This window comes from Hippopotamus amphibius, chromosome 7, assembly GCF_030028045.1.
Source record: "Hippopotamus amphibius kiboko isolate mHipAmp2 chromosome 7, mHipAmp2.hap2, whole genome shotgun sequence".
NCBI classification, from domain to species: Eukaryota; Metazoa; Chordata; class Mammalia; order Artiodactyla; family Hippopotamidae; genus Hippopotamus; species Hippopotamus amphibius.
The window spans coordinates 72,245,110-72,316,227 of NC_080192.1; the positions used below are offsets into that span (position 1 = coordinate 72,245,110).

Sequence of the window (71,118 nt, forward strand, 5' to 3'; positions counted from 1 at the left end):
GCAATTGGGATCTACAACCATTGCGAGCCCCATTCAAGTCAATGGAAGGAAAATGCTTTTACAGAGAGGGAAAAGGGAGTTAGGAGAGCTGTAATAAACAGAGTCCCTGGCTTTTCATTGGTGAGTCCTTGCCAGGAAAGAGGAGTCTTTCTTCTTATTGGGCTTACCTTGGTCGTAGGACATGTGAACTCTCCCTTCTGATCTTCCTACTTTATTTGAGGTTCCCATTTAATTTTTTACAGTGGTGATGAAAGTACCATTAGTGGTGAGCATTGTAAATGTACTTAATGACATTGAACTGTACACTTAAAATGGCTTAAATGGTAAAGTTTGTTTTGTTTATCTCACCACAATGAAAAACAAAAAAGGAGCCACCCTGCAGTACTAGAACCTAAGACCCTTCAGCTTCGGAGACCCATAACAAGTAGAGATGTATACTCGTGAGGAGCTGCCAAATTCATCATTTTGGTTTCATCTTATTTTTATTTGAACCTTAGGATCTAAGGGGGCTGGAGAGGCTTTGTCTATGGAGCCCGGGTGCTCCCCATCGCCCATCCCCGCCGCCTTCAGCGTAACTTACAGCACAACAGCCCGGAAACCGCATCCTTAATACGGGGGCTCCGCCTCCCGCCCAACCAGCAACTCTCAATGCCAACGGCTCACTCGCCGTACGTTTTTCCAATCAAATGGCCCCAGGATGTGGCTTGAAGGACAGAGCCAACCGCAACGCACCTACTTTCTTTTGTCCCGCCCTCCCCTGCTTCCTACTGGCGAGTTTCAAACCCACGGGAGCCAATGAGAGCGGGCGCCCGCGAGAAGCGCCGGCCTTGATCCTAGCGCAGCCTTTGAAGAAAAACTGCTGCCGAGGAGTTATGGTGCGGCCGGGGCCCTCCGCCGCCGCGGGTGAGTATGACCTCGAGCCGCTGTGTCTTAGACGGGAACGAAGGGAGGCCTCCGAGTGAGTCCTTTCCGCGGAAGTGGCCGGTCCGCTCGCCTGCCTGCCTCTGTCTCCCCTTGGGCGTTGCCAGCCCTGGGGACGCTGACCCGAGCCCAGGCCTACGCCCCGGTGAGACGTCGGGGCTGGGGGTCGAGGAGGCTGTGCGCGGGGCTGTGCGTCTCCCAGGCATCTTCCCAGTTGACTCCGCAGCAGCTCTGCAAAAAGCTGCCATTGTCACCTCGTTTGGGTCAAGAACCTGAGGCTTCTTGCCGGGGGTGGAACAGTCAGTTGGAAGCCAAGCGCTCCTACGGCTCAGATTTGGCTCCAGGCGGAGCCCGGGTGTGGTCCTCGCGGCAACGCCGCCGGCCCGAGCTGTGACTGACAGCTGTCAAGGCGGGTCACACCCCGACGCGGAGCTCATCTCCTCGCGAGCCCGCGCACCCTGGTGGAAGCTGATGGGTTAAATCTGCACCGAGGCTGAGGGTCCTGGGCTCCCTGACCTCCTAGACGTGCCTGGAGCCCTTTGCTGCCTTTCAAAGTACTCCTGCTCAGGTGCCTGCCACCTGCTCCAAAATGCACACAGTGTTTTGTTTAGTTTTGGTAATAATGCGTGTTGACTGTCTCCCAGGACCCGGGCACTGTCCTAGGCATTTTACACAACAGCCCTTAAAGATGGGCATTTCTGCCCCATCTTTTGTAGGCTCAGCAGCAGCAAAGTTTACTAACTTGCTAGAAGTCACAGAGCTGGGATTCCAGCCACCTCTCTCAGCCTCCATCAGCTCTCTCGACACAGGTATCGCCTAGGGATGCATCAGAGGCAGATATCAAAACACAGGGCAACTCAGTTTAAACGAGGTTGAGTTGTTTTGCACCCCTATAGCTTTTTTTTTTTTCTTTAACCATTATTGAATTTTAGCCTTTTCCAACCACCCACTCCCCTCACTTAGTCCCTGCCTCTGAACTCCCATAGTTTGTTTGTTTGTTTCTCGGCTGCTTTGGGTCTTCATTGCTGCACATGGGCTTTTCTCCAGTTACGATGAGCGGGGGCTACTCTTCGTTGTGGTGCGCAGGCTTTCCATTGCTGTGGCTTTTCTTGTGGTGGAGTGTGGGCTCTAGGCACAGGGGCTTCAGTAGTTGTGGCACTCAGGCTCAGTAGCTGTGGTGCACGGGCTTAGTTGTTCCGCTGGCATTTGGGATCTTCCCGGGCCAGGGCTCGAACCCGTGTCCCCTGCATTGGCAGGCGGATTCTTAACCACTGCAACACCTAGAGAGTCCCCATAGTTCTTTCTTTGAACCCTCTTTTATGGCACTTGTTTTGCCTTATATTGTAATTATTATTGTGTTTATTTTGTCTCCACTACTAGATTGAAACTTCTTGAAGACAGAAATGTTGACTTTTCATTCCCTCACAGATGCCTTGCTTAGAAAGTCACCATATGGATAGATGTTTGCCATGAACCTCCTAATCTGGCCTATTTTGTCCTTAGTCCCAAAGGAAACTGTGTACGGATTTTGGGGCAAAAATCATCATTCCTGTCAGAAGGAATTAATAAAACAAGGCCTGAGCTTGCCAGATTATCTGGGCCAGCTTGATGTGTTGGAGCTGAGAACAGCGGCTGTGAGCAAGGGCTTTGGGTTTGGATAAATCTGGTTTCAAATCCTGGCTTAGCCACATGTTATCTGGGTAACTTTGGGCATATTGTTTATCCTCTTTAAATTTCAGACTGTAAAATACCTCATAGGAGTGTTGTGCAGGTTAAAGGAAGTAATATAAGTGTGAAGAGCTTTGTACGTGGCATATAAATGACATCATTGATGTTGATGTTAACTCGGAGGCAAATTTGTAGGGCTAGGGACTTTATAACTTTACGGTCCAAAGCCAAAATCGTTACAGGAAAGTGTCACCTTCTAGAACATAAATGAACTGGTTAGAATCGCATGTGTTTGCTCCCCTGTTTTGCAGAAGAGCGGCAGAGAAAGCTCCAGGAATACCTAGCAGCCAAGGGAAAACTGAAGTGCCAAAACACCAAGTGAGTTTGTCTCCCACGGTTATGCAAGTTCTGTTGCCTTGGTTACTAACAGCACTTTAAAGCTTTTTCAAAACATAGCCCTTTTGTTTGCAGTCTATTCAGATTTGCCTTGGGATCCTATGATTATTCAAAAAGGGCATTTCAGTGCAGGCGTGACAAAAATGTTGGCAAAGATTTAAGTGTTACTATTGCGACAGTCTCCAAAGCGGGGAGCGGAGGGTCTACAACATCACCTACAATGCCAGAAGCTTTTCCTGTCCCTGCTGAGTTTCCTCAGAGGATGATTCTTGTGAAGGCAGTGTTTGGCCAAGGAGTTGAATGATCTGGTTCTTGTGCTTCTCTCTAAAGCAGCAGAGCCGGTTCAATCCACCCACATCCTCCAGCTCGACAGCGCCCCTTGGTCTTCCTGTTAGCACTTACTCTGAAGGTGAACGGAACATGACTGCTTCACTTTTATCTTTGGTCAACATCTTGTCACCTAAAGGCGTTATTTCACTTGCTTTAGCGTTGATATGTTTTTTTCCCCAACATGTTGCTGAATTTTTATTTGAAAAATGATTTTTTACAAAGTTAGCTTTCACCCTTTGTTTTAGTTTCTTTTTAGTTTGGTTTTTACTTGACTCTATTTCCTTGATTAAATAAACATAATTATTTATTCAACATATATTTATTTAATACCTATAATGTATCAGTCACTTTTGGTTCTGAAGATATGGCGCTTCATAAGACAGAGCAGTCCCTGCCCTCCCGGGACTTACATTCAAGGTGGGAGAAACAAACATCAAGTCGTGATCAAAGTCCCTGTTAGTCTGGCAGTTTATGCTCCGGGAAGATTGAATCTAAATTCTCCTCTACTCTTCTATCTTTTTTTTGGCATTTTCTGTCTCACTAGCTAGAAATCATATTGCGTCAGTATTTTTTATTCATATCATTTTCCCCACCTGAAAATTCACTATTTGAAGATACTAAAAAAACAAGCAAGTTTTTTTTAATTGAAGTATAGTTGATTTAATACAAACGAATTTATTTCCAAAACAGAAACAGACTCACAGACATAGAAAACAAGCAAGATTTTTAAAGAAGCAGTTATCTTATTTGGTATTGAATCTCTAGTGCCTGGCACATTGCAGTGTTCAGGGAATGATGTCTGAATCAGTAAGACTATGCAGATACGAAGAAAACACATATTTTATTAATATTGTTAGAATGTTATATCTATGCATAGGACATCTGTGAAAGGATCACAGAAAAAATGGGTAAGTGGTTGTGGTCACTCATGAGTAGAATAATAGGACTAAGGAAGGAATGCTAAGGAGACTTTCTATCAATTATAATTTTTGAATTTTTTTTTACTGTGTATAGAAATTCAAATGATTTAAAATTCTAACCATAATAATTTTTAATCACTATACTGTTAATCACTGTACTTGCTGATTTTTCTGTACTAAGAGTTAATCTTATTTCATCTTTTACAGGCCTTATCTAAAAGCCAAGAATAATTGCTCAAATCCTCCACCTTCTAAATCTGTAAGTAGAAATTAGTCTTTTAAAAAATACCTATTTTGGATGATTAACAATAAGAAGCAGTTAATTATCTTATTATCTTATTATTAGTTAATTATCGGATAAAGATGTTTGCAACCTAAAGAACATGTTTTGCAAAGGTATCATAAATGTAAGAACAATTTGGTTTAGTAAGAAACAGTATCATTTTTTGAAAAGTACAACATACTATAGTTCAATTTTGTTAACCAAAAAAATCTTTAGGTGCACTTTGCTCCTCTTAACAGCTAACACTGCTGAATACTTACCATGTGTCTTGCACTTTTCTGACTTGGATTAACTCTTTGAGTCCTTACATCCTCATGAGATAGGTCTATTAGTAGGGCATTTTACAGATGAGGGAACTGAGTCACAGAAAGTTTAAGTAAGTTCCCAAGGTCACATCGTTATTAATATCTTAATAGGTTAACTGGCTGAGAGCCCTTGATCCTAACTACTTTGGTATGCTGCCATGAAATTAAATAGCTCAGTAGTCATTACAAGAGAACATCTGTGTTGCAAGACTATGCTTCCCAATCAGTTCAGCTTGTGGATAGAATGGTAAAGGATCCTAACACACTTAAGGTTTAAATGGGAGAAATTATCCTCCTGAAACTGGCACAAATTCTTCATCTGCAATAAAATAACCAATAAAAACCCCAACTTTAATTTTTAAAACCATAATTTTATCTAAGTTCAAAAGTGTAATTGAAATAATGTTGCCCAAAGTTAGACATTGGTGCCAATTTTCAGAAGTTTTAATAATTCAATCATTGGGACGTCCCTGGTGGCGCAGTGGTTGAGAATCCGCCTGCCAATGCAGGGGACACGGGTTCAGTCCCTGGTCTGGGAAGATCCCACAAGCCACGGAGCAACTAAGCCTGTGCACCACAACTACTAAGCCTGTACTCTAGAGCCCATGAGCCACAACTACTGAAGCCCACACGGCTAGAACCTGTGCTCCACAACATATGACTAACTTTCCACTGAGATATTAGATGCTTATTCAAAGCTGTTACGAAGTATCTCAGGCCTCCCAGCATCTACCACCTATCCATTACCACTGGTCTCCAGGATGAGACAAAGTTTCTTGAGTGACACTCTGACCTTTGCAAAGGCAGTGTTGTTTTAAGAAAATTAGTGTAGCGATACAAAGTACTAGGAGGAACCTGGGAGGTACCCTGACATGAGTTTATTATGTATGTATCTTTCCAGAGTCCCTAGAAAGATACTTCATTCAGAAATAAGGGCCATTCAGCAACTACTTGTTTGAGCCAAATTTATTTTTTAAAACAGCAATTTTTATGAGTTTACTGAATCTCTGCTCAATTCTATCATGCTAAAAGATTCTAATGTATTTCTAATAGGAACTCAAGTGATAAAAATCATCTATTAGCATTGAATTTTCAGGATTGAATTTTCTTAAATGAAATTATAAACAAAATAACTAGTTTTTTATTTTAAAAACAGTGGACTGTTGTTATGAATTTACTTTTTTTGTATCTTTCTTTGTCTTTTAGACTATTAGACCCAAAAAGGATGTTCCCAACCATGTTGCTTTGCCTATCAAAGCTACAAGACCCATCAGCATTAAACTTCAGTCCAGACCTGCCAATATCACAGGATCCCAGAGGCCAAAGTTAGAGCCACGAAAACTTCTGGGCAAAAGGCTCACTTCAGAATGTGTTTCTTCTAACCCAAACTGTAAGCCTTCTGGCAGCAGTCAACAGCAGCATGAATTTGGATTATCCACTATTGGACAACTGTCTAGAAAAACCATGGGGTCACTTAATATACAGGAATTGAAAACTGCAAAGCAGCAGGTGACAGATCAAGGAACTGCTAAATTTACAGACTCTGTGGACAATACCCATGTTGAAAGTGAATCCTTGGGTAGCTTTCTAAAAGAGATGAACAAAGAGAACTTGCCCCAAATCTTACCAGACTCTACGTGGAAGCCAAATCCTGAATTACAGACCATAAGTAAGCCAAAAACTAATCTAACCAAGAGCAGTATGGCTCCTACTAAAGAAGTCTTAGGCAAAAGGTTAGTGAATGGTGCTGTTCTGAAAGAGAGAATTAATAAACAATTTGTTAGAGAAACACAAATCAGGATTCCACCAGTGAAGTCTCAGCAACTCTCTAGAGGAACAGATCTTACAAGACCAGGGGGAAAGCCCCCCAAAACAGTTCCCTCTCACCTTGTCCAGACACTTAATAGGACTCAAGCATCAAAGAAAACAGTGGTTAAGGACATAAAGAATATAAAAATTAATAGGGGTAAGTCTCAAAGACCAAATGAAACTAAGTTACAGCCATGCACTGTTACTGAACAGAAAGTAAAACACAGCAAACCCAGGACATACCCCAGTGTACTTCAAGGAGAACGTAGCAGACGTCCAAACACAAAGCAAGATCATAAACCCACTCAAGCTTGTTGTAGACCTCAGACATCTCATGTACTGCAAAAATCAAAAGCCATAGGCCAAAGGCCTAATCTGACAGTTGGCAGATTTAATTCAGTCGTTCCAAGCACCCCTAGCATAAGAGCAAATGAAGCCAATGGGAGTAAATGCAACAACAGCTGTCAACAAAAAGCACGGACTTTGGACTCCAAGTTGAAAAGGGCTCTTCCCCAGAACTATTTTCTAAACAAGACAGGTCCCAGAACTCAAGCTGGTGGCACAACCATAAATGGAAGAGGAGTCCCATACGGGACCCAAGCTAATCCAAATAAGACCACAGCAGAGGATCGAAGGTACTTTATTTTAGTTCCAATTAAGATGACTAGGCATATTGACCATCAGGAGTGCTAAAGTCAGGAGATAGGTCATAAATAACAGCTCCTGAGTAATTTTTAGCTATAACTCTGAAAAAAAGATCTGAAGCGAATATTAAGACTTGATAGAGCTAGGTGGTACACACATGTGTTCAGATTATTCTCTGTAGTTTTCTGTACGCTTGAAATTATTTATTAAAAAGAAATTGAGACAGAATAATTGAATAAGAAGTAGAGGTTGCAGAGCTAGACCATTCATGCCATAAGTGCCCTACAGGGACTGAGCAGCAATAGAAGAGCTAGGGTGGGAGGACCCAGAGTAGTGAACTTACATGGCTAGGATGTGTGGAGATGGTAGTCCCTTGTCAAGCCAACTAGTGCGTAAAGCCAGAAAAGTTATCAGGGAAGAAGGAGCAGGAAACGTCTATGAGTCTGAGCAGGCCAAGTTTTGGAAAGTAAGCTAAGGCAGAGAGAAGTAATCAGTTCACATACAGAGTTGAGATGGTAGAAATCAGGATCTCAGGCTGCTGGGGGCTAACATTAACATAGGTGATGCTTGAAACTGAGCCAAAGGATTTCCATACAGTTTCTGCACAGAACCAGACATGTTCTCATGATGTGGTATACCTCCCAGGAGAAGCACCTCTGTACACTTGGTTGGAGTAGAAAATAAGGAGATTCCTGGCAAGGGCAAAAGGTACATATAAAATTAGGTGGTAGGTAAAAAGTATAGCAGAGTGAAGTGAGGGCAGTCTCTGAATACAGCCCTGACCGCCACCAACAAGCTCTCTGTCTTCCTGAAGAGACAGAAAATAAAGAGCTTAATTGAGGATGATGTGACAGAGAGAAAGAGGCTGAGATGACTTCTTTAGATACAAGGGTCAGGGGAGGTACTTTCAACAGTGACATCTGGGCTGGGGGAAAGAAAAAACAGTGACAATAAGAAGGACGAGTCTTCTGAGCCAAAGGAAAACTGAATGCAAAGACCTTGAGCTGGTGAATGAGGCAGTCAGTGTCCCTACCCTGGAGCTTACAGTCTAGACCAGATAACAGACAATAGATCCTAAGACAGTTTGATTACAGTTGGGCCAAGTTTGATGACAAAAAAAGGAGGAGTCTGTGAAGAGGGATAGATCCCTCTCTTATTCCTCAAGTGTTCCTTCAGACCTACAGTGTGCCAGGCACTGGGAGGTACAGTGGTATGCACACAGCCATAGTCTACACTTATAGAATGTTTCTTTCTGGTGTATGTATGGAAAGTACTAGAATAATAAAGCCATGGCATTCAGGTCCTGGGAAAATGTTGGCTTTAGAAAAGGCAAGTTCCTCTTCATTTATGATTAGAAGGAAGGCTAAGGAGATAAGAAGAATGCCAGGAACATGGAAACATGTGCCAGATGGTTCAGCTTCTATCATGAGGCAGGTGTTTAGAGTAAAGGTAAAGAGGAAGAAGTTGGGGCTAAAATAAGCACTGTGTGGACTGTGCTCAGGAATCAAGGGAGAAACAAGAGAGTTAATAGTTACTGATTTTCTGGAAAAAGCAAAGCTATAAGGACAGCAAACAGGTCAGTGATTGGGAGCTGAGCATGGGTGGCAAGGTTGACCACCAAGAAACATAGGGGAACTTTTGAGGCTGTTATATCTTGATTGTAATCATGGTTACATGATTTCATGCATTTGTCAAAACTCATAGAACTGTATACCAAAAAAGGTAAATTTTACTGTAATTAAACACTTATGTGTTCCAAACACAATGCTAGGCACTGGGACATCCAAGGTTTCTGTCTTCATAGACCTTGCATTCTAGTGGAGAAGATGGAAAATCAACACGTTGATTAAATAAGACAGAATAATTACAGAAAATTACCTCTTCAAGGAGGTATGATTTGAGCAGAGGACTGAAGACTGATAACACAAGTCCCTGAGACAGGAGTGAGCTTGGGCCAAGTAACTGAAAGGATGTCAGAGTTCTTGGAAGGCAGGGAGTGAGAGGGAGAGTGGTGTGACGTGAGGTTGGAGAACTAGGCAGGAGACATACTGCACTGCACCTCCAGCCATGGAGAACATTTTGAATTTTATCCCAAGAGCCTTGGGAAGTTCCTGGAAGTGACTCTGGTTTACATTGTAAAGACCACTAGCTGCTGTGCACAGGATGAATTTGAAAAGGGTTAGCATGGAATCGAGGAGATGAGTTAGGAGGCTGCTGCAGCATTTCAGGCAGAGGGTGACAGTGATCTGGACAAGAATGGTGGTAGTGGAGATAGAAGCAATACTAACTATACAGTGACGTGTCGGACGTGGGGAAAAGAAAGGACTACTCAAGACAACCCTAGTTTTAGGCCCTAGCAACTGGGTAGATGGGGGTACTATTTACCAATGTAGGGAAGGCTGTTTGGGAAAAGATTTGGAGGTAAAAATCAAGGGCTTTATTTTGGACAATATTAAATTTTAAATACCTGCCAGACATCAAATAAAAGATATCAGGCGTGGATTTTACAAAGTTTGGGGCCCTAGGGAATGATCTGGGCTAAAATGTACATTTGTGAGTCATAAACATGTAGTTTTAATGTTTTTTAAAAGAAATCGACCATCAAGGAAATATAAAGAATATATTTAACCAACAATATTTTCTCACAATTCAGTAAAGAAAAACTGACAGAAAGACACACATTTAACAAATCCACAGAGCTGGTGATTTGAACCCACTTCTGTCTAGTCATGTAGTTGTAATTTAAAGAAGCTGAAGAGCTTACATTCAAATGCTTGTGTCTACATGTCTTCATGCCTTTCCCAACAGTAGTCTGTGTACTGCCTAGAAGCAGGAGTGGAGAGTGTGAAGTGTGGGGAGAGTGAGGATTAGGACTGGGCACCGTCAGAGACTAGCTACTTAAGAAAAGAGCCCTGAAATTATCAATCTTGTTAGGGGAAAAAGGGTTATCTATGGTCAGGAAAGGGCTAAGGAACTGGGCATCCAGGTCACTTTGAGTGGCCAAGATCCTACTGAGGGCAGAATACAGGTTTGGTGGGTCTGGTTGAATGGCAGATAGAAAGCTTATGATAAGAGAAATGGAGTGCTGAGTTAGTGATCTCAGAGATGGAGGGATGTTTTTAGAAAGCAGTTGTCAGAAGTAGCATAAAGGTAAAATTAAAATTTTCAGAGAAAAGTATTGAAGAATAATTAGGAAATTAAGGAGTTTGAAGATTTAGATGATAACCACCGTTGTAATCCTAGTAGTCCCTCTGGCATCTGCCTTCTGAAGGGTGGGGGCAACAGTGCTTCCAATACCAATCAGTAAATTGTTTTTAAAACATTCTCCTGACTTTGTAGTTGAAGGTGTTTAGTGATAACCTATGTATATCAGACTTTAAAAGCTTAACTATGTACCCAAAAAACCCTAAAACCATTCCCCCCTTTAATTGCATAACAGGAAACAATTGGAAGAATGGCAGAAATCTAAGGGGAAAATCTATAAACGGCCTCCTATGGAATTTAAAACAAAAAGAAAAGTAATAGAGGAAATGAATATTTCATTCTGGAAGAGTATGGAAAAAGAAGAGGAAGAAAAGAAAGCACAGCTTGAACTGTCCAATAAAATTAACAACACTCTGACAGAATGTCTGCAGCTCATTGAAGGGGTGAGTGAGAACAATAAGCTGCCAAAACTTTGCTGAGTTTTTTAAACATTTTTCTTAAGTATAGTGTAGGGGAGATAACCTCTATCTAAGCAGAGATTTAGCTACTCCTTTTAATAGAGAGAAATGATAGTAATAATAATAATGGCATGTACTTAAATAATGGCTCTTGTATGCCAAGTACTGTTCTAAGCATTTTGTGTATATTATCTCATACAATTATCATAAAGACTATTATGATATTCACTTTACAAATGAAGCTGAGGCACAGAGAAGTTGGAAAATTAACCCAAACAGTCTGGCTCCAGAGGGATCTAAAAGGAACTTTGCCTTCCTCATGTATCAAGGTCCAAAGAGTAAACATTTGACATTTGGATGTGAAGCTAAAGAAAAAAGGCAAGACCTCATGTAAAATTAGGTTATCCTAAAGACTCTAGGTAGCTATGAATGCATCTAAATTGCAACTTGGATTTTGCAGATAAGGATAAATTAAACAGTAAGCAAAGGGTATGATCCCTACGAGATTCCTTGAAGGAAAAATATATTAATAAAAAATAATTGGATAGACTTCTATACTAAGGTTCCTGCCTGAAGCAAACTCAATTCTGTCCTTTGGTAGTGTACATCAAGGAAAAAAGGAAACCTTCAGATTAGGTCTACTTGGGCAATTTTTTCATTAGATTCAGTTAAACTTTGACTCCTTTTCCTTTGTGGAATTAAACTTCAGTTCTTTGCTCCTTCTCTTGTTTTCACTGCATTAAAGAAAATACATAAATACATTTTTATTATTAAAAACATTTCAAATAATACAAATAAATTACTCCCAGCACTTGCATGGGCGCGCGCGCACACACACACACACACACACACACACACACACACACACACACACACACACACACACACACACACACGTTATGCATCCCAGGCTTCTCCCTGGAGGTGACCACTATTGTGCATTATCCTTCCAGACAATTTTTATGTATATACTTAACATTATAGTATGTAGAGAAATGAAGTATATGGTTTTGTGAGTTGCAATTATTTCAGATTTTTATGTCTATTCTTTGGTTTTCTTTTCTTGTGTTTTCCTACTATCAGTATTATGCTGGTTTTGTCAGATGAGTTGGGTATTTTCCTTTTTTCCTGTTCCCTGAAAATATTTTATTTGCAAGTGAGATTCCTTAGAATTATTTTGTTCTTTGAAGGTTTGATAAGAACTTGCCTATAAAATTGTCTGGACTTTGGGGAATAATTTTGTGTCTGTTTTTTTTTAATTTTTTCCATGGTCATCTATTTAGGTTTTGTACTTCTTGAGCCAATTTTAGTAATTTTGTGGCTTTTAATTGAAATCAGACTTGCTAAAGATTTCTCTATTTATTAATCTTTTTAAAAGGCCATCTTTTGGGTTTTATTATTTTTTTCCTCTTACATCAGTGTCTGCATCTATTTTTATGTTCATTCTTCTGTTTCTAGCTTTTTTAGTTGAAAGCTTGGAGCATTTATGTCAGTCTTTCTTCATTTAAAAAAAAAAAAAAATTTCTAGTGCTATCAATTTGCCTCTGAATCTAGCTTTGGTCATATCCATCATGTTTGAGTAGGTAATGTTTTGTATCACAGTCAAGTCAGAAAAACAGAAACACAAGGTATCTCAGTGGAAAGAATGTAAAATAAAGATTGGTTTCACAATGTCTTATGTGAGTTCCCTTGAAGCAGACCCTAAGAGGAGAATTTGTGTGAAAGTAATTTATTAGAAAGAGGCTCCAAGGGACAACTGGGAGGAGAGTTGGGGATGTGGAACCAGGAGGGGAAAGAAGCCAAGCAGGGTTGTGGTTTCAAGCAAAGTTCGCAGAGGATAACTGTGGCACAGTCCCACATGGGAGCTCTGGAGACAGTGCAGATCACACCTCTCGGAGTTGTGGGGCAAGGGAACTGCAACATTAATAATTCCATGATCATTGATTAATGGCTGCTCCTGGGGGTCAAAAATGCTTGGACACTTCTGCCTCTATGGACACACACAAAGAGGAGCAGATGCTGGCTGTTGGACATGAAAGTACTTTGGGAGCCTATGTGCACCAAAATGATAAAGGAATCATCAAAGGGGTTGTGGGTGCCACACATAGGACTGACAGCAAAAATGAACCTCAGGTAACAGTGGCAATAACTTTAGGAAGCAGCTAGCACCCACCAGGTCTAGGGGAACAAAAAGAGATTGGGGATATCAGAACCTATAAGCTAGGAGAGACAAACCCTGGTGGAAATGGGACTCCATATCTAAGGAGGGCATACTACATACAGCAATGCTGGTGCCACCAGAGATGGAGAGGGGGCCTTGCAGGGCTGGGATTCAGACCTTGAGAAAAGGATGCTGGCTACCGGGTTTGGTGGTTTTACCTCTGAAGGTGCATGATGAGACAGGACCTGTGAATGCTAGGGGGAAAAGGTAGAGGCTAGAACCAACTGCTGCGGCCAGAGTGAAGGACCATTGCTGGGGTGATGAAAGCAAATGGGAAAGAGGCAATCCCCTCTCTTCTCCAGCCCTACAACCTCCTTCTAGTGCCCCATACTGGCGGAGCCCATCAGGGAACTGCTGTCAAAACAGGAAGTGATTTACAGAATTCCAGCAGATTTACAGAATTCTGAGTAACAAGCAGAGGATGAAAGGTCTCTTACAGCTTAGAGACCATAGCTTAATAACAGATGTGTTCTTGTTTTCATTTCTAGTTCAAGATTTCTATTTTGAGTTCTTCTTTAATCTAAAAGTTATCTTAGAAGAGTATCTTTTAACTTCCAGATATGTAGTTGGTTTTGTTGGTGTTGGGTTTGTTTTTGTTTTTGTTTTTTCTGGCTATCTTTCTGTCATTTTTTATTTATACTGTGTTGTGGTTGGTGAATGTTGAAATTTTCTTTCTGGTTTTAATATCTGATCAGTCTTAGTGAATGTTCCAAAAGTGTTTGAAAAGTATGTGTATTCTCTGTTGAACAGAAAATTCTACACGGGTATCCATTGCTCTCTGAAAGAAATATGCCAAAGTCTTTCACTGGCATTGTGATTTGTGATTGATAATTTCATTTCATTTTGTATTTCTGTCAATGTTTACTTTCTGTTTTTTGAAGTTATGTTGTTAGGTACTAAAGATTCATGACTTGCTTTGATTTTTCTTTTGTCTGATATTAATCTTGCCACACCTGTTTTGTTCTTACAATTTGTCTAGTAAATCTTTTTCTATCCTTTATTTATTTATTTATTTGGCTGCATTGGGTCTTCATTGCTGTGTGCAGGCTTTCTCCAGTTGTGGCGAGCAGGGGCTACTCTTCATTACAGTGCACAGGCTTCTCATTGTGGTGGCTTCTCTTGTTGCAGACTATGGGCTCTAGGCACGTGGGCTTCAGTTGTTGTGGCACACAGGCTCAGTAGTTCTGGCATGCGGGCTTAGTTGCTCCATAGCATGTGGGATCTTCCCAGACCAGGGATCGAACCCATGTTCCCTGCATTGGCAGGTGAATTCTTAACCACTGCTCCATCAGGGAAATCCCCTCTATCCCTTTAATTTTAAAGGTATGTCTTATATGAATACATATAGTTTTAATTTCTCTAATCAAATCTGGAATTCTCTACTTTTAAAAAGTGTATTTAGCCCATTTATATCTGTTGTAATTATGCACATGTTTAACTTTATCTCTGCCATTTTATTTTGTAATTCAATTTACATGAATTTTTTTTTGCTTATTTTCCTTCATCTCTTTGATCCAGTTTTCTTTATTTCATAAAGAAAGCATATAAATTGAAGTCACAAAAGAAAGTAGTAAGTGTAAGTTCAAACATGGTATGCAAGTTATATATTCCTCTTGTGGTTACTTTTCTTTCAGGTCTTCTACTTGAACTCTAAAGTTGGTTCGCTAGTAACTTTATGGTTTTTGGATGGTAAACTTTCTGAGTTGTTACACTTATAAAAATGTCATTATTTCACCCTTGTTCTGGATTCATAATTTGGCTGGGGAAAATTTCTAAATTCACATGGTTTTCCCTGGAAAATTTGAAATTACTATTTCATTTTTCTTTCTTTTTTTTAATAAATTTATTTATTTATTTGTTTGTTCATTGGCTGCATTGGGTCTTCATTGTTGTACACGGACATTCTCTAGTTGTGGCAAGCGAGGGCTACTCTTCATTGTGATGCACGGGCTCCTCATTGTGGTAGCTTCTCTTGTTGTGGAGCATGGGCTCTAGGCTCATGGGCTTCAGTAGTTGCAGCACATGGGCTCAATAATTGTGGCACACGGGCTTAGTTGCTCCACAGCATGTGGGATCTTCCTGAAGCAGGGATCAAACCCACGTCCCCTGCATTGGCAGGCAGATTCTTATCCACTGCGCCACCTAGGAAGTCCCTTCATTTTCTTTCTTGCATCTGGAATTGATTTATAAAAGTCTCATGTCAATCTAATTCTCATTCCTCTGCAGGTAATCCTCTTTTTCTCCTTTCTGAAAGGATTTAAGATTTTCCTTTTATCCATCTGTTTGTTTGTTTGTTTTTGGCCACACTACACAGCTTGCAGAATCTTAGTTCCTCCATCAGGGATCAAACGTGCCCCCTGCAATGGAGGCACAGAGTCCTAACCACTGGACCGCCAGGGAACTCCCTCCTTGATTTTCTAAGTATGGGTCTTTTTTCATCCATCTTGATTGGCTCTCTGAAGACCTTGCAGTCTGAACACTTGTTTCTTTGTTCAGTCCTTGGGAATTTTCTTCTACCACTGCTTTGAGTATATGTTCAGCTTTGTTCTTTCCTACTTTTTTTCCTAGAAATCTATTACGTGGATATTGAAATTCTTGAGAAATAGATGTGTCCTCCAGAATTCTTAACTTTTCTTTCATACTCTTCTTTTCTTTGCTGCACTGGGTTCCAGAAGAATCCCACAGCCAAATTTTCAGTTCACTGAATTATTCTTCAGCAGTGTCCATGCCACTGTTCTGCCCTTCTATGGATTCTTTTTCATAACGTTCATTCTGGTTTTATGATGGCAATCTTCTCTTATCATTCTGAAGATATTGACTACAGTACTCTTAAAATGTATTCCTCTTTTCTCCCTGAACTATTTGCTCCAGTGTTCATTCTTCTGGCTGTTGAGTTTTATGCCTCTTTTGTGTCGTGTTGGTTTTCTTAAACATTAGTGATTCTCGACTGTGAGCTTACCCTTGTGTCTTTCCCATCTCAGGAGGAGTAGGAGGTGCTGCTTGGCTGAGTGTGCCAGTACCTGGGTTTCTGGGCATGGTAGCTCCCTGTATTCCTCCTGGTCCATGTCACTGCGCTGCTCTTGGTACAAGGCAGAAGGGGACCAAACCAGTGAAGCCATTTTTAAGTTCCTTTCTGTGAGATTTAACCCTCTTTCTATATACCTGCATGGATCCCCTACACACATACGTATACAGCCGTGACCCTTGCATACCTTGCCATCCTTCATTCTTCTGTTAGTGTCAAGCAGAAATGCTGGTCACCGTTCAGTGTTCACATCATTATCAATATGTAAGAAATACATGAATGGCTGATTACTCTAGGGTTGGGTTGGGTTTGCTTTGCTTTGCTTTGCTTTGGTTTTGGTTTTGCATAAAAATGTAGAATATATTTCTTACTTTCAACTATGATAAATATTTTTCTATTTGGTCTTAAAATTTAATGATCAATGTCAAAACTTATCAAAAAAGTACTACTCAAATGGGTGCATTTTATTATTATATAAACTACTTCAATAAAATTGAAATTTTTTTTATTTCAAAGAAAATATTGATCAGACTGATTTCTGCATACCTGCTATGATAAGTATTAGGAGATGTGAGAATAACAGCGAGACAGTAATAATCACCTCTGGGTATTTTTCTTTTTTCCAGGGTGTACACTCTAATGAAGTATTTGCCATTTTGTCCAGTATTCCTGAGGCTGAAAAATTTGCTAAATTCTGGATCTGCAAAGCAAAGTTGTTGGCAAGTAAAGGCACCTTTGATGTTATTGGGCTATATGAAGAGGCCATTAGAAATGGGGCCAGAGTAAGTACCTGTCTTGAGTGGGTGACTTCTTAAAACTTCTCTTTCATATGAGTTCTCTGTTGTTTGCAAAATGGCAGTTATATAATGTAATGTTAAAGCTTCGAATTCACTTCATAAAGTTATACGCAAAATATGAAGTACAATATATCCTTTATGTAGAATATAGTGTTACATGTAAACCAATAGAATCACTTTCTTGTCAAGTGAATATGTCTCACTTTACACTCATTGTAGAAATATGCACTTATGGAGAGTAATAGTAGAGAAAATTATAATGTAACATCAATAGCCAATATTTAGAAAGTCATAACTCCCCATAAAGAACCTAAAAATATGTTAAGCATCACATCAGTATCCATAAATCAATAATTCAGAGCTATTTTATGACATATCTTTTAATTCTAAAACCTAGTAAAACCACTGTCTCTCTCTCTATATATATATTTTTAACAGACTGCATCAAATAGTTTTATAACTCTTTTCCCTGTAATATCACTTTCCATGTCATCATATATTCTACCATACCTTTTCCATGATTGTTCACAATCAGAGTTGTACATGGACATAGTTTAAATAAATAATTTGATAAGGTAAAAACAGATGATTGAACCTGGTGTACCCCCAAAAAAATAATAAATAATTTTTTTAAAAAAAGTAAAAAAAAATAATAATAATTTGATAAGGTCTGCTCCATAAGGCCTCTGTTTCCCTCCCCTCCCATTTCCCACTTCCCAGAGCAAAGTGAGTATTTTGTTACCTTGATAGTTTCAGATAACAAGCTTGTATTACCATTTCTTGATTTTTTTTCTCTTTAGACATGATTTGTAGACATCCAGCTATGCAGGATAAGGACCTAACCCTCTTTCTCACACCCGCACAGATCCCCAACACACACACACGTAGACGCCCCTGTCACCCGTGTAGACTTTTGCTGTCATTAGTGTCATATGGAAATTCTGGTCTCTATCCAGTGTTCATATTGCTATGGCTGTGTGAGCAGTATGCATTGAGCCACGTAGTATGTACTATGATGACTTTGCCTTTCAAGTACAGTTTTCTAATTTTTCTGAAATTATTTTCTTATTTTCTCTTTGCTTAGTTTTCTGAGTATTTATTATATAATTAATTCCCAAACTCTTCTATAATTATCTAAATTTCTCAATACTTTCAAAACATTAGGTATTCTATTGATTTCTTTTTCTCAGAGACTTTTCTCCCACACCTTTCTTGATCTGTTCCAGGCCCGACAGGTTGTTCTTTACCCCTGTCTTTATTGTCTGTCATTCTGGGATCTCTTTTCACCAAATCTTCAGATTCCCTTTTCTTCCTGCATTGCCTCATTCCTCTCCAATACTTTTCTTCTCTCATCTTTTTTTTCTTTTTTGGGGGGGCAGTGTATTTTGTCCTCTATTGTTCATTAAATGCTTTACTTAGATGCTGGTGAAACTGGGCTATTTCTATATATAGGAGGTTGCTTTAAAAAAGCTTATTAAAAGCTCTGGACACAGATAAGGCTTTATCATAGGGTAATCTGGCTGAGTCAGTTGACTGAAGAACGCTCAATATCAGTGTCTTCAGGTGTGTCCTCTAAGACTGGTCACGTTCTCTGAAGAAGGCTCATCCATTCTCCTTCCCAGGAACTAGAAACCGGGCTACCTGTGTTATGGAGGAGGAGAGAGCTGGGCATCTCACCCTTCGCCATGGAAACTTTCATTTATCCCTTTTTTCAGTAGGCACTCCCACCCTCAGTCTTGCATGCTATCCCGCAGAGACTTGGAGGATACGTGCCCAGTTTCCTGTTAGGGTGAAGGTGGGAGGGGCACAGTCACCAGGTGGCATGAAATTAGGGATGCAGGGTGGATTTAGAGGTCTGACCACTTTTTGACAGATGCTCAAGAGCCCTCCTGATTTTGACCCCTCCATCCGTTCCTGAGCCTTTCAGAGGCTCTGGGGTTGAATCAGGTTCTTTGTTAGCCACACAGCTGGCTTAGAGTTTGGCTCTTTCAAGTTGGTCAAGCTGGTTACCTCTTCCCTCTACAATTTAGCTTCCAAAATCTTGTTGCTACTTCTATTCTCTGTGGTTATTGCCTCCTTTTAATCCCTTTATTATCATGTCAGTAGAGTTTCAAAAGGGATTAGAAATAAATGTGTACTCAATCCATCATCTTCAACTGGAAGCCTGTGAAAATATAAAATACATTTGATGAGTGTTTTGTATAATTAAGACCCTTCGCGATGTATTCTATGCATTTTTTCCCATTTCCTTAAGCTTACAGCATTTTAGATTTGGTAAAAATGTATAGATAGCTTTGGTTTTATGCTCAATTGTCAGTTTAAATCTGTTATTTATTTGATACAGAGTCCCAGATCAGGAAGACCAACCTCCAAGTAATTATGTTCCTATGAGAAAATACAGTTCATTTATGATATTCTGGCATGGCTTACATACTTTAAAAAGGAAGGCTATCTCAGATAGTTTTATCAGAAAATTACTTGCCTGTAGTAATAGCTTTTATTCAGTGTTTTTTATGTTATGTTACCAAATAAAAGAAGAAAGAAAGGGAAGGCTGGGGAAAATTGCCCAAAATGCTAACTAAAGGTTATATTTAGGTGATGGGATTATGGGTGATTTTCCTTTTCAAATTTGGCCTCTTGTTCAGTTTTCTGTAATAAGATATATGACTTTTATAATAAAAACAATTCAGTTAAGACAACACTAAAATCATATGCCAGGTTTTCTGTATGGCTAGCTTTACATCTTTGGATCAGAATCATTACGTGGGAACACATCTTCAATGGGATCATATAAGTCAATAAGAAAATTAATTTGATTTAGAGAAATTTTATTATAGACAGCTTTCCATATATACATCTCTTCATTAAAGTCAAGCATGCCAGCATTTAGCCAACATTTTCTTTGTTCCTTTACTTTTCCCATAAAGCTAAAACTGAAACCTTTTAAATGTTATTTATAGTTAGACAAGAGATAAAAAGGGAAATGTTTTTCTTATGAAAAGTCTGTTTGCTGTTAAACAACATCATAAATTCCTTAGATCATTTTTTCCATGAATGTTTTTAATCCCTTTCGTGTATTTTCTTCCTTCCAGCCAATACAAGAGTTGCGGCAAGTTGTGCTTAATATTTTGCAAGACCCAAACAGAACTACAGAAGGTACTGCTATTTTGTATTTAAATTTATTCCCTCCAACCACTCAAGTAAAAGTCACTGAGGAACACATAGAGGGTAAAAAAAGAATTATAAGTCCCGTGAAATGCCTCTCTCATCTTGGTTTCCATGGCCTGGCCCTTTCGGTTTTCATCATCAGCTGATTTATTTCTCTTATTACAAGTAAATATACTGCTCAGCACCAAACAAAGGTTTCCACCAGAGCAGCCTAGACTAGGGTGTCTTGCTTTGGAGAGAAGGTGAGAGAAAACAAGTGGCTCTTTACCAGAAAAGACCGAGGCAAATGGGAGAGGTACTTTGGTTTAAGTTACATGTTCAAGCATAAGAAGCCCACCAACACATATACATCCAAATTCATGTTCTATCTTTAAATCATACCCATCTCAGGAATCATTGCACTTAATTAACCATGATTGTCATTGGCCAGAACCTTAGAGAACTCTTCTGTGAAAAATATGCCAAGTACAGTGAGTGGCACATTATGTATAATTATATATGTTATATGAATGGAAAAAAACAAGCTACCTTGAGAAAATAAAATGGATTATTTTATAATCTTAGAAGGTGACAATCTTTTTCCTTTAAGAGTAGGTTGAGGGAATTCCCTGGTAGTCCAGTGGTTAGGACTCTGTGTTATCGCTGCCGAGGGCCCAGGTTTAATCCCTGGTCAGGGAACTAAGATCCCACATGCCACACAGCCAAAAGAAAACAAACAAACAAACAAACAAAAGGTAGATTGAACTTTGGGGAACAATCAAGTTGTATTTAATTACAGCCAACTAACCCATTACTAGTGGGAATAAGCTCGTAGAGTATACATCCTCAGGGGTGCTCTTACTGGGAGTGATGCTACAGTTGGGATACCTGTTTACAGTATATGGCAGTGTTCTCCAGAGGGGTAAAAAGAGGCGACAGGAATCCACGCCTTTCCCACCTGTCGGCCTCTCTCGGGGTCTCAGCCTCCAGCCACAGCATCTGCCTGTCTCAGCCTGATTTCCTTCCCTTCATGTTGGTTGTTGTGGTGGGGCTATCATGCAGATTGTGTTAACACAGATATTTTTTCACCTGCCGTCTAAGGTGATAGCCGTATGGTCATCCCCGGGTAGGGAGGGGATCAGAAGGTCACGTGAATGAACCGTGAGTCAGGAAAATTGACCCAAAGTGTGGTGTAAGGGTAAGAGGCCAATGATGAGCTGCTAAGGGAGCTCCCTCAAGAGTGAATAAGAGATTGGGGATGTGTTCAGAATGTTGAAAGGATAGCAGGGATCCATTCTGTCAGGCCCAAAGGCTATCTGGAGGGCTGGTTGGGAGGATGGCCTGATGTAGCAGGGTGTTACTACAGGGCTTAGCAGGAAAAGCTAGTTATAAGTCCCACTCTGAATCAATTACTCTTTATTTAGTATATGGAATCCATAAGGATCCCTGGGAAATCATTGTAGATACCACTGTTTCATTTTATTGATTTTTTTAGCTTCAGTATTAAATTGCTAAATCTTACTTTTCTTTTTGACCTTGCCTATACGGGAATTACCTCTGACTCTTTAGTTGCTGAAACTAACAAAACATCAGTAGAAATGCTGGCTGAGAAGATGGAATCTGAGACGTCTTGTCTTTCTCCAAAAGAGAGGGAACAGGTTACAGCAACACCCCAAATAACCAAGTTAGAACAGGATAATCATCCTGGCATCAAATTACAGATCGCCCCGATCCCTAGGTAAGCAAACTCTAAAGCAGGCTTTGTGTTCACACGTCTAATTCAAGTCCAGTTCTCAATTTCTCCTCCACAGATCCAGGATACCAGCAGATTAGTTATACCTTCTGCCTCATACAAGGACTTGGTGGTCTAATCCATCTTTGGTGTTAAGGAAAGGAGCTGAGGGTGAGGGGAGGGTTGGAACCAGTGCCAGGAAGATCTGTGTCCTTTTTTCTGTACACACACCATCCCCCCTCACACCACCCACAAGGAGACCTGACCTGCAGTGAGGAAGAAGCTGCCGGAGTCAGGAGGGCTGTGGACTGGAGTCATACCCCGCTCCTGGAATCGGTTCTCCCCCTTCACCCTCATTTGTCCTGCACTTGCAGGTCCCACCTACCTTTCCTGCCAGTCCTGGGGGCAGGGGTGGGCATGCTGCACAAACTGCCAAGCAGAGGCAACCTCTGGAGCTGTGGGAGGGAAGGGGCCATGAACAGCCCTGTAGGGCAGTCAGGTATGTACTAGTAGAGGCTGCTCATAGTATCAGAAGTGTTCGGTTTTGAAACAAGTTTAAGTTTAAGACAGAATCCATAGTAATTTAAGGAACCGTCAGGGTACCAATGTCATTTTCTAAAACATTAGTATAACATCAATCTCTGTTCGTGCTCTTGAAAGGAAAATTGCAAACAAAAGCACCAGGGCCACAGTTCTGTATCTTAGTTCTCTTGAAAGCACAGCTGGGCCTCTTCCAGTCTAAACTCCTCTGTCAGATGTGTCATTTCCCCACTGCAGTCAGCTCATGGGTGGATGACGGCAAGAAGCTGATGTGAAAACCACCTCTTACTGGCTCCGGAATTTGTTATGAGAGTTCTCATGAGACTGGCCTCGAGTTTTGTGAGGCTAATGTAATCAGTGGTTTTGTGACATGTGGCCAGAATTCACTGGAAAGGTCACTGCAGTTTATCTTCCAGGCTGCCTGTTATTGGAATGCATTCAAGTTTACCAGGAAGATGCCCAATTTGTTCCAAGTTTCAATTTGTGGTTTGGTCCGCCATCTTAAAAGATGTTTTTTAAATAACTTACTGTCAAAGCTAGAGAGAATCTTAGAATTCATTAGTCCAGCCTCATGTGGTGTTAGGCCCAATTCCTCAAAATCTGTCAACTCTTTGAAAGTTTATGGAATAAACAAACACCTCCAAGTAGTTGACTTCAAATAAAACCACACTTAACCATTCAGTTAAGTCCCTATGCTGACACCATCTGAGAGCAGGTGGACACCACCCAGTTCATTCTGACAATCAGGGAACGTCCATCTTAGAACCAGAGCTGCTCTAGACACATCGCTTATATCAGCCTACATTGAACTGTCTCTAGTGTTTTATTAGGGGGGATAAGAAAAAATAAAGAATAACAAGTAGAATTTCAAAAGAAGTTACAAGGTTTTGAATGCATCTCTTGCTGTCTCTCAGAGTAAACGGAATGCCAGAAGTGCACGACATGAAGCTGATCACTCCTGTGCGGCGTTCAGCCAGGATCGAGCGCGCCGTCTCCCGCTACCCGGAAATGCTGCAGGAACATGACCTAGTGGTGGCTTCTCTCAACGAGCTCTTAGAAGTGGAAGAGACAGAGTGTTTTATATTCCGCAAAAATGAGGCTTTGCCTGTAACATTAGGGTTTCAAGTCCTTGAAGCGTAATTTCTTGATGCTTTTTTTTTTAAAAAAAAGCCTCCATGAAATAAGAAATGCACTTATCCAGGTGACCTGAGAGATACTATATAACAGCGAGGCATCGTGGATGCAGACTATAGGCCCCAGGACTTGGAAAGTAATTCACTGGGCTTACTCTCAAATTTTACACCCCCACAGGAAAGCTTGGTATATTTAAGACTGTAGTTTGCCACAGTTTCACAGCATACATAAATTTCAAACTTTTGAAAATTAATTTACCCCACAAGTATAGTGAAAATTTGAATTTTATTGATCTACCTTAATCCTAGTATAGTTATTTTTTATATCAGAAGGTCAATTCCACAATATGATAGACTTTCCTTCCTGCATCCACCTTAGCAGAGAAAGCAAGTCCTTCCAGCATGGAAGATCTGAGCTTAGAAACCAGCCTTCCCCGCTAGGGGGCGCATGACAGACCACCTGGTGAAATCCCCTCATTTTGCAGATGAGTTTTTAGCGGCTGTGCCTTTGCTCAGAGACCACAAATGATTTTTATATGTGATCTTTGACTTCCGTCACAGATCCCTGGAGATGAGGGGTGACTCACATCCTTTCTGTGCCTGGTCTCCTCTAATGATACACAATCCTGAACTGGGGTGGTCATCTAGCTGTTTATATTCAAACCTAATTTTGCATTTGTTATTCAGAAATGCTTCAAATAAAAACAAAAGGGAGCAGCAGCGAGGGCTGGGGAGAGGACCCTTGCCTCTTCACTTCAGTTCTCTGCTCTGGCCCGAGAAGACACCTAAGCCCTAGAGACTATCATAGGTCACCTTTCCTTCCTCCTGGGCAACTGCTTGTGGAAAGGTAAAATCACAATCATTGTGTAAATATGATGTATAGACGAGCCTAGCCGATGTATTTTAGATTTTAGTTTTCCTAATATTTATGTATTATCTTTTAAAAGAACTGACTTTTGTTCATTCCTGCTTATTCATTTATCATATTTATTACAGAAAACAGTGGTGGTTGCTTGGCCTAGTGAATTAGGAATATGTCTGGGGAAACACCAATAGGCTATCCCAAGAGGCCTCACAGGGACCTTCCATGATCCTGGAGAACTCACCTTGATCTGACCATCAGCCTCACCCAGGATGTGGACTTTTCCATTGTGGGGGAAGCAGATCCATCTCTCTAAGTCAGATTTATAAAACCAAGGTTCATAAAACTGAGCTATAAAGCCATTATGCTAATAGACTAACTTTCAATGAGATATAGATTGTCACCACAACCAAAATGCAGGAATCCACACAGCCAGCTCTTTCCTTCGCTTCAGACAGACTCACTTTACCTCTGAAGCCAAATAATGCCCAAGGGGTTGTTTAGAAGTCACGGAAGCTAAAAACGGGACTTGGGGAAATCAAATATTCAAACTCACCAGATGAAAAGAGTCTGAAGCACATCCCTGCTCGTTAGGAACGTCCTTGCCTCAGACCTCAGGCACTCTACCTCACGCCCGTGGACCAGTCCTCTTGACTGGACCTGCGCTGCCGCCTTTACGCGTTACCTATTCTTTGGCTTCACATGGTTCATCCTTGCCACCTAATGCCCACCCCTCCCCACCCCAACCTGGGAATCAGTTGTCTATGCTGATTTTATGTCTCTCTCTCCTCAGAAGCATTGTCTCAGTATCACAGCTCAGTTCTCAGAAGTACAGCTTCATTATTGGCGGTTCCCAGCAGGCTGTCTCACAGCACCCCCCCTGGGTACTAACAATGTAGGTTGAACTGTTGGCATCTAATAATGTATAGCTTTCAAACTGACAAAGTGGAGGTTTTAAACAGCCTAATTAAACTAAGTAGCATCTTCAAGATATGAAAGAATGTGGAAATGATGGGGAGTGGTACAGCAACTGCAGAAAACTGCACCCTACTTCTGGAGCTCTTTGTAGGTTGTTAGGAACCCTCTTGTTTAGTAAGTAGCTGCTCCTAGAAACCCAGGGCAGGAAGGAGAAAGAGAGGGAAGGAAAGAAAGCAGGCCCTTAATCACTTGGGAGGAAGATTCATAGGGGATTGCAGTGAAGATACAGGCCTCAGCAAGAAATTAAGTCTAATGTTCAGCTCCTTAGAAGAGGGGAGTGCAAAGTGAGTGTTAAAGGAAGATAAACAAGGATGGTTGTATACTGGCATCCGGGTGCAGAGTGACCGGGAACCAGAAGGACAAGGAGAGGAGGCATGACAGTTCACATTTACTACTGTTCACTAGGTACCAGGCACTCATGCTATAAAAGACATCTGTTGTACCTGCCTGGCATGTAGTCCTTCTACTGAGAGCCCTAATTTCCTTAGAACCACCTCTTTCCCGCTCACAGTCTTTAGCTTAAGAAGGATGGACTCCACCCACATGAGTGTGTGACCCAGGCCAGGCCAATCAGAGCCCAGTCTCTCCTGGCCAGTGGCATTCTTTGGACAATGGGGTTATGTCTCACTTAAAACCAGTGAGACTCGTTTCCCAGCCTTGTTGGAAAGAGACTCTTCCTGGCAGAGTTGCTGAAAAGATATGATGAAAATCTGTAAACCTTCTTATAACCATGGAGAAAAAACCTCCTAGAGAATGGCACCAACACAAAAAAAGCCTGAGAGCTGAAGCGAGTGAGGTTACATCCAGTGACATCATTTGAGCCCCTGGCTAAAGCCTGGAGCTGACCGAGCCCTGTACTTTTCAATGATAGGAGACAATCAATTCCCTTATTCTTAAGCCAGTTTTATTTACATTTCTGTCAGTTGCTAGGGGAAAAAATCCCGACTAGTACACACACATACAGTAGTATAGGAAACTTTATTTCATGTTTGCCCTGGCCACCTTCCAGGCATATCATCTCACTGCATTCTCACCATAGCCCTGTGGCATAGGTATGGCAACAACGCGAAACAGTAAATGGAAGGGCTGAAATTTCAAACTCAGAGCTGCCTGGCTCCAAGTCCAGAGCTTTAAACTCCTATCTCTATTTAAAGTATGGAAATGAGGACCAGGATGGTGATAAGGAAAGAGCAAATCTAAGAAAGAAATTCTTGAACTGTTCCCAACTTACCAAACAGGAATCACGGTGATACGCAAAGTGCTATCATTTATCCTCCAGATGAAGTGATTGATCACATGTTTACCACAAGGTCCCTGGCGCGGGGATGGTGCTTCTCTTCATTTCTGCCTGCCCTGGGCTGGGTGCTGGAACTCAGATACCGATTCAGCCACTATAACTAGTAGCAACTGGAAATGCATCTCTCTCCCATCAGCAATCCCGGTGAAACAGCCAGTGCTCAGCTGTGCCAGGCCCAGACCACGTGTGTCTCGGGGCTCCGCCATCCCCAGGGTGCGGCCTCACGCGTGTGGCCAACGATGGCTCCCAACCAGTTTCACGTGGCGGCCGCTGGGAACGGGGAAGCGAGGGAGTGGAAGGCATGCTCTCCTTTTAAGGTCACAACCTGGAAGTTGGATACCTTATTTCCACTTACTGTGGGAAGGACCAGAACTCAGTCACATGTCCTCACTCATCTTTAAAGGCAGCTGGGAAATGTCTCTGGGGTGCCCACATGCCCGACTAAAAATTTTTCCAGAAATGGGGTATGACTGCCGGTGTCTACCACAGTCTTAGGAGTGATGGAGTATATCTCTAAGGTGTAGATAAATGAGGACAGAGGTGACACACAGTTAAAAAAAAAAAACAAAAAAAAAAACACCTGCGTCAAATGGACAACCCCTAGCTAGAAATATCTCCCACCCTACCCTGCCTCAGGTGAGCTCCTAAGAGTTGAGGAGGGCTCTAATCCAAAGCCGTATAACCTCTCCCCACTTCCTCTTGTCTTATGATATATCCTGAGCACCACCCTTTCCCCTGCAATTCTACAAGCCGACCCAGAGTAATAAATCAGTTATATGGTTCACTCGATAAAACACCTAACACTGGAAGCCAGAGATACAGCGAGGACCCAAAGGACCTGTCCTCAAGGAGCCACACGTCTACTGGGGACACATGTTAAAGAATCACAAATGTCGACGTGTGACAATCCTGAGAAAGAGGTCCTTGGCAGAGAGACTCAGGTGGGGGCGGGGGGCGGCCCCCTGCGATGTGAGGGAAGAGCAGCGGCAGGGGTGCCTCGGGCAGAAGGAAAAGCATATGAAGGGTCCTCTGGCCACCGCTCCCCTTCCCTTTGCAGGTGTCTCTCCCCTCCCCCTCCCCCTCCCCTTCCCCCTCACTCTCCCCCTCCCCCTCCCCTTCCTCGTCCCCTTCACTCTCTTCCTCAGACCCCTTAAGGGTCTTCTGCCAGGCCGATTATCCCCCCAGGCCTTTTCTGCTCTCTCTTTACCCTAGGAGGGAATTCTAAGGGTTCATTTTTGTATTTTGTATTTAGCACCTTTCCAGAAAAGCATGGGCACTAGGGTCTGAGCAATTTTCCTGGTAAAATACTATCCTCTAGCCCTTGAATAAGAATCCAAGGTTTAGGGACTTCCCTGGGTGGCACAGTGGTTAAGACTCCATGTTCCCAATGCAGGGGGCCCAGGTTCGATCCCTGGTCAGGGAACTAGATCCCACATGCCGCAACTAAGAGTTCACATGCCACAACTAAGGAGCTGCCTGGCACAACTAAGACCCAGTGCAACCAAATAAATATTTTTTTAATACTTATTTATTTTTAGCTGTGTTGGGTCTTTGTTGCTGCGCACAGGCTTCCTCTAGTTGTGGTGAGTGGGGGCTATTCTGTTGGGGTGCAAGGGCTTCTCGTTGCGGTGGCTTCTCTTGTGGTGGAGCTCGGGCTCCAGGTGCACAGCTTCAGTGGTTGCAGCTCACGGGCTCTAGAGCACATGCTCAGTAGCTGTGGCGCACGGGTTTAGTTGCTCCATAGCATGTGGGATCTTCCCAGCCCAGGGCTCGAACCCATGTCCCCTGTGTTGGCAGGCAGATTCTTAACCACTGTGCCACTAGGGAAGTCCTAAATAAATATTTAAACAAACAAACAAAAAAGACACAAGGCCACGGATACCCAGTCCTTGCCTGGGTATCCTGCCCCTGCAGGCTCTGAGACCCAAAAGTCAACCCAGGAAGAAAAATGAAAGGCCTGGAAGCTTCTGAAATGTACAGGAGATATAAGAAAATGACTGTGAACTCTGAGCACGCAGCCTGTTGCTCCTTATTTATCCTCAGATTTCCAAATGTTTCCCTTGTTTATCCGCAGAAAATAAAACTAGTGAACTGTGTCATAGACCAATTCCTTCAAGAGTTTGTTTTGTCATTTCAAACATGTAAATATATTCCTTCTAAGCCTCCGTATGAATGCCAGATGATACCATTAACAAGAAAAGTGAACTCAAATCAGTGAAGGGTCAGGGCTTAACACCATGGAGGAGCTCCTACTAAAATAAAGCATCAGGTTTTAAAATCATGAGTAGGACTTTTGATAGTTTTTAATGCATGTATACATCAAGTTCAAAGACGTCTGGGCTATCTCCTTTACTGTCTTTCATAGTAACCTGGAAAGAACAGTTAATGAGGTCATCTATAGCCAATTAGGTATTGTTGTTACTAGTAATGGGATCAAACATGCACAGAAAAGCTATTTTTAAAAAGAAATGGATACAAATAAAACTGGATGTGAAAGGATATGCTTAGGGGAACTGGGTAAAATAATTCCACTTGTTACACACACATGGCCCAGAGGCCAGGGACGGATGCCCTCCAGGATGAGAGCAATACAGCTTCCTCCTCCCTAAAAGAAGTGCTCTCGGGCTCCAAATCTGTGACATTTAGGAGATTTCAATCTGGTTGCTTTGTCTCTCTTCCATAGTTTTCCTGTTATCTGAAAAATGTCTCAAGTAGAAGATGACCATGATGCCAGCCTACATCCTGGATTCAGTCTGCCTCCTCACAGCCCTCCTGAGCCTCGTCTCTCTCTTCACCCTCAGCCTTCCAAGAAACAAAGAAAGCTGATTATGAAACCCTCCCAAGTTCACACAGTGACTCCCAACCAGGGGTAGAAAATGTGTCAAAATGCCCTAGTCTGGGCTGGGATGGAGATGAAGGGGTAGAGAAACCAACACATCCCCAGAGAACACGCAGTTACAGATGGGATTGGGTCCAGCCCTCTGGTGGGTTGGGAGGGAAAAATAGTTGCAAACCACTGATTAAAGGTTATTGATGTGCTTGAATTTTGAGCTCCTGGACAGGAGTGGGCAGGAATAAAGTGGTTTACAATTCAGTTTCTACCTTGTGGGGCTTGCAGGAGATGGAAAGAATGCACACTGAGCCTGGAGCCACCAAGCTAAAGGGAAACTATGAGATGGACATTTTGAAAATCAAGCCCTGGGAAACGCCAGGGTAGAAACAGGAACGCTCTTGCAGGGTTCAGGGCTGCAGAACCAGGCTAGGAGCCAAGCCTGCCATTCAGGAAAGCCTGGGTCTCCACTCAAAGGGCAGGTGGGCAGCACAAAGTCACAGAGGGGTCGAAGCAGAAGTCCCTATACACTGTGTCCATAAAAGCCGCCTGGCCAGGGAGAGTCTGTGTTCTGCGACCTCTCCCAGAATGGGAATGGCTCTGTCAGAGGACTGAGCCGAAAGTGGTGTGGAGAGGTGCCCCAGTACAGTCAGCTGACCCCACTGAGCAGAACCTATGAGTCTGGGCTGAGAGCCAGTGGTTCTCAGCCCTCTTGGATCCAATGCCTCATTTTAAAACCAAATATTTTCTAACACAACATTGTAAATCAACTATACTTCAATAAAAAAATAAATGCATAATAAATACATAAAAAATATTTTCATTTCCTCTTTTCTATCCTGAATTGAAATTTGCAGATATGATTGTCTCTATAATCTTAAAAATCATATGATACCCTAACTATAACATATGAGAAATGAAAAGCAACATATAATAACATAATATGTATTTCTATGTAAATTCTCAGGAATGATTGCACTTGAAGGCAAAATAGCTCCTGCAAATCTCCCAAATGCCCACTTGGGTTGATATTGCTCCACTGAGACCCCTACTCTAGCCCCGGGGTAGCCCCTAAGCGAGCCAGGTGGCTCCTCCCACTTCCCAGAAACTCACCTTCTGGCTGCAGGAGAGAAGGTGGGAGGCGGGACCCAGATTGACCCGTTCTTGCTCCATTGCTGACTCATGGGGCATCTGTAGGGACCAACGCAGCAGGAGGTGGAGGAGCTCCTTCGGTGGTGCAGCCCTCCCAGAGTCCCCAGTTATGCAGAGACACCTCCCCCCAACTCCATCCTCTGCCCACAGCTGTCAGCTTCCTGCCCAGTGATACTGCAGAAAAGGGAGCCCAGGAGGGTCAGCAGGAGAAGGAAGGTTCTGGCAGATGGACTTCCTAGGCAGCAAGGCTCGGTAAAGGTCAGGTTTCTTTTCACCTTGGCACTCGGGATGCTTTTTCTTCACCTGTCTGGTCTCTACTTTAGCAACGATGTCTAATAGCACGATAACAATGCCTCAGACCCTCGGCTTTGCCAACAGGAATTCTTCAACCGTGTTCATCTAAAAGCCCAGAGAGGGACTTCCCAGTGGTCCAGTGGTTAAGACTCTGAGCTCACTATGCAAGGGGCCGGGGTTTGATCCCTGGTCAGGGAACTAGATCCCACATGCACGCAGCACTGACCATCCTGTGTGCCACAGCTAAGACCTGGCAGGGCCAAATAAATAAAATAAATAAATTTTTTTAAAAAGAAATGGAAAACAAAATGAAATGGAATAAATGCATATATATACACATATATATGTATATATAGAGACATATACGTGTCCACGTATGAGAAAAAAATTTTTTAAAAAAAGCTGAGAAATGAGATAAGCCTGCACAGTGAGAAGATAAGGCTTCTCAGTGAGCGCTCAGTTCCGCCAGCGAGTGGCAGTGTGATGCAGGGGACAGAGCACATCCGCCCTGACTTCAGCAGCCTTGAGTTCAAATCCTGACTCTGCAGTCAGTCAACCAGCAGTGTGACCACAAGTGACTTAGGTTCTCTGCACTTCCAATTCACCAGTGGTAAAATGAGGAGAAGAAAATCTATTTTGCTAGGTTATATTAAGCATTCAGCAGAATCGATTAAAAAAAAAAAAACCCAGCCCAGAAACATAAAATGGTTTTTCCTCCTCTCAAATATCAGGAAGGCAGCTGAGAGTGACAAGAAAAGCAGGGTTCACGGAGCCCAAGAGAACTAGTTTCAAGTTCACGTCCTTGACTGCAGACAGTACATCATCTACACTGGAAATATTGACCACTGGTTGGGAGGGGGACCTACGTGCTCCGGGGAGCTCTGCACTGGTCAGTCCCACGGCCCCTGTGAACCCTATGGCGTCATCACTGCCTCTACTTCCCTGCTCTTGACCCAGAAGCATCTCCAGGGTTTCCAGAGGAAAACCAGCTGGAGTGTTTACTGTATCATCTGCTGTTTGGTCCACTTCTTCTGCCATCACTGTATATGTACTGAGGGTAGGGGGGACCATAGCCTTCCTCCTTGAAACCGGTATCATACATACTAGGGAGATAATGTGGTTTCAGTTTAAAGCAGGAGGGCAGGAGGAAAACTTCCCAGCAGAGGCATCTTATCTATACAACCGTAACCCCTCCTGAGCATTTTTTTTTTACTGTGTGGACAGTTATCTGCAAGGGTTTGACCCACTTGTGCCTGGAGGCAGGAGAGTGGGTCTGGTGACCTCAAAAGCTCTTGGCAGGGCTGGGGACCAATGGATCCTTCTGGGACGGACGGTCAGGGATGCCAAGGAGTTTCTGCAGGGACCCACCAGCTCCGGGGCCGGAAGGTACAGCGAGCTGAGCGGGTGGTACAGGAAGTTGAGGCAGGTGGCCGTATAGAGGTCAGCGTAGCGCATCAGCTGGCTGGAGAAGAGCGTCTGGCGGAAGCCGCCGCGGAAGTAGCCCATCGCGCTGTAGCACAGGTCCGGCTCCCGGCTGACTCACTGGCCCAGGGGCAGCTCGCTGATTCGAGATCCCATCCCCCTGGACATGCATCACCCATGGGTGATCTCACCCGCGAGAGCCAGGCCCAGCTCTGCCCTCCTGGGTAGCTGTCACCTGAGGACACTGAGGCCCTCGCCCACCACGGGGAAAGGGCTGCTGTGTTGCCCGGCCAGACCGGGGCTTTGGGAGGTGGGGCAGCTCCCTGCCTTGCCATGGGCCCCACTTCCCGCTTTCCTCACACTTGGTTTCCTGCCTGGCCCTGGAGAGCCATCCCGCACTAAACACTCAGCCTCACTTACCTTCTGATGCCCCCACAGAGGGCTTTGCGGAGGCTCACACGCCCAGCTCCCACTCCGCCACCCCCACCCCCACCCCCACCACAGGCCCCCACCTCATCACAGGCGGTGCTTTTAGAGTCTAAAAAACTGGTCCAGACGTTACCCCCAGAGTGACCAAGAGTATGCTAGTTCCTCTCTCTGTGCCTCAGTTTCCCTATCTGTAAAACAGGGTGACAATCGCTGCCCAGCCCACCTCCCAGGGCTGTAGGAGGATGGAATGGCATGAATGGCTGTATACCCTACAAGAGGCTCAGCAAAGATTCTTCACTATTGGTCCCCGCCGGGCCTGGGAGGCCCAAGTGGTCCGAATCCCCTTGGTGTGCCCTGTAGGACTCTCCCAGCTTTGGCGACTGGTCAGTAATGCCACAAGGGAACGTGTCCTTTCCTTACCCAGACACACCGGCTCACCGGCTCTATATCCCATCTTCTCAGGCCTCTTGTCTGGCTAACCCCAGACGCTAGCTGGGTAGTCGGTTGCATGAGGACCCAACCCAGGAGGCCTGCACTTCTCAGGGTTAATGGTGGAGACTGAGAAACGGGCCAAGCCCCACCCATCACCCCGTAGGCCCTTCAAGAGCACACTGCTGTCATTCGGAACATGGCCAGCAGAGGGCGCCGGCAGACAAGGCCAGGTGGCTCTCCTGGAGAGTGCGGGAGTCATTATTGAGCTCTGGGGACCTGGGACAGAGCCGATCTGGCAGGCAGCCCGGAGGCACACGCCCCACCCTCAGCCCCGCTGGGCCCACCCCTCCTCCCTCCGCACCCCGCTCTTACCCGAATCTTCCTCTTGGTGGAGTTGATGATTTGCAGCCCGTAACTGCTATCACCCATGTACCTGGTGCAAAAATGGCCACGTGACCCAGGAGGAGAGGAGCCGGGTTCCCAGGCTCCAGGCGCAACCTCCCCAGATCGGGTGGGGAGCGGGGCACTGCGCGGGCACCCAGTGGGGGCGCCGGGCTGGGTGTGTGCCCATGTGTGGGAGGGTAAGCGTCCCGAGTCCAAGCTGGTGGGTCAGCAGGAAGGGCGAGAGGTCACAGTGTGAGTGCCCCAAGGGGGTCAGAGGGGTCCCAAAGTCCAGTTTACTAGGGAAGCCCAACCTGAAAAAGATCATGATTTCCTGACCACCCTGGCAAGGACCCCAATGCCAGGCCTGGACCTCGACCACCACTCCCCCCCCATCCTGCTCCCCTCCCCAGGCAGGGGTCACAGGTCAGGGCTCTCACTGGTACAGGTCTGCCAATCACATGTCCAGCCTCTTCAGCTCCTCCATTTGCTCTGAAAAGTGGTCGGGGGACAGGGAGCGTGACGGCCCTGGCCACCTTTATCCAGGCCTAGCTCAGCTAGTTGAGGTGCGGGTGGAAAAGTCACCAGGGTCTAGGCCCCCCCAGCTGTGTGTGTAACATCCTTGACCCTTTCCTTACATGAGTGAGACACCGCCCAGGGCAGAGCAGGTACAGTAAGGAAGTTGACGGGGAGTCAGGTGACCCACCCAAGGTCACATGGCAATGACTCAAACACAGCCCTTAGGACGAGCCTGAATTGTTTGGGTTCATGCAACTCCTGACCCCGAGGATACAAGTTATTCCCAGCTGGGAAAGTGGACCTTCCACTCACTAAAATTCTTCAGGGTGTGTGGGGAGGGTGGGGTCCGGTGAAGAAGGAAACCTGGGACTACAGACACACCACAGGGCTCTGGAGTCAGGAGACAGGATTTGAGTCTCAGCTTTAGCCCTTCTGGCTGTGTGACTTTGGGCAAACCGCTTAACCTCTCTGGTTCTGTTTCCTCATGTATAAAATAGATCCACTCTCATAAACCACAGAGTGGACGGTATTATCATGGTCACTACTAACCCCCCCAGGAACAAGGGGAAGATGTGGCCCTCCGCACCTGTGGCCGGTGCCCCCTACTGGCCCCCCACCGCTCACCCTTCTCTCGGTCCCAGATGTCCAGCTCCCAGGAAGGATCAGGAACCACCAGGCAAGTCCGCCAGCCCTGCCACTCCTTAGACTTGAGGATGTCCCCAAAGATGTGGTCCCCGATGTACAGGATGTCCTTCCCCCGCACCCCGAGCAGCTCGCACACCATGTCCGACGAGCCTGCCCAGCCATAGGTGGAGAGGCCCACTCACAGCCCTTCCTGTCCTGGCAGGCAGGCTCGGGACATGGGAACGTAGCTGAGGGCAGGCTGGGGCCAAGGGGTCCTAGCTGAGGGAGGGTGCCTGTGGAGGGACGGGGCAGGGCGGCGCAGGTGGTGGGAAGCCGGCACCTCCAGAGCAGACAGCACAGTGCCAGTGGGGCCCCGTGGAGGTGCCCACACGGAGCTTGCCTGTGTCCTGGAGGGGGCAGCGGGGTGCCCTGGTCAGAGAGGGCAGGGGGCTGGGATTGGAAGGGGTAACCATGGGGTTTGGGTGGAGAGAGGCAGCAGAGGGCCCTGAAGGGGTCCGCTGGTTCCCTGGCTCCAGGGATAGACAGACAGCGGAGCAGCAGCTGCCAAGGGCAGGTCACGCCTGAGAGGTGGGCTGCCTGCCCACAGCGTGGCCCACGGGTCGAGGTGGACGGGCCTCGGCCCCTGCCTTACCCTGGTGACCCGTCTCGGCCCCGTTTCCTCCGCAGAGAAGCGGGGCTTCTGCGTGTCCACCACGCTCAGGTGGAAGGAGGACCCCCAGGGCCTGGCTGTGGCCTCACCTGGGGGGCGGGGGTGGGGGCAGCGCACGAGGGCCACAGGCGGACACAGGCGCTTAGCCCGGGAACTCTGACCCACCCAGGCTCACAGGTCCTCCGCCAGGCCCTCGCCCGCCCCTGCCCCACCACACCCAGCTGGAATGCCTGCCCCGGCTCAGCCGCACTCTGGACCGCTGGAAGCTCTCCAGCCCTCGCGCCTCAGGCCCCCCACGTGCCCTGGTCCTGCCTCTCAGCCAGATGAGACATCCCGGGGCTCAGGAACCGGGGGGTCTGGCCACCCAGCGTCTCCAGCCACACCGGCCTGAAAGTGCGCAAAAGCTATTAGCAGAGGCCAGTGTTGGATGTCACGTGGGTCGTGTCAGCCTCCAGACTCACAGCGCAGAGTCAGAGACCCAGGGACATGGGACAAGAGCACAGTCCCCGAGCTGGAGACCTGCTCACCCACTTGCCTGCCAGGTCGCTGCCGGGTGTATCGCACTCCCCTCCCCCGGGCCTGCCAGGGCCTCTTCTCACCCCCTGCCTCACCCTCTTCCGCCCCATCCAGCTCCTCCCAGACATCTGACGGCCTCTTCATTGCTTCCTCCAAGGCCGAAGTGGCCTTCCCCCACCCCCTCCGGGCGCCTCCCATGGCCTGGCTGAGGTCCCCGGTCTCCCACCCCTTGGGGACGTTCCAACACACCCAGCCATGTGAAATGACCCCTCCCACACACCTGCTTCTTCCTCGAGGGGAGGACTGGACATGGGAAGAGCCCTCAGCAAGGTGGCCCGGCCTGACCCTCCCCGCCCTTGACACAGCCTCCCCCCAGCCAGGCACTCACCTCACCAGTGCCAAACAGGTAGGTCAGGATGGCCTGGCAGGGACAGGGCAGGGGTCAGGGCACCCAGCTGGGTTGGGCCAGGGGCCGCTACCTGCCACTGCCCTCACCCCACAGGGCACCCTGGGGACCACAGGAGCAAGATAGCAGGGAAATTGCTTATTCCAAAGAGTCCTTAAAAGGCCAAGAAATGGAACCCAAGATACCAACCAGACCGTGGGAGTAGCAGGGTCTTGGCTCCTCCCCACCCCCTCCCTGCTTCCTGCGGTGCCTCAATGTCCCCAGGGCCAAGAGGAAGCAGTTCTCTGGCCTGGAGGCTGAGGGAGTCCCCACCCATACACACACCCACAATATACACACTCACATGGGTGTAGTTGTAGCTGCTGGTGGTGGCCAGGAACACTTTCTCAACCGCCTTCATCTTGCCCAGCAGGATGGGGATTCGTGCCTGGGGCGGAGAGAGGATGCCCTGGGAGCCCCTTCTCAAGTGTCAGCCCCGCGGGCAGGGGGCCCCAGGCCAGGCAGGAAGGCCAAGAGCAAGGCCAGGGTGCAGAGCTCTGTCCAGATCTGGAGGGAGGAGGCCAGGAAGGGGGAGCAGCCCCACTGCCCTGGGGAGGAGGGGCACACAGGCACAGGCTTGGTCATGACCCTGGTCTGTGGCCACTCACATCCTTCTCCACGTATTTCTCCAAGTCCTCCAGGGTCTTCTCCTTGAGACAGCCCTGCAGGAGGGAGCAGAGTTCTGTGTGTGTGTGCGTGTGTGTGCGTGTGAGTGTGTGTGTGGGTGTGTGTGCGCGCACACGTGCACATGCCTGCATCCAAGGTAGGGGATCCACCATCCTCAACGGGAAGAAGAGTGAAGCCCTAGGGGGCCTGAAGACCCAGGGGCCTGGGCCACTCACTGAATGGTGAACGTTATCCACGGCATCCGTCACATCCTGGAAGAGGCTTGGAAGGACATGAAGAGGTTCCCATGCTGATAGCCAGTGTCACAGCAGGGTCAGGTAAGAGGGAGGCTGATAAGGGTCCCTGAGGTGACCACCAATTCTGGAGCCCTACCAGGGGGACCCCTCCATCCACAGGGAGCCTGACACTTGGACAGGTGTCACCCTGCACTGAGGGTCACCCCTTGGGGGCATCATTTACAGGGTTGGGGGCCCCACAGTGAAGGCCTTCCCACTGAGATCCTGGAGCCCCTCAAAGCCCTTAGCAGGGGCCTCTGCCCCTTGGCTGGGCCCCCGCTTCAGGGCTTGGCCCTTGGGTCATGCAGTGTCCTGCTGGTCACCCAGGGCTGGGGGGTGATGGAACTCACTTGATATAGCGGGAGTAGCCGGAGAAGAAGTCCACCAGGCAGGCGTAGAGGAACGTTTCTGGGGTGGGAAGACTGGTCAGCCATTGGCCCAAAGATCCAGGCAGCAGCTCCCAGGCCAAAGCCGGGACCAAAGGACCACCTCCCTCACCCCTATCCACCCTCACCAGGTAGGCTGAAGACTGTGTTGAGGATGTGGAACCGCTGCAGGTCATCCCTCGGAATGAACTTGCTGGGGTAGAAGCTCCAAATCTCTGCCCTGGGGAGGGGGTGGGCTGGGTGCGGTGGTGCCCCCCACCCAGCGCCTCCCAGAGGCCCCGCCAGGCCCTTCCACTCCTTCCCACCTCTACCCATCCTTCTCTCCTTCCGTATCCAGCTGGCATTGCTGGGCCTCTGCTGTGTGCCTGAGTCACCCCCCGCCCCCGCACCGTCTTTCCTCCAGCATCCTTGCCCTCCCGCCCCATCCCTTACTCCGAGAGGAGGAAGAAGCCATGGGTGCCCAGCAGCGTGTTCCCATGGGCGTCCACCTCCAGCAGGTTTCCATAGAGCGTGTCGAACACCAGCCCCCTAGGAGAGGGCACAGAGCTTGTGGATGGGGCGCCAGGGCTGGTGACCGGGCACAGCCTCCCACCCCGCGGGCTCCCGCACCTAGTGGGGAAGGTGGGGTCGTAGGTGTCGCGCAGGATCTCGTGCGGGTACCCGACGCACACCAGGCGCTCCAGCAGCAACTCAAAGGCCAGCGTCTCAAAGGCCGGGGATTTGTAGGCTGCAGGCCGAGCAGGCCGGCTGGTGCCCACCGCCTGCTCCCCCAGCCCCAAATTCCCCACGCTCCCCTCCCCCTACCAGCCAGAGTGTAGTCCATGTCGAAGCCAAAGCAGCAAATCTTCCCCAGCGCCAGGCTGCGGTTGACAAAAATCCTGGAAGCGGTGGACATTGGGATCAGCCCCCCAGACTCCAAGACCCTGGGTGTGCCTGTGTCTGAGTACATGCATGTGAGCACACGTGTGAGCGTGTGCAGGGCTCTGCCCCACTGTGAGCGTGTGCTGGGGGCATCCCCGTGAGCAAGGACGTGCCATTGTCAGTGGGAGTGTCACTTTCCTGAGCAGGGTCACTGTGTCCAAGTTCAGAGAGGATGGATTTGTCACAGGTGGGCAGCACATGGCACCATGTCGGCGTGGGGGGCGGGGAGGGGTAGAGCCCCTCCCTCCCTGCCAAGTGCATGCTGTCAGGTTTCCATCTGACAGGTCACTGCTCACCTACAGAAGGATGTCCCTTTGTGAGTGCAGGGGCTTGTCTGTGTTTCGAATGTCATCATCTTCGAGCATTTGAACAAGCCATCCTTGGGGCTGCTGTGTTGTGTGGGGTATGTCAGGAAATGGGGTGTTTATCAAGACTCCCCCCCATGCCCATCCCAAGTGCCCATCTCACCGCTGGTGCCAGTCCTGCTCCAGAGCCTGCGGCTCCCCTCTGGGGTCCACGGGCTCTCCCCCGTGCGCACAGGCCATCGCCGCAGGAACGAGCAGGCAGCGGTCCCTTCCACAGCCACCTGCCCGCTATCAGTGGGGCCCAGCAGCCACCCTCCCCCTCAAACACTTCAGACCACTGACCCCGCTGGCCCCACCCTGGGCCCCCATCTCCTCCTCCTTTGAGGGAGGAGTCAGCCAGGACAGTCTCTGGTGTCCCTTCCCTTCTTTAAGAGAGAAAGCAATAACAATCAAAGAAGAACAATTCATCTGTGTTATGCCACCTCCACTTCCAGGGCTTATGCATCCAAGGACCTTACCAACCTAGAGTGTAGCAGAGAACCCAGAGTGAAGCCAACATGGGGGTTACAAAGGCAGGAGACGCATGTGCTTCAAAACTAAAAGAGTGTCTAATAAGGAAAGAGGGATTTCCCTCGTGGTGCAGTGGTTAAGAATCTGCCTGCCAATGCAGGGGACACGGGTTCAATCTCTGGTCTGGGAACATCCCACATGCCGCGGAGCAACTAAGCCCACGCGCCACAACTACTGAGCCTGCTTGCTACAGCTAGAGAAATCCTGCATGCAGCAACAAAGACCCAATACAGCCCCCCAAAAAAATTATCCTCTTTAAAACTAATAATAATAAATTTTTAAAAAAAGAAAGAAGGAAGAACCTAGGACTCTTGCTTTACACACAATTCTAACACACTTGGTAATCAATCTTCCCAGCCCAAGGCCATTTAAAGAAGTAATTGCTAGAAGCATACCAGGAGCTATAAGAAGTGGCAGATGAGTAGAATTTCAGCATCAGAAAAAAAAGTACAAAAGTGAGTATCCAAAAGCAGAGCAACTGGGCCCATTTAGTGTAGAGCTGTAAATAGGCCCTAAGGGTCCACAGTTGCTGGTTTTGCAACAAAGCATGATGACTTCCATTCAGAGTGACCTGGATCATCTGGAAAGACTTACAGGATGTGGCTGGAGTGTCCTCTTTTTCAAAGGAAGACAAGTTTATGACACATTTTAGAAAATGTTCTCTCCAAAATGGCCAAACTTAATGAAAGTAGGCAATTTTGAAGGGATAAAAATTAGGTGGGGAAAAAAAGTATCTCAGTGCAACAGTTCTTTCTGGTAATTTCAGATGAGCAACCGTTAGGATGGTGAGGCAGGAGTATGGAGGCTGCAGGAGGTACGTGACCTCACTGGATAGACGGATGGATGGATAAGTAGACAGATGAATGGGTGTGTGGCTGGATGGAAGGACAGTTGGATGCACAGGCAGATGGACTATATACGGTAGTGTTTATTGAGGGTGTCAGAGGAGAATCAAGCTTCAGAAATCAGCGGAATTTCTGGAGTCCTTTTCACCCATTTGGTGCTCATCTCAGGGAAAACTTTTTTTTTTTAATATTTATTTATGTTTTATTTGGTTGTGTCGGGTCCCAGCTGTGGCAGGTGGGCTCCTTAGTTGTGGCATGTGAACTATTCATTGTTGCGGCATGCAGGATCTAGTTCCCTGACCAGGGATCGAACCTGGGGCCCCTGCATTGGGAACATGGACTCTTAACCACTGCACCACCAGGGAAGTCCCAGGGAAACCTGTTTTCAAAAGTGCCCTTTCCCACAGCATCGTTCCTTTTTGGGTCAGAAACAGAAGGAGGAGGAATACCTGTTTACGGGAAGTCACCAGCAAGTTCCTCAGCCCTCCCATAGGGGGTTAACATGGCGAGTGTTGCAAAAATGTATCTTGCTTTTTCCATAGCTGAACTCGGGGTGGGCTAGGGTGGGGGGAGGTCTATCCCAAGATTCCCTTCCACCTGAGGACAAGGAAGTCACCCAGTGACGTTCACAGTACACTCCGTCCCGTCAGTGGTTTCTCAGGCCACCTCTCCAGGTACAATGCCGACCACCTCCCGGGCTTGACTGAACAGCGTGGGGTTTTTGCTCAGCCACGCTGGTAGTTGGGAGCCGGTAGTTGCCCGTCACTTCTTGGTGGGGCCCCATGTGACATGTGCTGTAACAGCTGGGGAACCAGCACGTCCCCACATTGCTGTGTGCTGAGGTCCCCGCTGGATTTTCAGCTGGCCAGTCTCTACTGCCATTTCAGGACATAGCCACCTGTCCAGACCCAGTACCCCTTGGCTGACTGCAGGTCCAGCTGGGGAGGACCACGGGCTGTCACAGGGTCCTCTTGGCCCAGCCGCTGTGCCACTGGTACACTTCTGGGGCTTGGTGCATCTCAGAGCCCCTTCCAGAAGAGGAGATTTGTCATCATAACAACGAGTGAACCCTTGCATTGCTCTGACTGTGTGCCAGACCTCGTAACAACCCCATGGGGTAGGTCTACCATTACTCTGAATTTACGGATGACGAAACTGAGGCAGCAAAGAAGTCTTAAGCATCTCGCCCACCGTCACAAAGCAAAATGGCAGAGTGGGGCTTGAGCCCAGAGGCCAGGCACCAGCACCTGTGCTCTCAACCCCTGGGTGACACCCGCTCCACCCAGGAGCGCTCACAAAGCCCCTGGACTTTTCAACACCATGAAAGACAAAGAAAAGCTGAGCGAATGTTCCAGATTAATGGAGCACACGAAAGAGACATGACAACTGAATGCAGTATTTGCTCGCAGATATTGAATCAGGGAGGATTTAATCCCAAGCACATTATCAGGTCAACAAATAAGACTAGACGATCGACAGCAGCTGAAAGTACTGGCTCAATGTCAATCTGTAAAGTTGATACTGTAAGAAAAATCTCTAATCTTGGAAAATACTGAAATATTTAGGGGAAAGTTCACGACATGTGGAACTTACCTTCAAACAGTTCAGGGAAAGAATTATGCGTATACACGTGTGTGTGTGCACGTGTGTGTGTGTGTACATACTTGGCAAGGACAAATGATGGAACAAATGGAGTAAAATGTTAACAATAGGAAAATCTTGGCAAGGAGTATAAAGATGTTCTTTGAACTATGTTTTATTTTTACAATTTTTCATAAACTTGGAATTGTTTCCAAATTTAAAAAATATATTTGGGGGGGACTTCCCTAGTGGCGCAGTGGTTAAGAATCCACCTGCCAATGCAGGGGACACGGGTTTGAGCCCTGGGCCAGGAAGATCCCACATGCCATGGAGCAACTAAGCCCGTGCACCACAACTACTGAGCCTACACTCTGGAGCCCGTGAGCCACAACTACTGAGCCCGCATGCCTAGAGCCCATGCTCCGCAGCAAGAGAAGCCCGTGCACCGCAATGAAGAGTAATGCCTGCTCACGGCAACTAGAGAAAGCCTGCACACAGCAACTAAGACCCAATGCAGCCAAAAAATAAATATAAATAAGTAAATAAATTTATTTTAAAAATATATATATATTTAAAATATGGAGTCCCCAGGCCCCCACGTTACCACCTGGAACAGTCACTTCTGCTCCCACTTTCGTCTGAGCTCCCAGCTGGGTGCCTCCCCTCCACCCAGGGGCAGAATGGAAAGGGGACCACTCAGCCTGCACACCTGCTGATTCTCACACCCAGGCTGTGGCTGTTTAGAAAACGTCCAAGCCCAGAACGTGATGGCTTTGTTCCCCGTGGCTGCCTGACACTCAGAGAGGTGGCCAGATGCTGGGTGCCCGGGCTGTGGGGTATGCCTGTCGCCCCTCACGCGTCACCTCCACCTTCAGTCAGAGGCAGTATTCCAGATCACACAGCTGGGGCAAGCAGGTCCACAGCAGCGCGGAGCTCGAGGGGCCCTTCATGCCCCGAGCCTGGCGAAATCCTCTCGAGATCACTAGAAACATCGCACAGACACAGGGCTGGCTGGTACAGGGGGACTGAGGCGGGGACCAGAGCAATACACCAGGAAGGCTCTCTTTGCTTCTTTTTTTGGACAGGACAGTAGGATTTATTGGTGGGCGTGAGTAAGGAGGGGACAGCACCAAGGCTGTCATAAGTGCAGCCCACCATTTGTCCAACGGCCACGAACAGGGACGTGTTTGACCCCACAGCCATCCCAGGTGAGCCACTTTTCTGCCTCCATATTTTCAAATTCATCCGAATTAACCTTAGTAAATCCTCACTTCTTGGAGGTGTGGATCTTCTGGTGGCCAGGGAACTTGAACTTGGCCCTGCGGAGGGCCTCAATCACATGCTCCTTGTTCTGCAGCTTGGTGCAGATGGACATTATGACTTGGCCAAGGTGGACCCTGGCCACTGTGCCCTGGGGCTTTCCAAAGGCACCTCGCCTACCTGTCTGGAGTCTATCAGCTCCAGCATAGGACAGCATCTTGTTGATGCGGATGACGTGGAAGGGGTGGAGCCACACTCGGATGTGAAAACCATCCTTGCCCCAGCGTTTCACCATGTACATGTTGGCACAAATCCGGGCAGCCTCCAGGGCTTCGGAGGAGAGCTGCGCATACTCTTCTGACACCATGTGGCCACAGAATGGGAACTCATCCACTTTTGCCTTCTTCTACCGCAGGTCAAAGATGCAGACCGCAGCATCAGGTACACCTCAGCAGAAGCCAGCCTTTGGGTACCGCTTGTTCTTACAATACCGGTAGCACCGGGCAGGGCAGCAGCCCATGGTGACACTAGGCTCTTCAGTGGTATGCCGAAGGGAAAGGGCCATCAGGAAGGCTTTTTAACAGAGGGAAGTCCTGGATGAGATCTTCAGGAAGTGTAGGATTTGTGTTAGTTTAGAGGAGAAAGGGATTTCACGTAGCCGGCAGTGCACACAGTGCTGAGGGGCTGGAATGAAACTGACCCATGGGGACAGCAGTGGCTGGCAGCTGCCTCCAGGGCAGTGGCCGTGGGAGCCCAGCCCGGCCCGGCCCAGCCCGGGGGGCTCCTCCCCTCTGATGTGGCCACACAGCCAAAGGGGTGAATGGGGAGGGACAGTGACCAGAGGGGGGACTCCACTTGCTGGAAGGGCCTGGGGCTGTCTCAGGGTCCACATACAATTCTGCCCCAATCCTGCCCCACCCAGGGCAAAGGCCGGCTCCCTGAATGGGTGAGGGACCGTGGAAGGAGAGATTTGGGGTAAGAGATCAGGAAACTTCCAAGATCCTGCCTCTCCTGCCATCAAAATAAAGGAAGTATCTGGGAGTCTGTGGCGCGTGTGTGAGTGCGTGTGGGTGTGAGGGTGTGCACACGCTGACTGCCACACAGCCGTCCTGACCCTCCTGCAAGAGCACGGGATGGGGGCGGGGAAGCCAGGGGCCAAGGCTCCCCCACGGGACATCAACGCAATGCTTTGGGGCTCCTCTTTTAGGTAAAATTGGCCCCTGAGAGAGTAAGGTGAGGCCTCGTTTACCCCTAAACTGGGAAACCAGGGGGCTCCCTAGCTCAGCAGTTGTGCAGCCCTGCAGCCCTGGGTTCCCAGAGGCTCTGAGGACGGGAGGAGGCAGAGGAAGCCAGAGCATGGGTGACAGTGCCACCCTGTCCCTGAATTGTGTCGCTCCGTGGGGAAGGCGCTCCAGTCGGGCAGAGGGCGAGGTGCTGCAGGACAGCCTCGAGGCAGGTCTGGGGCAGCATGGAGGGGCACCCGAGACCTGCCAGACCTGTCTGAGGCCTGACCAGGGAGCTTACGAGCCACAGCCGGGGTCTCCGCCGACAGAGACCCACACCTCTCCTTGCTGTGACCTGGAGAGTCCGGAGGGGGCTCAGCAGGATGAGTACAGGCCGGAGCAGGGGGTCCCGGGGCCAAGCGAAGCTGCACAGGAGTCAGAGATAAGGCATATTTCAGTATCATGTGCAGTGTTTTCCTGCACATAAATCGATCTAGTCAGACACCATGCATTTCTTAAGTATCCACTTCATACCAAGCCTATTCTAGAAGCTGGGTTTAAAACTATGAAGAAGTGAAGAAGTGTTACCTGCTCTTAAGCAGCTGACAGTCCCAGAAAGGAGACAGACAAGACGCATTCGTAGGAACCAGTGAAAAAGAGAAACCTATGCCCTAAGAACCCGGGGAGGTCAGGGAAGGCTTCCTGGAGGAGTCGGCAGGCAAGGACCACCCCCAACGGTGCTGAGCGGCAGCCTGGTGAGGACGTGGGAGTCACAGACATGCTTGCTTGGTGTGGGGAGTTGGGGTGTCAGCTTGGGGCACCCTGTGGCCGGCCCCCCAGGCCACAGCGACAGGCAGGGACTTTACTTTCTCTTGGAGGTGATGAGTCACATTTAAAGAAATGTAAGAGAAGAGTGACCTGGTCCCATGTGCCCAGGGTGGATCTCCATGGCTCGGGATGGGAGGGCTCAGCCGGGCAGCAGCAGCCAGTCCGGAGGCTGGTGCAGTGATGGGACAAAGGATGCTGAGCGCCTGAACCCGCGCTCCACGGGAGTGATGCTGGTGAGGAGGAGGTGGCAGAAATACTGGGAAATAAACCATGTCAGCTCTCAGACTGATCAGCCATGAGGGTGAGCAGCGGAAGCGCAAGGGTTAGAGCCCGTTTGTCTGTGTTGAAGGCACGGGGTGGACCGGCTCCTGGGGGTGGGGCAGAGGAGGGCAAGATGGTTGGGAGCGGGACACAGATGGTGGGAATGGAGGAGACTGAGGGGGCCTCTGGGAAACAGGCCTCAAGATTCACTAGCTGTTGGGGTGAGCTTGGATGAGAAGGGGTGACAGAGCCTGGGAGGCCTTGCTGGGCTCAAGTGTAACCACTGACTCCAGCCTAGGCTGGTGACGATGTTGTCAGGACGGGAGTGAATTAACCCAGAGCGCTGGGCGCCACGGCGGGGAGCAGAGCTAGAGCGTGGAGGTCAGGGGCTGTCACTCCCACTGGGCTCCAGTGAAGAGACGTGACCTAGGAAGGTCAGCGCCTACTAGAATATTCCATCACAGACCTGGATCTTTGGGAGCAGCATCTAGAAGCAGGACAATAGGAGAGATTGTATTTCACCAAAAACAGCCTTTGTAGAGACAGGGACTGTTCTGGGCCTTGGCATCACTGCAGTGAAAATCCAGTCCACCGGGCAGCTCGGCAGCCCAGCCCCTGAGCTGACTGCACCGGCTGGGAACCAGCAGAGCCAGGTGGCCTTCCCCTCGCTGGCAACCTCTGTGGCTCAGGGGCTCCCGGGGATGGCCCTTCATGTGCAGGTGTGGCTTCCTCCGTGTGCCCTCCTGGTGACACCGCAGGTGACTAACCCCACATCAGGCCTGAGACCTCAGAAGGAGGCCCATCAAAGGCTGCAGCTGTGGACCCTCCAAACCCCGTGAGGGGGGCACCCTGCAGGTGCCCGATGGGGCCTGGATGCTGAATTCCAGCGGGACAAGGGGTCTGTGCCCAGCAGGCTCACAAACACTTTTAGGCAGAGTCCCAGTCAGCGCTTCTGAATCACCCAGGAGTCTGGTTAAAATGCAGTTTCTGACTCAGCAGATCTGGGGTGGGGCCCAGGAGTCTGCATTGCTAACGAGTGCCCAAATCCCCACTGGCGTGATGCTGGTCTCGCTGCATTTCAGGGACAATCGTGGAGCACTAGCCGGCAGGTTTGAATGACCAGGGAGCTTTAAAACCTCTGATGAGTGGGAAGCAGCCAGGCAAGGGCAGGCGGGCACATTCAAGCCAAGGAGAACCACGGCGGGTGCTGAGTGACAGCCTGGCAGGGGGACCCGTCCCTCCCTGAGAGTCTCGTGGAACTGGTCCAGGGTGGGACCTGGACATCGGCATTTTTTGCCCCCCGGACAACTCTAATGTACAGCAAAGTTTCAGGACCTTGGCTTTAAAAAGTCATTTGAGGGAATTCCCTGGAGGTCCAGGGGTTAGGACTCTGCGCTTTCATTGCGGGGGGCATGGGTTCGATCCCTGGTCAGGGAACTAAGATCCCACAAGCCACACAGTGCAGCCAGAATAAATTAAAATATAAATAATAGCCTCTGTTTAAAAAAATAAAATAAAAAGTCATTTGACAAACCCAGCCAATGCTAGATGTTGTGGGCGCAGGAGGAGGCTGAGACCACCCTACCCCAGGCCTTGGGAATCTCAACCCTCTGGAAACATCCAGCATCTGTACAAAACTGACTGTGTCCTAAATTCATTTCTTCATTTGATTCTCACCTCAGCCCTGTGATATAGATATCACTACTAGTACTATCATCCTCTTTCTAGAGAAGGAAACGAAGGCTGAGCTGGGTGAAGGACTTGCTCTAGAAACCTCAGTCACTTCCTGGGGCCTTCACCTGTCCTTTCACTGCCTCTCCACCTAAAGGTTAGCCACCACCACAGACAACATCACCACTGTCTTTGTAGGAAGATTCAGGGGGGAAAGTTCACTTCCTGCCATTGTCTCTGCAGTCTGCCCTTGGGTATCAGTCACCACCCCACCCTGGAGCAAAGGAGGGAGACAGTCACCTCCCTTCTGGAGCCATTGGTCCCTCTTGCACTTGGTCCATGAGTCAAATGCAGGGCAGAGGTAAAAACAGAAATGCCCAGCAATTGCCAGGAGCTCAGCTCAAGGTAGAAACGAGCAGAGGGCAGGAGGGAGGGGTCACATGCTGATGTTTTATCATCTGGTAAACCCTCTCCAAGCCTGGCCAGGCCCCACATCTTATTGGATCTGGTAGGAGAGGATGGGACCTGGGCTGGTCCCAAGGGCCACATTCCTAGAATGACCACCCCCTCCCCCACACGGTGTTTATGTCATCAATCAGTCCCCCAGGGAAATGAGGCTTCCCTTCAGAAAACCACTTGGTACACGCAAATCCTGTCATGAAAATGTCCACTTCCTTTGAATCATCCTGTTCGAAGAAGCTATCCTTAAAGAGCATAGAAAATAGAAAAAGCTAAATGCAAGAGGGGGATTCATGAAAAAACAGAGGCCCTTTTAATGTCCAACTAGAGAAGAGTGAATCTGTTATTTTTAAATGATTACACAAACTTTGCTAATTGTGGTTAAGAAGATGAATTTAAAAACTGTGAAAATGCTTTTCCCACATGGGGGGGAAAGAAGCAGAACCCAAAATTGTATTTGCACAGGCATGTCAACTATTTACAAAATGCATACACAAAGGATGGAAAAAATAACTCAAGTGAAGAGTGACTTAATGTACTTATGAATCACCCGGGGGTCTGGGGAAAATGCAGGACTGTATTTAACTTCTTATCTTCAGTATCTAAATTTTCTGACATGTGGTTCAATAATGAAAATTCAAGTATATAAAATGACATAGGAACTTCAAAAAATATTTATAATATATATGCAATGGAGTACTACTCCACTGCAGCAACATGGATGGACCTAGAGATTATCTAGGTTATTAAGCGAAGATCGTCTAGACAGAGAGAGACAAACACCATATAATATCACTTATATGTGGAATTTAAAACATGACACCAATGAACTTATCTACAAAACAGAAACAGACTCGCAGACATAGAGAACAGACACGTGGTTGCCAAGGGGGAGAGGTGTGGGGGAGGGTTGGATTGGGAGTTTGGGATTAGTAGACGCAAACTAGAATGGATACACAACAAGGTCCTACTGTACAGCACAGGGAATTATATTCAATATCCTGGGATAAAGCATAATGGAAAGGAATAGAAACAACAATGTATGTATATGTATAACTGAGTCACCTTACTGTACAGCAGAAATGGACACAACATCCTAAATCAACTATACTTCAATAAAATAAATTTAAAAAAAATACTTAAGCTAAATGAAAACAGCAGAACACAAAATGATATATACATTGATTCATTTTTTTTTTTTGAGTTAAACTTCTTTCTTTTTTTTTTTTTTTTTTTGCATTTCATGAGCACCCGCCCTACTGAGCTGGGCACAGGGCACTGAGAGATGAGCCTCAGTCAGTGTTGACTGCACCATCTTCCACCTCCCAACCCCACCCCACCCACAAGCCAATACCTCACAGGGCTATGTGAGCACAGCAGGGCACTGCCCACGGTATCCAGAGGCAGCCAGCCAGAGGGACAGGAGAGCCCATCTGTTGGGGGTGAGGGCAGTTCCAGGAGAAGGTGATGCCCACCAGCCTCTTTTGAAAAGTGGACAGGAGCTCCCCAGAGACCACGTGAGGAATTCCTGGCAGAGAAACTGCAGGTATGAAAGGGAGAAGGGGTGTAGTGAACCCACAACTGTTCCTGGGGCCCAAAGGGAGTGGGGGAAGGGAGCAAGGCCAGATTACAAAGGCTCCTGTGGCCTAATAAAGAGCTTGACCTTGACCCGGTAGGTGGTGGGGAGCCCTGGCAGCAACGTGAGCAGGATGAGGACGTGATCCACCTGGTGTTACAGCAGCTGCCTCTGGTGTTAGTGCAGGGAAGGCTTGGCTGGCTAGGGTAGGAGGAGCTGCTGAGAAGCTACCACCGTAGCCCAGACAGGAGCTGGGAATGCCTGAATTAGTGGGGAAGGGAGAGGAGAGGGCTGGCTGGAGAGTCACTGGGTTAATCAGGACCTGAAAAGTGATGAACTGATGGGGATCCTGGAGAGGAATGAGGCTGAGGTGGTGAGAAGCCAGAGAAGTATGTGGCCACCAACCCAGAGACGTGGGAAGGGCAGGGGCTTGTTGGGAGAGCGAAGGCCTCGTCCAGGAGCTCGAGAGAGAGTTCCAGCTCCACCAGCGCTGACCTGAAACCCTTGGGGCCAGATATATTTCAGAATTCAATATTTTCTGAGTTTAAGAAGGTAACCCATGATTTACTGTATATATGCATGACCACACCCTGAGTGGAGTCTAGGGCAAGAGCCCATCATCAGATCCACTGACATTCCTGCAGCCGACACATGAATATTCATTCACACGAAGTGGGTCCACAAAGACAATAAACAACCGCACATCCGGGTCGATCAAGGCTGCCACCAAATGAGTTTGAAATCCTTTGGGTTTGGGGACCTGGGATTGAGGATGAGGGATGTTTCATCAGCATCCGTGGTAGCTGAAGACCCTCAGAGAGACAGGAGCAGAAGAGAGCTGAGAACAGAGGCCTGGAAACAACCACGTAGAGACAGAGGCAGGAGGAGAGGGAGCTGCCAGATTTGCAGGGGAGAAGTAGAAGGAAGGGCTCTCCCTGAAATCCCGGGAGGAAAGAGGGAACTGTGAGCAGGGATATGGCTGCAGAAAAGCCAAGGTCAGAAAAGGCCCAAGGTCACAGGAGACCTGCACCCACGGGGCATCGGTAGCAAGAGGGGACAGCAGTCGAGTGGCGACAGAGGGCAGGGAGGTGGGAGCAGCGCCTGAAGCCCTCCCCTCGCAGGAGCCTTGGCCAAGAAGGCGATGAGACTGGGCTACAGAGCCAGACTGACCTCAGGGCTGCAGGACCAGGGGTCTCAGGGAGTGACAGAGAAGGCGAAGAACGGAAAGCAAGTTAAAAGACACGACGTGCATCCACCAGAAGATGTGTATAAGAATGGTCGTGGCATCTTTATTCACAATAATCCCAAACTGGAAAAACAACCCAAATGCCCATCAAGACCAGAAAGGATAAGTACATAGGGATTTATCCATCCAATGGGGTTAGAAGGAGAATAAACTGTGCTTCCCACGATAATGTGGGGGAATCTCACAGACAAAATATCAAGCATAAGAACTCATGTGCTGTACTGTATGTACGTTACACCTCAAGGAACAAGATTAAGGATGACGGAATTGAAGGTTTCAGAAGGGGATGGGGAAGCTGAGACAAAGTGAGAGAGTAGCATAGACATATATATACTACCAACTGTAAAATAGATAGCCAGTGGGAAGTTGCTGTATAACAAAGGGAGTTCAGCTCGAGGATGGATGATGCCTTAGAGGACTGGGACGGGGAGGGTGGGGGGGAGTCGAGGGAGGGAGGGAATACAGGGATATGTGTATAAAAACAGATGACTGAACTTGGTGTACTCCCCAAAAAAATAATAATAAAAAAAAAAAAAAAAAAAAAAACAGAAGGGGAGCAGTCTGGGAGAGGACCAGGCCCTGTGGTGCAGGGTAGAAGCAGATCCCAGGGAGGTTGATGGCGTCTGGGAGGGGAGGGAACCACATGCTCCATGGACAGCAAAGTCACTCAATTGTGACATGATTGTGGAACAGCTATGAAAAGCTATTAATACTGTGGAAGGTGGATGGTGCTGTACTAGTTTATTCACAGGCCCTGTTCCAAGGAGGCTGCCGGTTCCAGCCGCCCTTTCCCTGCCTGTCCCCAGGTCTGGCCCCCAACACCACAGTAGCTTTTGCTGGGCAACACTGTGGACACTGCCACCACCCCCACCCCCAGTCTCCCTGCCACACATACACACCACATGACCCTTACAAGGACCAAAGCTGAATAAAGGCTTTAGTGACACCATATGAGCGGAGTGGCCCTGGCTGGCCCACTGACACCTGAGGCCCTGGTTAGGGTCAGTCTGGTCGTAGTGGTCTCCTTTGCCTTTGGACTGAGCTCCTCCCTAGGAGACTTCGGGCTCTCACGTATGTGATGTCACCCATCGGCTCACCAGTCTCTCCAGGGCCTCTATGTATGTGACACGGGACAGACCGGGAAGGCCACAGGGGACAGTGAGCAATGGCTGTCGGGCACAGCAGCTATCCTCACCAAGACTACAGCCAACCAAAACTGGGTAGCATTCTTACTTCATGAGTCTTCATTTTCTCTTCAATTAAACAGCTAGGTCGCAATTAATTTTTTAAAGGAGATGCATTAGAGAGGCATGAGGGTACCAGTTCATACATTTCTCAGATTCAGACGAAGCGAAAGGCAGGCAGTAGCCCAGGGCCTGCCTGCGAGGCTCCGAGCTCCAGGCGGGGTGTATCCCAGGGGTTTGAAGCCGCACAAGCTAAGCCCTGTGCAAAGATTCTAGGTCGGCAGGAGAGTGACCTCATGACACACACAGGCTTATTCTTAGACGAGGAGCCCCAATTAAGGCCCCTGGGCAGCCACAGCGCAAAGGCACAGCCCTGCAAGTGACCGGAATAATTCTTATTTTAAACAGCAGTTACTTACTTCTGATTATAAAAGTAGCACAGATTCATCACAGCACGTTTGGAAAATACAGAAAGTACAGACACGAAAATGCTACCCAGAGAGAACCACTGTTTTTGCTTATTTCCTCATGCTTTTTTTTTCACACCTATTTACATGTTTGACCCTCAGGGGAAAATGTCCATTCACATAATGTAAGTTTAAAAAGATACAAAATTATAAGCAGCGCCATCCCAAATTTGTTAGGATCCTGTTTCTTTCACTCAGCATTAAAACACAAACATCTCCTCCATCTCATTAAACATTCAGCTACTTGATTTTTAACTGACTGCGCCGTGTCCATCATATAGAGTAACGTATACACTCTTCCCTTGTGATGGGGCATTTACATTGTTCCAATTTTTTAAATAATGTTACAGTGGACCTCCCTGTATAGCTCTGATTTTTCTCTTGGGCTAGATTTCCAGAGGTAAAAATTATTTAGATCTCTTTTTATACACGACTAAATGGTTTTCTGAACATTCGAAGCCGTCGGCACTGCTATGAGCAAAGTATGAGCTATCACAGTGCCCGTGGCATATCTTGATTCCTGTAATGACAACTAGAACTTCTTTATAAACTGGCGGCAGATCCAGATCCAACCCAGAGGCAGTGTTGGCGCACACCAGTTCCTCAGAGCCACTTTGTAACAAAGCATAATTCCGGGGTGAGTCAGCTTTCACTAGGCAAGGCTGCTGTAACAAACAACCCTAGAATTTTAGGAACTTACAATGAGGAAGCTTTCTCTCTCACCCGCATTACTCATAACATGTGGATCAAATGTGGCTTTACTCCAAATGCCTTCTTGTTCTGGCATCCAGGCTGAAGGGAGCAACCCCTGTCTCCATTCTTATGGCCAAGGACAAAGGGACAGAGCAGAAGCCCAACCTGGCTTTTAAGGCTTTGACATGGACATAGCAAGCATCACTCCCACTTACTTCCACTGGCCCAGGGAGGTGATGTGGCCAATCCCATGCCAGTGAGGGGAAGGAACACATTCCTCCCATGGGGACGCACCGCAGGTGATATCCAGGTGTACAGAACCCTCTACAGAGTGGATAGAAAATAACTGGGAGGACTTCCTAGGTGGCACAGTGGTAAAGAATCTGCCTGCCAATGCAGGGGACACGGGTTCGAGCCCTGGTCTGGGAAGATTCCACATGCCACGGAGCAACTAAGCCCGTGCGCCACAACTATTGAGCCTGTGCTCTAGAGCCCATGAGCCATAACTACTGAGACCATGTGCCACAACTATTGAAGCTCATGCACCTAGGGCCCGCACTCCACAAGAAAAGCCACTACAATGAGAAGCCCATGCACCACAATGAAGAGTAGCCCCCACTCGCAGCAACTAGAGAAAGCCCGTGTGCAGCAACAAAGACCCAATGCAGCCAATAAATAAATTAAATAAATAAATAAATTTATTAAAAAAAAAAAAAGAAAGAAAATAACTGGGAGCAAGAATGCAACCAACCACAGCTCTGACCCCTCAGAAACAATGCTCAGTGCTTATCATCACATCCTGGGACTGAATCTGACATCAGAAATGGACTTCCCTGGTGGTGTACTGGTTAAGAATCAGCCTGCCAATGCAGGGGACATGGGTTCAATCCCTGGTCCGGGAAGATCCCACATGATGCGGAGTAACAAAGCTCACCCACCACAACTACCCAGCCTGTGCTCTAGAGCCCAAGAGCCACAACTACTGAAGCCCACGTGCTGCAACTACTGAAGCCTGTGAGACTAGAGCCCATGCTCTGCAAAAAGACAAGCCACTGCAATGAGAAGCCCACACACTGCAATGAAGAGTAGCCCCCACTTGCCACAACTAGAGAAAGCCCAAGCGCAGCAATGAATACCCAATGCAGTGAAAAATTAAAAAAGAAAGGAAGGAAGGAAGGAAGGAAGGAAGGAAGGAAGGAAGGAAGGAAGGAAGGAAGGGAGGAAGAGAAACAAAGAAAAAAAAATTTTTTTTAAAAAGAGAAAAAGAAATGTGTGGCAACCAGAATCCCTCTCACGGTGGAAACTCCCATGCCCTAGAAGGCTTCCCCAGTGGCAGATAAAGGGGGTCACCTAGGTTTGCCTTTAGTGCAAATACAAGAAAATACATATGTCTTTGTGTGTGTATGTGTATTTATATACATATATTTGTAAGTAACTCCATTAACAAATAGTAAAGATATATTTTTATATATTTTTTAAAAGTTAAAAGAAAAGCCTTATGTATAACAGGGTACAATTTTTTTAAGTGGGGAGAATGCATATACATAACATGTATAATTTATGCTTATATATACATAAACCATTCCCCAGAAGTCAACAGTGGTTATTTCAGGTAAGTGAACTAATGGACTGAGGGTAGAGAGGGGAGGCTTTTCACTGTATATTCTTTCTTACAGCTCGAATTTTTTTTTTCCTTGTGTTTATACTGCCTCCCAAATTTTTTTAACTAAAAACTTTTTAAATTGTCCTTTCTCAATCTGCTCTCACCCATGTCACACAATCTCTCTGTCTGTTCTTCCTTCATTTCTCCCACACCGGGACATGTCCTGATTCCCATACCTCACGCCTTAGAAAGCAGAGTTTCCAGAAAGCACTGGAAAACCCAGGAAGAGCAAATAGCAACAGACCACACACAGACACACACACACACACCCCACATGGTTGTGTAGGTCATGCTCCATTATGGCCGACCAGGTAAGCCCCTCAGAGTACGGTGAGATGGAAGGACAAGGATAATTCTTTTGCAGGAGTCAAGATTCTTGCCCCCATGAGGGTGGTGGAGAGACAAGGAGAAAAGAAGACAGAAGGAAAGCAGTAACATATGCAAAGGAAGCTAGTGGTGCCCCCAAGACAGGACATCTAAAGACTGGGCTGCCAGGGGCTTCCCTGGTGGTCCAGCGGTTAGGACTCCACGCTTCCACTGCAGGGGGCCAGGTTCCATCCCTGGTCGCGGAAGTTCCACGTGCCACGTGATACAGCCCAAGAATGAATGAATGAATGAATAAATAAATAAGTAAACTTAAAGACCGGGCTGCCTGCTGTGCCATTGGCTACCCAGACCCCTGCTCTGTCCCCACATCTGCTCCAAATCTTCAGAAAAGCCTCCAACAGCCCACATGCTTGGTGTAAGCAGGTGCCTTTGTAGAAACCTAACGGGCTGGCATTTACCATGCGGATGCATGGAATAGGGCAGCGCCCATGGGAACAGGAGATGAAATCAGGGATAACACGAGAATATAATCCCCAGAGAAAGGGTGGTGATCCTGGGGAGGACTTCAGCTTTCTAGAACGTATGGAATTTGGAGTCCAAACCAAACTGGGGTCCAGCTAAGCCTGGAGCCCACAGTGATGACTGGGTTACAGACACCAAGGTGCTAAATGCAGAAGGTCCCTGCATGGGTGGTGCAGGCGGGCTGCACCACTGGGAAACTGCTGCTGGGATTGTCAGGAAAGCTCACATTCTTGGAGGCCATTTTCCCACCCTGGTGAGACCCAAAAAAACCCTGGAGAAGTGCCATATTCACCACACACTTGCACAGGATACTGTGTCACTAAGTCATGTATCTAGGACACTTCGCTTGATTGCCTGCTTACGGTCTTGGTGCCAGAGCCACACCCAGATGGCCCAGCACAAGCCCTGGGCTCCCCAGTGTGATCCACAGCGCCTGAAATAAACACGATGTTACGGGGTGGACGGAGCAAAGATGACAGATTATGTAAGTTTGGGAAACGATGAAATAAACAGAGCCTGTGATTACAGGACTTGTCAGAGCTTTAATGTTCTGATATACATTGAGCCCCCAAGAAGGGAATACAGTAAAGAGTGTTTCTCAAGCTCCTTTGACCATGGAATCTTTTATTTCAGAACAGTATCCCAGACCAGTGTTCCAAGGAACACACTTTGGGAAGTGCAGCCTTATGGAATTCCAAGGTCAGCAGGCAGCAGGCAGGCAGGCCTATTGAAAGCAGAATTTTTAGATATAAGGATACTTTGTGGAGCATGTGTAACTGGCTGTTATACTTCAACCAGTGCCAACTTCCATCTAGAGATAATTTAGCCAAGTTCACCACACACAACCTGAGCCCTGCACATCACTCAGGTTTGGTTTAGCCAAAGGTCGCGTCACAGTTTACACCCCCACCTGTGAACTGTAGAAATCACAGAGGAGTGGGATTAGAGTGAGTGGCGGACACATTCTACTTTAAAGATTTATTTTATTTCTGTATTTCTGTATTTATTTATTTAATTATTTTGGCTGCACCAGATCTTATTTGCAGTCCGAGGGATCTCCGTTGTGGCATGCAGCCTTCTCAGTTGTGGCATGGGAACTCTTAGCTGTGGCATGCATGCAGGATCTAGTTCTCCGACCAGGGATTGAACCCGGGCCCCCCCCCCCTCCCGGTTTGGGAGACCAGATTCTTACCCACTGGACCACCAGGGAAGTCCCTTCACATCCTACTTTAAACACTTCCATTGTGTTCTTTTTTAAAATAATGAGCAGGGTTTTTTTTTTTAATTTATACATATATATAGTGAATTTGATCCTTCAGGAGGACTCAAGAGAGCATGGATCTTATCTGTCTTGTTCAATACTGTCTCTGCTATAGCTGCAGTGACTGGCACATAGCAGGTGCTCATTGGATGTTTATTGAATGAATCAAGCCGTAAGAAGGTAGAGACAGTAGCTACAGAGAGAAGGCAGAGACAGAAGAAAGAGACTCAAGGACAAGGAAAAATTGGGTTCAAAGATTTTTAAATGAAGTTAAAAACACTTCTACAGAGTTTTAAAGTAATGAATTAAAAATCAATATTGAAAAACAATGTCAAGAGAATGACAACACAAGCCACACACTAGGACAAACTATTTGCAAAACACATCTAATGAAGGGCTGTTAGTCAACATATACAAATAACTCTTAAAAATCAGCAATAAGAAAACAAACAACCTCACTTAAAAATGGGCAAAATGTACGAAACAAACTTATGTTTACCAGGGGATAAGGAGGGGGAGGGATAAATTGGGAGACAGGGATTGACATATACACACTACTATATCGAACATAGATAACTGATAAGAACCTGCTGAATAGCACAGGGAACTCAATACTCTGTAATGGCCTATGTAGGACAAGAGTCTAAAAAAAAAAGTGAGTGGATATATGTATACGTATAACTGATTCACTTTGCTGTACACCTGAAACTAACACAACATTGTAAATCAACTATACGCCAATAAAAATTTTAAAAAATAAAAAAGGGATGTCTCTGTACTATCTTTATAACGTCTTCAAGCCTGAATTTATTTCAAAATTTAAAAAAATTAAAGCAATGACAATAAAAAAGCCACAATGAAATACACCATGTGCAAAGCCAAAAGACACGTGACAAACTGCAGGGAAGGAGGGCTGCAAATTATATCACAAAGGTCAAACTTCCCCAATATAGGAAGAGCTTTTAGAAGAATATCAATAACCCAAAAGAAAAAAATGACCAAATAATTCAAAGAACAGGAACACAGTTGGCTCTTAAACACATAAAATAAAGATTGTCAACACAACATTGTAAATCAATTATACTTCAGTAAAAATAATAATAATAAAATTGTTAATTAAATTTAAAAGATCATCAAGCTCACATAAGAGAAGTGTAAATTAAAACTACAGATACCAATTTTCACCTATCAGATTGGCAAAACTCCAACAAGATAGTACACGCAGCTGGTGAGGCTGTGGAGAAGGAGGAACCTTCACACATTCTTTGTGATGGTGTAAATTGGTACAGCCCCTTCGGGAAGGCAATTTGGCAACATCTTCAAAATTAAGAGAAATCCTTTAACCCAGCAGTTCCACTTTGACAGTTCAGAATGACTTGTACACATCCCAAATGGACAAGGGCATGGACCACGCTGTTTATTATAGTAAAATAAATAGGATATACTCATCAATAGAGGGCTGGTTAAATAAATAAGGTCCCTCTGTAATGGAATATCATATATATATACACAACCATGAAAAATAACGAGGAAGCTCTCCATCTACTCATAAGGAAAGATCTCCAAGGTATGCCAATAACTAGGAAGGAAAAAATGTTGCAGAACAAATAATGCACTATAGCGTGTAAAAAGAGAGGGGTAAGAATTCACATTTATTTGCTTGTATTTTCATAAAGAAACACTGCAAGAATATATAAGAAATTAAAAACAGAGCTTCCTAGGTGGCACAGTGGTTAAGAATCCGCCTACCAATGCAGGGGAAATGGGTTCGATCCCTGCTCCAGGAAGATCCCACATGGCACGGAGCAACTAAGCCCATGTACCACAACTATTGAGCCTGCGCTTCAGAGCCCGTGATTCACAACTATTGAGCCCATGTGCTGCAACTACTGAAGCCCACGGGCCTAGAGCCCATGCGCCGCAATAAGAGAAGCCACGGCAATGAGGAGCCCGCAACAAAGAGTAGCCCCCACTCACCACAACTAAAGAAAGCCCACACACAGCAAAAAAAAAAAAAAAAAGACCCAACACAGCCAATAAAATAAATAAATAAGTTTTTTAAAAAAACAAAAAAAAAGAAACTAAAAACAACATTTCAGAGGACAGGGAAGGCGGTAGGAGCCAGAAATGGGGAAGAAGGGAAAAAGACAGAATTTTCACAGGACACCAGCTCATATTTTTGGATCATGAGCCATGTAAATATATTACTTATTCATAAAATTAAATTAAAAACTACATGAATGGGACTTCCTAGGTGGCGCAGTGGTTAGGAATCCACTTGCCAGTCTAGGGGAAACAGGTTCAATCCCTGCCCCAGGAGGATCCCGCATGCCTCAGAGCAGCTAGGCCCGTGTGCCACAGCTATTGAGCCTGCGCTCTAGAGCCCGCGAGCCACAATTGAAAAAAAAAAAAAAGAAACAAAACAAACTACACGACAAGACTTTCCTGGTGGCACAGTGGTGAAGAATCTGCCTGCTAATGCAGGGGACACAGTTTGATCCCTGGTCTGGGAAGATCCTACATGCCACAGAGCAACTAAGCCCCTGCACCACAACTACTGAGCCAATGTGCCGCAACTACTGAGCCGATGTGCCACAACTACTGAAGCCCTTGTGCTCTAGGGCCCACTTGCCACAACTACTGATCCCTCATGCTGCAACTACTGAAGCCTGTGCACTCTAGAGCCCATACTCTGCAACAAGAGAAGCCCATGCATTGCAACGAAGAGTAGCCCCCGCTCACCACAACTAGAGAAAGCCCACGCACAGCAAAGAAGACCCAACGCATCCAAAAAAAAAAAAAAAAAAACTACATGGCAAATTTTCATATAAAGAAAGTGTGATTATAACCAAAAACAAAATTATACCCTGGGCAAAACAGTCACTCTTTACAATGAAAGATGTATTTTAAACCTTATGTTGACAAGACAAAAAGCATGTATAAGACCCAAACATTTCAAGATAAGTTAAGTCTTAGAGTAATAACATAGTGTAAATTAAAGCAAAAAGATGACATAGCCAATAGCTGGATGCCAGAGAACCAGCTGGACCAACAAACTATGAGAAATTGTAATATATGTTTTATTTTCATGCCTATCATGTTACTATGAAAAAAGTAAAAGTTTTGCGTGTCTGTTTGTTAGGTGGAAGGAAGGAGGGAGGGAGTAGGGGATGGAGAAAGGGAAGGGAAGGAAATGAGGAAGGACAAATGAGTCCACTGGTAGGGATGTAAATTGGTGCACCCTTTTCGCAGGGCAATTTTGCAATATCTATAAGCACTTTTAACACACATGCCCTTTGACCCAGAATTCCCTTTTCTGAGAATTTATCCAACAGATATATTCCCACAGCTACGTAAAAGATGATTAATGTGGTCTATAAAGATTTTTTAATGCAGCACAGTTTATAGAGCAAATAAATGTTCAATAGAAAACTGGCTAAATTATGAGGTGTCCTAATATGCAGCCCTTGACAGAATGAGGTAGGTGTGTCTATTCTAAAATGAAAAGATGATTGTGAGATTAGCAAGTGAAAAAACAAGTTGCAGCATAGTAAACACCATAATTCTATTTGTGTAAAGATAAAATATGATTAAGGACAAGCATGTCTATAAAAAATGTCTGGGGACTTCCCTGGTGGTGCAGTGGTTAAGAATCTGCCTGCCAATGCAGGGGACACAGGTTCAATCCCTGGTCCGGGAAGATCCCACATGCCGCAGATCAACTAAGCCTGTGAGCCACAACTACTGAGCCTGTGCTCTAGAGCCTACAAGCCACAACTACTGAGCCTGCGTGCTGCAACTACTGAAGCAGGTGCTCCTAGAGCCCATGCTCCGCAACAAGAGAAGCCACCACAAAGAAAAGCCAGAGCACCGCAACGGGAAGTAGCCCCCAATCACCACAACTAGAGAAAGCCCATGCACAGCAACGAAGACTCAACGCAGCCAAAAAAATAAAATAAAATAAAATAAATAATAACAAATATCTGGAAGGATCCACTGACATCTGGGTTACTCAGAGGAGTGAGACCGAGAATGGGGATGGGGGGAAGAGATGGGGAAGACCGACTGGAAAACATTTTGAACAGATTATGTTTACCATGTGCATGTGTTACTTTGTTTTCATTATGGTAAAACACATACATACATAATACCAAATTTCCACTTTAAACATTTTTAAGTGTACAGTACAATGGCATTAAGTATATTCACACTGCTGTGCAATTATCATGACCATCAATCTCCAGAACGTTTCATCTTCCCAAAATGAAATTCTGTACCCAGTAAACAACTCCTTGTCTCCAGTGTCCCCCAGCCCTTGGTAACCACTACTCTAGCTTCTGTCCTTATTTTTGTTTGTTTGTTTGTTTGTTTCATTCTTTGTTTATTCCATGAATGGTCACATATTATTATAATCTAAATTTTGTTAAATTAAAGATAGGCCTATTTTCTTTTTTTTTTAAGCTCTTTATTGGCATATAATTGCTTTACACTGCTGTGCCAATGTTTGAGGTGCACCACAGTGAATCAGCTGTATTTATACACATATCTCCACCCTCCCACAACTCCCTCCTACCCTCCCTATCCTGGTGACTCCCTCCCACCCTCCCTATCCTGGCCCTCTAAGGCATCACCCATCATCGAGTTTCTCTCCTTATGTTATATAGGAACTTCCCACGAGCTATCCATCTTACATTTGGTGGTGTATATATGTCAATGCTACTCTCTCACTTCGTCCCAGCTTCCCCTTTGCCCCTCCACCACCCTGTGTCCTCAAGTCCGTTCTCTACATCTGCATCTTTATTCTTGCCCTGTCTAGTTTCTGTCTTTATAAATGTGCCTATTCTAGATATCACATGTAAATGGAAACATGATATTTGTTCTTTTATCTGGCTTGTTTCACGTACAAGTTTTTCAAGGTTCATCCATGTTGTAGCATGTGTCAGAATTTCATCCCTTTTTTTATACTGTAAAACTTTACTCATATGACTACACCTGAGGACATTACGTCATTACACTTTTTTTTTTACTAAAGTATAGTGGATCTACAATATTATATTAGTTTCCTGTGTACAATATAATAAGTCAATAACTTTATAGATTATAGGGACTTGCCCGGTGGTCCAGTGGTTAAGACTCCGCTCTCCCAGTGCAGGGGGTCCGGGTTCAATCCCTGGTCAGGGAACTAGATCCCGCGTGCCACAACGACAAGCAAAAGACCACACATGCCCCCAGGAAGATCCCCCATGCTGCAACTAAGACCTGGAAGCAAGCAAATAAACAAATACTAAAATATATACATTTTATAGATTGTAGTCCATTTAAAGTTATTATAAGATAGTGGCTATATTCCTTGTGCTATATAGTACATCCTTGTGTCTTATTTATGTTAGACATACTAGTCTGAGGCTCTTAATTCCCTATTTCTATTTTGCCTCTCCCACCACCTCTCTCCCTACGGGTAACTGCTAGTTTGTTCTCTGTATCTGTGAATCTGTTTTTGTTTTGTTATATTCATTCATTTTTTACTTTTTAGATTCTGGAACTTTATCCCTTTTTACTAATGAATAGTATTTCATTATAGGGATATGCTACATTCTGCTTGTCGATTCATCTGTTGCTGGACGTTTGGGTGTTTCCACTTTTTGGCTATCACGAATGATGCTGCTATGAACATGGGTATATACCTGTCTATTTGAGTCCCTGCTTTCAAGTCTCTTGGCTGTCTCCCTAGAAGTGAAATGGCTGGATCGTTGGTAATTCTATGTTTAATTTTTTGAGGAACCTCCACACTGTCTCCCACAGTGGCTGCACCATTTTATTGATACATTCCCACCAGCAACACACAAGGATTCCAGCTTCTCCACTTTGCATGTATTACTTTTATAATTAAAAATGTATTGAATTTTTAGAATCCCACCATTTTACTTCAGTAAGAAAGTCTCTAATTTTTTTCTTTCACTAAAAATATTGTTAGATAACAAATTCCTGGAGATCAGGGCTCAACTTTTTTTTTTTAATGCATTAACCATTTGTTAGAAAGCTGCAGTCAGCGAACAAAGGAAAGTCGCAGTAAACCTGTAAAGCACGAGAACCTCGGGACGGAGACCTCTAGCCTGCAACCAACACCCTCCACCCCGCCAGCCAACACCCCCAGCGATCCTGGGCATCCCGGTCTCCCGGGGGGTACCAGGGGCGTTTCAGAGCCCAGGACACTCTCTGATCTGGAAACTCTGGGCGCCCAAAACCCAGCCGGCTGCCGGCGCCCCGCTGGGATCTGCCAGTCTGAGATCGGATAGGTTCAGAAAGGGGCTCCGCTTCCGGCACCAGGAGTCAAGTGGATTTCCAAAGCCAGCGGCCGGATTTCTTATTAAACGTGGCCTCTTTTCGGCCCTTTTGGGTCCTATGAGGATGAGCAGCTCTCTCCTGACGCTACCACATTTTACTTATTTACCTACCACCTACTTTACCGCCAGGCTGACCTTCAGGAGATGCTCTGCGAGTTTACTCTCGCTCTAATCGAGGATGACAGACACATAGGAAGGAAACCCCAGAGCGCCTGCGCAGGATTCGCCGCCTCGTTTCCCTGGAGACCCAGGTGGGGCTTGGAGGCTGGGCCCTTTGGGGATGAGAGGTGGGGGAGGGGCTGCCTCTCCAGCCTCTCCTTCCGGCTTCGCTTCCTAGTCGCCCCGCACAGCCATTGCTCCCTTCGCCTGCCTCGACCCATTCTGCAGACGGAGCTGGAGAGACTGTCACAGGCCAGTGAAGAGCTTGTTAAAGCCTCACCTCCTTAGCCGGCTTCAACGCTTTCCAGCCGGGCCCCTGGCCCCTCTCCCGCCTCATCTCCCCTCTCAGCAGCGCATCTCTCCTCTCATCATCCCATCTCCCCTTGCTCACGTTGCTCCAGCCACTTGGACCACCTGTTCCTTGAAACCATCTACTCCTTCCTTTTCAGGCGCCGTCGCCAGCCCTCCCAGACCTTCGCCCAGATTCGGAGCAGAGCGTGGCCCTTCTAGGCCCTTCCAGTCTCAGCATTGTGGGAGCTCTCCTTTTGGACCTGAGGGCCCGATCACAGCTCGTCAGCCTCAGAATGGACTTACGCTTAGAAACGAAACAACCAGAGACGGTTTGGAGAGCCTCGGACCCGCACAAAGCGCTAGCTTCTGCGGTTCTGAGCCCGGAGCCTCCTCACAGGCTTCCAGTCGGAGTACATCCCCAGTTCTTCCTCAACCCTGTCTGCAAATCCGGCCCAGAAAACCCCCTCTTCCACCCTTCTGTCCCCCTACCCCCAGCCACAAGCCCAAAGACCAGCCAGGCAGTAAGGGCTGCCACGCCCCCACTCCTTCGGGGATGGCAGAGAATTTGTGTCTCTTCCCAGAAGGAAAATAGCAGCGATGACTAACGTCGGTCAGCGGCTTTAAGCGGCTTAAAGCTCCTGTGCCATTCGATCCCTCCACCTCCTCCCCAAGTATCCAGTAAGACAAAGAACACACATAATTATCACAGCCCTGGTGTGGCTGAGAAGATGGGTGTTGAGAACGTTCAGATACCTTGTTAAAGGAGCGCAGTATTAAGTGGGGAGCGGGGTCGCAAATCCAGATTTTCTGACTTTTTTTTTTCCAAAACGCCTGTGTCACATCCTCGTCATGCTGGCGCTTTGCTAGGTCTTCATGATAAACAAGTGCAAATGACAGTGTCTGGAGTTTAATGGGTTTACAATTTCACTCTTTTCATTTGTACGAAGATCCTGCTAGCAAAAGAGTGCTAAGTAAGGAGAGCTTTCTGGGACCCCCAAATCACAGAACCCTGGTGCTCACCAAGGTGTATACACTCATTTGCTTCCTTAGGGGTTCCCCCTCTGTCTCCATGACTCACTCTCCCTCCATCTTCCATCTCCTCAGCTCTGCCCTCTGCTCCCCACACTGCCTGACCTCAGGACCCTCCTACCTGCCCCCAGGGTGACCAGAGAAAAAGCCACAGGGTTGAAGAGAAACTGAGCCCCATCTCTGGGGGTTGGATGGTACCAGCATCTAATCTGGGGGAGGGTCAAGAGACTGAGGCTCTGGAGGGAGAGCAAAGGCAGGTTCAGGCACAGGGAGTCTCAGGGAAAAGGTCAAGGCTGGCTCTGACTGCAGCCCCCAGGTTGGGTGCAGGAGTGAGGGAGGCATGGGACGGGTCAAGAAGGGCCCGCTGCGGGGAGGAAGAAGCTGGGATGATGGAGGGGCGGGGTGGGCAGCAGAAGTGGAGTATGGACTAGGCTGGACCAAAGCTGGAGAAGCTGGGCGTACACAGGCTGTGGGGAGTTGGGGGAGCGGTTCCTGTGGTCCCTGTTGCTGCCTCCCTACAGAAGCCAGAGGTCAAGTTCAGGCTTGCTGGTCCTAGCAACAGAGCCAACATGACAAAAAAAAAAAGGGTATTGATGAGAAGATGGGCTCACAGAATGAAGCAGCAGGCACTAAAGTCAGAAAGACAGGAGTAAGGGCAGCTGCAGGGACCCAGGGAGCCAGAACTGAAGTGACATCTGTCAGGGTGCCCCTGGCATGAGTCGGCACCAGCCACGTTTCTCTGGTTCTAGCATCACCCCACGCAGGAGTCAAAGTCCAGGAGAGACAGTCTCGTTGGCTCAGGTGGAATCATATGACCTCACACCTTGGCTAGTGATATTGCTTTCCTAAAGCCACCTGACCTTGGACATGTATTTCCCCAGAATGAAATAGATGGCTTCATCCAGAATAAAGTGTGAATGCCCAGAGGTCGGGCAACCAAAAATCTTCATCCCAGCATGACAGTGGAAAGACCAACCTCCAAATTAGTCCCTAAAACTAAGAATTTGAATTGCTCAGTGGCTATCCAAATGTCCAAAAAATATCGTGCCAAATTGCCAGCAAGTTCCAACTACTTCCTGTAATTCAGCCATTTCATCAAGTCTTATAGCGCCTGGTGACAGCAGCCGGTCACAGTGGAACAAGGAATGTAAAGCTCTGTGCGTATGGTTACTGTTTGGGTTGTGACATTTCTCACTAGCTTTCCTGCCAAGCCTCACTCAGGTTTCTACATCTTCCCACAAGGCATATGGAGCCCTTGCTGGAAGCAGCCCCTGGGAGGCCCACCCAGCCCACTATAACTTCACACCCCGGGGTGTGAAGGGCTAGAATTCTTCCCCAGCTGGACTAAGCAATGTCCCTCCTTACACAGGGGCGTAATATACAAGCACAAGGACACGGCATCGTTTGAATTCCGAAAGACTGACAAAAACTCAATGTCCATCAGGAGCCAAAGTATGAAATTCATCATGGTTAAGTCACTATTCGGCCACCAAAAAAGCAACGAGCAGTTCTGTATTTGTATTGAAATGGAATGATCTCAAGCTGTGCTATTAGAAGCAAGGTGCCAGACGTTATACAGAGTATGACACCACTTTGTGTAAAAAACACAACTTTGGTTCCTCTCATGTGTGTATGTGGCAGGAACAAAATTATAAAAGTATAAGCATTTGCAGTTTCCCCAGCACCCCCTAAGGAGGAAGGGAGCCCCGCAAGGCAGTAGAAGAGGGATGAGCAAGAAGGAGAGTCAAATTGGGAGATTGGGATTGCCATATGTACATTACTAATAAGAAAAAAGATATCAAAGTGTATACTTTAAATATCTGCAGTTTATTGTATGTCAATTGTATCTCAGTAAAGTCCTTAAAAGAAAAAAAAAAAAAAACAGACAGGGAGAGTCAAGGAGACAGTCTGGATTACCTGCGATAATGCTGTATTGCATCTTTAAGGAGTTTTGCAGCGTGATATTGTAGATGGCAATTTTCGTTTCTTTGGGCCATTCAGCATCTGAACCTCTGTCTATGATAAGAGAACCCCATCTTTAGAAGGCTGAATCCCAGGAATTCCCTGGTGGTCCAGTGGTTAGGACTCCTCACTCTCACTGCCAAGGGCCCAAGTTCAAACCCTGGTCAGGGAACTAAAATCCCACAAGCCACATGGAGGAACCAAAAAAATAAATAAGTAGAAGTTAAAAAAAAAAAAAATAGAAGACAGAATCCCCTTCACAATAGAAGCAGAGGATAACAGAAGCTCACTTTTCCCGTTCACCTTGCCGGTAGGGTGCGAACCCACGGCTCCACCCATCAGACAGACTCACCCAGTGTTTGAGTCAGAAATTAGGAACATGAAACCAGTCCTGGTGGTGTGACATTCACCCTCCAGGGTGGCAGTTGCAACCAGGGTCCAGCGTGGACATTGGTGGCGTTGCCGGCTGTAGCCACCAGCACCCTTGTTGGTGGTCGTGATATTTTAACCAGACCAACGCTGGGACATGATTTGGGGGCTGGTCTCATCTGCAGAGCCTCCCGGCTGCGAGCACCCAATATTGTGTAACAGAAAACAGTGATTTCTGTCACTTCCAATCAAGAATGCTGACTGAGACCCGTGTCTGTGCTGCGTACCTCTCTCCGTAGTGCTCTCAAGAGAGCTTCAGTAAAGACCTAGCAAAGACCTAGACTATTTTCAAAAGTGAAGCCAGATGTGTGTTTCTTGTGGACATATTTTTTCTGTGCTAAGACAAGAACATGGAGGCATAGTTCTGTCTGGGTTGCATACAGCATGCATATCAGGCATTGTAAATGTTAGCAGAGATTCTCACCAACCTGTTCCCAGTGGCTGCCCTGAGCAATGAGAGTGACATGAGAAGGAAGACTTTTTCTTCTCCTTTTACATTCTTATCTAGTGTTGGAATCTTTTTTTAACCATATGTCTATATTATTTTTAAATGTTTTTAACGTTTAAAATAATTACTTAAAGAAAGAAATGTCACGCATCTACAAATATATCAGTGTCTACATAAGAGAAATGATAAAGTAAAATATGCATTCTGGCAAAAAGCATAGCCTTTTGAAGAAGCAGGTGGTGAGGGATGGGTAGTCTGCTAAAGTCGCTGAGAATCTTAATTTGGTGGGCTGTCAAAACTGCACACATTTTTTTTTAGTTTTTTAATTTGGCATCTCTTGATGTTACTCTATATTACTTGTGCAAGAAATGGTTATTTTTAACACAGTCTTAAACATCGGAATAGTTGCTCTGCTCCGCAGCAACCTAAGGCAAAGGAGGGAGCAGGGATGGGAAGAAAGGGCTCAGGTTAGCAGAAAGATGTAGGAGACAGGGACTTCCCTGGCGGCACAGTGGTTAAGAATGCCAGTGCAGGAGACACAGGTTCAATTCCTGATCCGGGAGTAACCCACATGCCTCGGAGCAACTAAGCCCATGCCCCGTACACCACAACTACTGAGCCTGCACCCTAGAGCCCATGTGCTGCAACTACTGAAGCTCTGCAACAAGAGAAGCCACTGCACTGAGAAGCCCATGCACCACAACGAAGACTAGCCCCCACTCACAGCAGTTAGAGAAACCCACACACAACAAGATCCAACACAGCCAAAAAATTAAAAAATAAAATAAAATAGTTCATTAAAAAAAAAATAGAGGGGCTTCCTAGGTGGCGCAGTGGTTAAGAATCCGCCTGCCAATGCAGAGGTCATGGGTTCGATCCCAGCTCCAGGAAGATCCCACATGCCGCAGAGCAACTAAGCCCGTGTGCCAAAAAAGAAAAAAAAAAAAAAAAGTAGAGGAGGGGGTTTCGAGTGAGAAGCTGGTATGCTGGGTGACATTTACTCTGGGGCGCGTGCTTGATGCTATTTATGAGTGAATGATGGGAGAGTGTGAGCCCGCTGTTGCCCATTTGGTTGCAGGCCATGACTAGATGGAGGCCAAGTTTTCAAGCATCAGAGACGAGCAAACTGGGCCTCTAGCCATCCCTCCACATCTTTGGCCCAGGCACCAAGAGATACCAGGCAAAGATGAGCAGTTGGAGTAATTCTCCTCTCCCTGCCCTCCCTGCAGGAAAGGGGGTGAGACATTCTCTGGATCATTGCTCTGAGCAGGGCCAACTGCCCAGCCCAGGGCTTTGGCCAACCCTGAGCTCCAGACATCTTCATCAGGAAAGCACCAGGTGTGTGAGTTGGCTGCAGCCTCCATTTTATTTTCAAGATTTGGCATTTATCCTGATGGGAAAATAGATGAGCGACATCATGGAAAAAGCAGACTCAAGAAGGTAACGACTGAGACTTCCCTGGTTGCGCAGTGGTTAAGAATCTGCCTGCCAGTGCAGGGGACGTGGTTTGATCTCTGATCTGGGAAGATCCCACATGCCACAGAGCAACTAAGCCCCTGCACCACAACTACCGAGCCTGCACTCTAGAGCCCGCGAGCCATAACTACTTAAGCCAGTGCACACCTAGAGCCTGTGCTGCGCAACCAGAGAAGCCACCACAATAAGAAGCCCGAGCACCACAACGAAGAGGAGCCCACGTGCAGCAACAAAGACCCAACGCAACCCATAACTTATTTAAGAAAAAAAAAGAAGGTAATGTCCATGACGGCTGCAGTCAGCTCCACGTTCCCGTCTCACAGGATGCCCCGCCCAAGGAGTGCCTCCACCCAGCGCGTCAGAGGCCTGGGGCACTGGCCTGACCCCGCTCTGGGGCGGGGAGAGAGGCCAAGGGGGTTGTTGACCCTTGTCCTCAGCTCACTCACTCACTCTTCTCTCCGGGGCAGGAATCCTGCGTCCAGTCCCTACCCATCCTTGATTACCCAGTCCTGGGATGAGAGGCAGGGCTGCCCAGGTACTGTGATTAACACCTGACTCCAAAGGGCAGGAGATGGGACTTCCCTGGTGGTCCAGTGGATAACACTCCATGTTTCCAACGCAGGGGGCATGGGTTCAATCTCTGGTCGAGAACTAAGATCCCACAAGCTGCCCAACATGGGAGGAAGAGAGAGAGAGAGAGAGAGAGAGAAGAAAGAAAGAAAAAGAAAGAAAGAAAGAAAGAAAGAAAGAAAGAAAGAAAGGAAGGAAGGAAGGAAGGAAGGAAGGAAGGAAGGAAGGAAGGAAGGAAGGAAGGAAGAAAGAAAGAAAGACAGGAAGGAAGGAAGGAAGGAAGGAAGGAAGGAAGGAAGGAAGGAAGAAAGAAAGAGATAGAAGGAAAGTTGTGAGGAACACCTTCCTTACCCTGATTGTAGAAAGAGGAGGGTCAAAGGTGAGCGGTTCCAGCACGTTCTAGCTCTAGCCAGCACCTGGCAGCTCAGAGTGGACTTACGTATATCTGAATGAGAAGGTCAACAGCCCTGAAGAATCCTGTACCAGGACCCAGCCCACCCACCAGAAGGCTGATAACAGCTCCAAGACACCCTGGACCCCTCAGCCAGCTGCCCTGGGATCCAGCCCCACTCACTAGTGGGCTGACATCAGCTTTGGGACAACATGGACCCCACAGCCAGCTGTGTCAGGAACTCATCCTGCCCACCAGCAGGTCAACCCTAGATATGGGACCCACGGCCCCACAACCTCCCATTCCAGAACCCAGCTCTGCCCACCAGTGGCCCAGCACTAGCCCCAGTGACACCCCCAAGGGCCCTGCAGCCAGCAGCCTCATGACCAGGTCCCACCAACAAGTGGCAGGCAGCCACTGCACAAGGCAGAGACTGGGGGCCTGCCACACCTACAAAACCACCCCACCCCCCCACCCCTGATATAGCCTGCTACAATAGAAGGACCAACATTTCCAAATAGGGGGCATCCCTAGAGCATATAGTTCTGGCGATGGGAGCGGAGTGTGCTGCTGGGACACATAGGATGTCTCATACAAAAGGCCACTTCTCTAAGTTCAGGAAATATAAGCAACCTATAAGATACATACAAATAAAAGCAAATTAGGCAAAGTAAAGCAACAGAGGAATAGCCTCCAAACAAGGGAACAGGCTAAAATCCCAGAAGAAGAGCTGAATGGAGATAGGCAATCTACCCTATAAGAGTTCAAGGTAACGATCGTAAAGATGTTCAAAGAACTCGGGATAAGATTGAATGACCAAAGTGAGAAGTTAGGAGATTTTAACAGAGTTAGAAAATATAAAGAAGAACCAAACAGAGATGAAAACAACAATAACTGAAATGAAAAATACTCTAAAAGGAATCAACAGTAGCTTAAATGATACAGAGGAACAGATCAAGGAACTGGAAAGCAGAGTAGTGGAAATCACTGACATTGAACAGAAAAAAAGGAAAAAAGAATAAAAAGAAATGAGGAAAGTTTAGGAGACCTCTGGGACAATATCAAAAGTGCTCATATTCACTTTATAGGGGTCCCAGAAGGAGAAGAGGGAGAGGAAGGGGCTGAGAACATATGTGAAGGCATAATAACCAGAAACTTCCCTAACCTGGGAAAGGAAATAGTCACCCAAGTCCAGGAAGCTCAGAGAGTCCCATACAGGATGAACACATTGTAATTAAAATGACAATAATTAAAGCTAAAGAGAAACTATTAAAAGCTACAAGGGAGGGGTGGGAGGGAAATTCAGGAGGGAGGGGATATGGGGATATATGTATAAATACAGCTGATTCACTTTGTTGTACAGTGGAAACTGGCACAACATTGTAAAGCAATTATACTCCAATAAAGATCTGAAGAAAAAAAAAAAGCAACAAGGGAAAAGCAACTAGTTACATACAAGGGAACTCCCATAAGACTGTCAGCT

General features: G+C 46.7%; 2 protein-coding genes, 1 non-coding gene and 1 pseudogene across 8 annotated transcripts; 2 read left to right on the top strand and 2 right to left on the bottom strand.

Annotated features, from left to right (window-relative positions):
• The first annotated feature begins 841 nt into the window (after positions 1-841).
• On the top strand, positions 842-30,251 carry CKAP2L (cytoskeleton associated protein 2 like). 6 transcript variants are annotated; one of them, XR_009054764.1, is made up of 10 exons: positions 942-1,730; positions 2,901-2,967; positions 4,443-4,494; positions 6,030-7,267; positions 10,717-10,924; positions 16,812-16,967; positions 20,075-20,138; positions 21,699-21,867; positions 23,316-24,381; positions 29,355-30,251. XR_009054764.1 is itself a non-coding variant. In XM_057742467.1 (9 exons), the coding sequence occupies exons 1-9, from the start codon at positions 910-912 to the stop codon at positions 23,539-23,541; spliced, it is 2,337 nt and encodes a 778-aa protein (XP_057598450.1). In that variant the 5' UTR covers positions 842-909; the 3' UTR covers positions 23,542-25,116. The 6 variants fall into 6 exon arrangements, 5 of the variants coding, with proteins under 5 accessions (XP_057598450.1, XP_057598451.1, XP_057598452.1 ...); XM_057742467.1 differs by lacking the exon at positions 29,355-30,251 and having other exon boundaries at positions 842-1,066; positions 23,316-25,116; XM_057742468.1 differs by lacking the exons at positions 942-1,730; positions 29,355-30,251 and adding an exon at positions 842-903 and having other exon boundaries at positions 23,316-25,115.
• Positions 20,756-20,828, top strand: TRNAD-AUC (transfer RNA aspartic acid (anticodon AUC)). The gene has a single exon. It is a non-coding gene; the product is annotated as a tRNA-Asp (tRNA).
• On the bottom strand, positions 26,928-39,139 carry NT5DC4 (5'-nucleotidase domain containing 4). The gene is given in 18 exon segments (XM_057743362.1): positions 26,928-26,996; positions 30,615-30,692; positions 33,603-33,663; positions 34,052-34,103; positions 34,755-34,925; positions 35,095-35,161; positions 35,386-35,513; positions 36,325-36,361; positions 36,690-36,773; positions 36,994-37,047; positions 37,228-37,277; positions 37,280-37,341; positions 37,638-37,695; positions 37,802-37,908; positions 38,106-38,201; positions 38,283-38,400; positions 38,478-38,551; positions 39,063-39,139. Coding segments are annotated over 18 exon segments (1,443 nt in total).
• A 4,033-nt stretch (positions 39,140-43,172) lies between these two features.
• LOC130857120 (60S ribosomal protein L10-like) lies at positions 43,173-43,675 on the bottom strand (annotated as a pseudogene).
• Positions 43,676-71,118: the final 27,443 nt, after the last annotated feature.

What these genes read in the sequence shown, in the direction of transcription:
- CKAP2L (XM_057742466.1), top strand. Translation starts at nt 1,511, where the DNA reads ATGCACACAGTGTTTTGTTTAGTTTTGGTAATAATGCGTGTTGACTGT. An exon ending in ACCACAGCAGAGGATCGAAG is followed by an intron (nt 7,268 to 10,716) that starts GTACTTTATTTT and finishes ATTGCATAACAG; the next exon opens with GAAACAATTGGAAGAATGGC. An exon ending in CCATTAGAAATGGGGCCAGA is followed by an intron (nt 16,968 to 20,074) that starts GTAAGTACCTGT and finishes TCTTCCTTCCAG; the next exon opens with CCAATACAAGAGTTGCGGCA.